The 72,089-nt window shown below is 38.4% G+C and overlaps 3 protein-coding genes across 5 annotated transcripts; 1 reads left to right on the top strand and 2 right to left on the bottom strand.

Moving 5' to 3' along the window:
• Positions 1–4,078: 4,078 nt before the first annotated feature.
• Positions 4,079–13,063, top strand: CLDND1 (claudin domain containing 1). Of its 3 annotated transcripts, none has more exons than XM_042955628.1 (5): positions 4,079–4,243; positions 8,057–8,366; positions 10,455–10,562; positions 12,493–12,630; positions 12,786–13,063. In XM_042955628.1, exons 2-5 carry the CDS (start codon positions 8,075–8,077, stop codon positions 13,004–13,006), a joined length of 759 nt encoding a protein of 252 aa, XP_042811562.1. In that variant the 5' UTR covers positions 4,079–4,243; positions 8,057–8,074; the 3' UTR covers positions 13,007–13,063. The 3 variants fall into 3 exon arrangements, with proteins under 3 accessions (XP_042811562.1, XP_042811560.1, XP_042811561.1); XM_042955626.1 differs by lacking the exon at positions 4,079–4,243 and adding an exon at positions 6,202–6,382 and having other exon boundaries at positions 8,062–8,366; XM_042955627.1 differs by lacking the exon at positions 4,079–4,243 and adding an exon at positions 6,301–6,382.
• Positions 13,064–33,494: 20,431 nt separating this feature from the next.
• Positions 33,495–34,463, bottom strand: LOC122198351 (olfactory receptor 5K1). The gene has a single exon (XM_042902966.1). It carries the CDS (start codon positions 34,461–34,463, stop codon positions 33,495–33,497), a length of 969 nt encoding a protein of 322 aa, XP_042758900.1.
• A 34,354-nt stretch (positions 34,464–68,817) lies between these two features.
• LOC122230396 (olfactory receptor 5K3-like) lies at positions 68,818–69,747 on the bottom strand. The gene has a single exon (XM_042956189.1). It carries the CDS (start codon positions 69,745–69,747, stop codon positions 68,818–68,820), a length of 930 nt encoding a protein of 309 aa, XP_042812123.1.
• Between the last annotated feature and the right edge of the window lie 2,342 nt (positions 69,748–72,089).

The raw sequence follows: 72,089 nt of genomic DNA, 5'->3' as shown, positions 1-72,089 counted from the left end.
CTGGAATAGAAATCTTTCCCACCGAGTAAGCCTTAAATACTTAATGTAATCGTTCATTTTGTCAAATAGTTTGAACTAGGGCAATATTTACTTGACAAGGATTGGTGGAGTAAACATAGAATATTTAAACACTATATCTGCACATATATCTATCCATAGATATATCTGTATTTTTCTTGTATCTCAAGAATTCCAATAAAAGTATCATAAAATGAAAAAAAAAGTTCATGCTCATATTCCAGAGAAAAATGTCTGGCCTGCATTTATTCTGCAGGTCTTAAATTTTCTTTCAGCATTCAAGTTGTTGGCTTGTTGATGTAAACTGTCTCAAATAAATCTGACTGCCTCACTGAACTTTGGAGCAGCTGTGGACCAAATATCTTGCTTTATCATATACAGTCACTTTGGAATATGGTAGTTCATGGTAGTATGTTGCAATGCGAGAATATCCACCATGGATCAAAACGATCCTGGGACCCAAGTCAGAAAACAGATTAAGTATTTTGAGGCAAAAAGGAAACAAACAGCATAGTCCTGGGCTTTTAACAACTCAAAGAGTACAAAGCTATTATAAGACAGAATCCACAATAAAAGCTGACTACATAAAGTAGGGGAAGTCATCGTTCCAAACAAACAGCACAACAGTTATGTTTAGAACTTTGAATGCTCTTTGAAATAAACATGAGGATACTAATAAATAACCAACTACACATAGACCAAAACTCAGAAACAACACTGGATACCATAAGCCTGTGGAAAGGCAGCAAGAACAAGGTGATGACAAAAAAAAAAAAAGAGTAAGATGTAAATATTAATAACTGAATGACAGCACACACACATGCCCCCTTTTAAGAACTATTTTCCCAGAAAAAAAAATGCTCAACTCTCCTTTATTTTATAAGTACATAAATACAGTTTATATTCAACTTTAGATATTATGCTTTCCATCCTTAGCAGGGATAATTACTTCCACCTTTGTGTTCTCTAAGATATTTTATAATACTGCTTATTAAATTCCCATTACTTCATTTCACATGATTAGTTGTTTTGGTGTCTGACTTCCTGAGCTGATCATGAGCAACTTGAAGGGAGAGGCCATCCATTACCTCTTCATCATCTCTAACATAAAGGAGTTACCTAGCTGAAGTCTTCTTTGGACTCTCAAAGTCATGTTTTGAACCTCTGGATGCCAGGCCAGATTACCCATTTAGAGTTACCTGGGTGCCTCCTAGACCATAGCTTTCTGAGCCCTGTCCCAGATCTACTGAATCAGAATCATCTGGAGACGACTCCAGGTGATTCCTAACAAGGTCGCTTATTATATTTAACAAGCCTCCAAGGTGATTCTCACACACCCTAAAGTTTAGAAGCACTGTTTTAATTTACATACCTTCACCAACTTTACATGTTATGCTTTGTTATGATTTTGGCTAAGTTTTTTTTTTTCAGCTTAAAAATCACCTCTAAACTCGAACTTCTTAGCAATCTTCTAGTCTGATATCACAAAATTTTTGGAATTAATTTAGACTTCTGGGCCCTCCCTATTCTGCACCTCAATTCCTGAGATATGTTCAGAATTGCATTAAATGTTGAAGATGGGGAGACAGTTGGGTGTTGTCCCCTGAGATGTCTGCTCAGGTGAATACAGTATTATCTATCATACAGCCCTAGCTGCGACTTGCAGACTTGCTTCACAGGTGGGCTGATGATTTTGTGAGTACAGCCACCCTAACTGGAATTTTGGCATATTCTGCTTCTGCTTTTTCCCTATCAATCACTCTGGCCCCCCTATTAGGTAGGGATTAATCAGATTATATAGCCAGTAGCACAGGAGAAAGAAATCTCTATTCATACACCCTACTGATTTGTTCCTGAATAAGTGGCAAAGATTATGAAGCAAAGTTTTTGTTTTTCATTAAACTTATTACAGTGATTGCATATTCATTTGTTAGAAACACTCTCTTGTTCATTTCTTACTTGAATATCATAAAGTGTATAGCCATTTAAACAGTCCAGTTTAAGAGATCAATTTATATTCTAAGTCTCAGTGGCTTTTTTATTTGGACCGTTACTTGGAGAGTTTAGTGTAATGTACTGTAATGTAATATATCATGCCAAATTAAATGGCATGTATTTGCTGTTATCAGGGCCCTCTTCCCCTTCACTTATTAGATTATTTCCCTTGGTACCCCATATTTACATAAACAAAAGTGATATTATTTTAGGCACATATACTTTAGGTTTCTTCATAACAGTTGGTTTAATCTGGATTTAGGTTGTGCGTAACAAAAATTGTGTTTACTTATATTAGTGTCCCTGGTACCCAGCACAGTGTCTGGCATACAATAGGTGGTCAATTAATGTTTGTAGATCCGGACTGAATTATGCTTGAATTTTGAATTATTTCCAATGAATACGGAGGTTTCACAAACTTCTTAGCTTCCGTTTTCCATGACTACTGTTTATTGTTGAAACAGCAATGGTCTGTGTTGCTGTATCTTTTCTAATCAGAATGCATACAGCCTTCCTCCTTTTCCTTTGTCCATCTGCATTTCCTGTATCTCTATCTTGTACATTGCCTAGCTTGGAGGTGTAGCACATGGGAATCTCCCAATGAAACTTGAACATTGTGGATCTACGACAACTATATTTTGGAGTTACATTATTCTTCTTCCAGCGGAATGGAATTTTATGAATCATAAAATTTTAGAGCTTCAAGTGATACTACTGATCATCCAGCATAACCATTTTGTGAATGAGGACACTGGGACTCAAAAAGGGTCATTTACTAAAGACTCACACTGATGATATTAAAATAGAGGACAATTTAATTTTCAACTTCTCACCTACATTTGGTCCATTCACTGTCCTTCAGAAGCATGGACATCTAAATAACTATAGTTTGCTACTCTGTGTAGCATTTTACAGGAATTGCTAGAAGGAAAGAACCATTTTAGATGCACTTTTCTATTTGCCTCATCCTTGATTAATTTTGCCGTTGTATAATGGATTGGTACAAGGAAATTCAAAGATTGATGCATTTTTTTCTGAGGAAGGTTATTGATTGGAAACCACAGCTTGTGTATATATCTATTTTCCTTCTTTTTGCCTTCCACAGTTCATAAGGAAAACAAGCAGGACAAAATTATATGAGAAAAACATAATGTAGATGTATCTTTCTTCAGGTAATTTTTAGTTGTTTTTTTTTTTTTAAATGTGATTAAATGGGGCGCCTGGGTGGCTCAGTCGGTTGGGCGGCCGACTTCGGCTCAGGTCATGATCTCGCGGTCCGTGAGTTCGAGCCCCGCGTTGGGCTCTGTGCTGACAGCTCAGAGCCTGGAGCCTGTTTTGGATTCTGTGTCTCCCTCTCTCTGACCCTCCCCCATTCATGCTCTGTCTCTCTCTATCTCAAAAATAAATAAACGTTAAAAAAAAATTTAAAAATGTGATTAAAAATGAAATTTAAGTATATTAGGAAATTTGGTATTGAAGGGAATTCTTGCACAAGGAGTTTTTACCTAAGCACATGATACAAACAAGTTATAATATTTGCATATCTAGATTTGCAGCTATTGGTTTGTTTAAAATATAGTGTAACCATAACACCTTTGTCCTGAAACTAGAATCATCATTAGCAAATCAAGCCAGAGTTCTAGTTCAACTTTAGTTTTAAATCTAAATTTCCTAATTGGTACTTGGTTTCACTAAATCATCCCTTATTTGTGAAAATATGTCAGGCTAGCTACTGTTTCCCAAAGAGCAGAGTAATGAATGGGAGTAGAAATTTAACTCCATTAATTTATTAAGGATTTGTTTTGCCTACCCACACCATAAGCAAGCACCCAAAACAGAAAATACCCAAGATGCGGAGATAAATGAGAAATATGGTTATGTGCTTGTTGGTACTGGTGTGGTCAGGCAGTTCGAGTCTCCTGTGCTGAGTGGGTAGGATGGTCACAACCTCAAACACGCAGACACATCCAGGTGCCCCCTAAATTGAGTGAAATGTAAATGTGTCTGATGTGTTTTCTAGGCATTCTACAGACCTGATGAATGAAAGCAGCCTTCTCCTTTGCAGGCTTCCCCAGAAACATCTACCTCCTGAATCATGAAGATTTATATATGCCATGAGCCCAGCCTGGGAATGCTCTGAGCCGAGCTCAGCAAAGATGCCTGAAATGTGGTCGTGGCAAGTCTCTCCTAGTCATCTGCAGTTAGCCCCGAGTTTCATAAACCTCCTGAAGTAAGCAGGACACCTACCTCTATAAATGGCTTAGTTCCAGCTTCTAGGGGAATTGGGAGCATTTGGTGTTTATATTGACCCTAACCATACATTATAGATATTCAACAAATATTTGCAAATACTAATAATTTAATGATTGTTTACTATGCCCAGACCCTGTGCTGGGCACTTTACATGCATTTCTTTTTTTCATTTAATCCTGCCAATGGTCACTCGGGATAGGGAGTTTATCAACATTCATATTTTGGAGAAAAGAAAACTGCGACTTAAGAGGTTAACTAACTTGTCCAATGTCACAAAACTAGTTAGTGCACCCTATTATCCAAGCTTGATTAGTCACTTATTCACCCTGGGATCAGCTTCCTTGACTATGAATTGAGGTAGTGTCTTCCTCTTTCAAACTTCCCTTCTACCTGGGTTTATTTACCATGTGACTTCACCAGAGAGGTAGTTCTGAAGATAGGGGACTTCTGATGAAGGCCAAAGGACAAGGATATTTTCTGGTACATGACTCCTCCTTTCTGGTAGGAGTCAAGTTGCATATTAACAATTTGCCTGTACATCTCCACCACTTTCCCTAGTTGGTGCCTCTGACAAAGTTCTCCTTTAGTCAGACATTCTACATGAAAATCCAGTCATATTTTAATATTATATTTGGCTATTACCTTATTTTATTTATGTGCTAGATATGAATATCAGTTTGCCAACTCCGGTGAAAGAAGTAGAACCACAGACAGAAAAACAGATACTGTGCCTTCAATCTATCAGGATGGTAGAAATTTAGTATCAACTTTGAGCTAAATTCCAAGGCATTTGGGAATGGGGTAGGGTTTGAGAGCTTTTCTGGTCCTTGAGTAAGCTGTCTCTGTCAGTATGTGTTGAGAAATCCATCATTTACTGGTCTTGGGCCATGTTCCTGGGTCCACATGCATTATTGCAAAGATTTCTCTGCTTTCTATCCATGAACTTCTGTGCAATACTTGAAGACTTAAGAGTCATTCTGTTACTGCTGTGACACATGGCCATCTGCACTCTCAGAGGCTGTCCATGACCTTATCTGCTTAAGACAATGTTCCCCCAAATCGAGTCTTTTTCACATTACATAACAATTTTTTAAATTCACGTTTTTGACATATCTGGTACCCTCAGTATTATCATAACTTAATATTTTTCTTTAACTGGAATTTATTTTAAAGTGAAACTGTACTGGGGCGTCTGGGTGGTTCATTCCGCTAGACATCTGTTGATTTCCGCCCAGGTCATGAGTTCACATTAGTGAGTTGGAGCCCCTGCATCCAGCTCCGTGCTGACAGCGCAGAGCCTGCTTGGGATTCTCTCTCTCTCTCCCTCTCTCTAGTCCTCCCCCACTTGTGCTCTCTCTCTCTCTCAAAATAAATAAAATAAACGTTAAAAAAGCATTAAAACGAAACTCTACTATAATAAATAGAAAATCTGTATCGCTTGCCATAAAGAGAAGTAGCCATTAACATAAATTATATGAAACCCAAACATTACATTCTAGATGGATACGGTCAAGTCACATCTTTCTTAGTCTAAACTTAATAAATCCAGAAGGACTATCTGCTTCAATGGGAGTGAGATTGTGGGAGAGGACATAAATGGGTTAATATCGCAGAAGTATCTTACTGCTATTGACATATTTAGAGGTAGGGCTATGTCACAGGGAGAGCACAGAACTGGAAAACCTGTTATATAAGTCACAATCAATAACTGTCGATGATCAGAGACAGGTCGCCTTTGCGGACCTTCCTCCCTTCCTTCATAAAATACAAGATTCCATCAGCCCAGACGCGCCGCCACCCCCCCGCCCCCCGCCCCGCCTTTTGCGCACCTACTGTCACCCCGGAGTTGAACTACATCCCCCACAATGCACCGCGCGCGGCGCCAGAAATGCGGACCGCCGCTACCTCCCGCCGCTTTCCTTCTGTCCCTCCTACAACTCCCACAAGCCCCCTCGGCCCCGGGCCTAAGCCCAGCCTCTGGTGGAGGCGGAGGCGGAGGCGCGGGAGTTATGGAGGGGGCGGGATCTGCAGGGAAGTGCGTCAGAGGAGGCGCGGGGAGAGTAGGGTGCTGTGGTCTGAGCTTGAGGGTGAAGCTGGCGGAGCAGGAGGATGGGCGGTGAGTGAGCGGGCTCGGCGTCTCCGGGCAGGGGTCGCGTAGCCGTTGGATGTTTTCAGCAGTTTGAAGAGGGGCCCCTCCCGGGGAGCGGCCCGGGCGGGTGGGTGCCCCGCCGCAGCGCTGCGGCGGGGGTTTTCCCTCGGCCGAGTGGTCTGGGGAGGGGCCTGGTCGCGTACCTGGGGCCCCTGGCCTGGGGTGGCCCTGGACTGCGGGGCCCCCGGCTCGGTAGTGCGCCCTGCGAGGTGATAGCGCCAGTTGTCCGGCCTGGGTAAACAGCCGCTCTCGGTGCCGGGACCTTTTAAGGTCATTTGAGAGCACCAGGATGAAAGAGAATTAGAAAGAACAAGAATACAAAACCAACTTCTGGAGTTATTGTTAATCAGTGTAATTGCCCCATCTCTCCTGTGTCACACTTGCTATCTTCCAAACTCGGCAATCCCAGTTTGCGAGCCTGTTTTCGTGCGCCTTTGTAAGGTGTTTGGTGCGGTCACGGTGTATACTTGGCAGGATTTGACTCAGCTTGATCCGCCTTGAGTCATTTTACTGCGGCCATTTACTACTACTGCCGTTGAGTCCTGTCCACACCTTGGTGTGGTAGAGCCCCTCCCTAAGGAATGTGGTGAAAACCTCCAGAGGAGGGAAGGCAACCTGGCTCTGTGCCGGTGCGTGACATTCCCCAGGACTCTGTAACGTAGCTTATTCAGACTGTATGTTACCATATATGGGAGACAAAAGAGCAAAAATTGTACAAAAGGCAACCCCCCCCCCCCCGCCCTGCGCTGGGGGCTCAGCCTTTTGGGTCTTAGCCCACCGAATAAAGCTGTTTCCTGGAAAGAAAAGCCTCAGTGTCCCAACTCTTTCTGTGTGAGAATCCTGCTACATTGGGAGTATTCGTATTCTGCCTAATTCAGTTTTCTTTCTAGCTGAGGGGGAATCATTTAGTTTGCAGATGAGGAGAGTCAAAAAGTGTGAGGAATGGGGAGAGTAGACAGGAGTGGAGAATTTGGCAGCGTAAGGGAGTTTTCCTTAGCTTTAATAGATTAAGAGCAGATTGCTATCTAGCATTATCATAGTTACTGTTCTCTTTGCTATTCTGTGTACCCAGAACTACCTTTTCTGTGTGGGTTAAGGAACATCTCAACTCTGTTTTCCAAATAGCTCCTGATTCTTAACCTTGGTTTAGAAGGTTTTCCTCTTCAGAGGAAACTGGGAGGAGCCAACTTCCTCTGCTTCCATTTCTAATGCTCTGTTCGCGCTCAACCCCAGAAAACTTAATGCTCTGCAGCTTGCATAAAAATTCAGCCTGTAATGAAGAGTTTATGTATGGTACACTGCTGACTCTGAGCATGTCTATTGTTTGTATCTGTAATGTGTATGTCCATTTCAGTGTTGTCTGTTTTAGTGTGCAGGTGATAGACTAGAGAACAAGACCTCTGTCTCCGTAGCATCCTGGGTATGTGAGCATTCAATAAGTACTTTTCATAATAATGAGTTTTATTTTGAACTTAATTGAGAACATGCTTGCCTTTATTTATTTTTTAATGATTATATATTACTTTAAGGGCCAAGGGATGGGGACTAGGATAAAGGGTGGTTTTTGAGATAATTCCTTTCAAAATAACCTCTATTTGTCCATGAAGTCTAACATTTCTTCTTTCTCCGACTTTTAAACAGAGCAGTCTGAATGCCAGAATGGATAACCGTTTTGCTACAGCATTTGTAATTGCTTGTGTGCTTAGCCTCATTTCCACCATCTACATGGCAGCCTCGATTGGCACAGACTTCTGGTATGAATATCGAAGTCCAATTCAAGAAAATTCCAGTGATTTGGCCAAAAGCATCTGGACCGACTTCGAGAGTGATGAGGCAGATGAAAAGACTTATAATGATGCGCTTTTCCGATTTAATGGCACAGTGGGATTGTGGAGACGGTGTATCACTATACCTCCAAACGCATATGGGTATAGCTCACCAGAAAGGACAGGTATTTCTCTTATTTTAACTTCTGTCTCCTTTATCTACTCAATAATAAAGTGATGGTGATGACCCAGTTATGTAAAAGGAGGTTTGTGGGTTCTTTCTCTCTCCAAAGAGATAAATCTATGTGTCTCTTCTCTCTCTATCACCTTCTCTGCCCATCTTCCATGAATTACCGTGATACTCGTTACAATTGGTTGGATAAGTAACTGTCCTTATCTTGGGAAAGCCAGTTTAAATCTCTGTACTTATCAGTAAAATTATTTTTATTAGTCTCACACATGTCATGAGGAAATAATTGGGAAAGTACATTGGAAGACTTTAAATATTTGGTAATTGGTGAAAGAATTAGTATCCAGAATCAAATCAACAAATATGAATTGATAGTCTTTTAAGTGTTAGCTGTGTTTTAGTAGTTATTATCATTTGCCCTGTGAATCTTAGAGAATATAATTTGATCCAACTCTACGTTTAAATCTGTGTATATTGAGTCTGTTTTACAACAACTTGATAGAGTTTGTAGGTTAAAAATATGCATTACGGAAATAAAAACCTAAGAAGTTGTTTCATTTATTTTGCAAGCATTCTTACCATTAAAAATGTTTAATTTCCAATTATTGAAATGGAAACTTTAGAACTGTTTCTAAGGAACAACTTTACAATTTGTTTCCGCTTATGACTACTTCTGTTGACCACTTTGTGGGAAGCACTGTATTTAAATCACAGCACAACAGGCTGGAGTTACCATATATCAGAAGGACAATAGTTGTGCTTATATAATGGGAAAAAGAAAGTAGTTGGAAAGGGGGGGTGGTGGTTAAAGTTAATTGTAAAGCGTTCAGTTCTACTTATGAGGGCATAGGAGCACTTGATGGTTGAATCTTACCAATCGTTTATCATTCATTCAGCAAATACTTATTACATGCCTCCATATTCCATGTAGAACATCAGAGAAAAAAAATACCTTTAGTCCGAGGGAGCTAACATTCTTGTAAGGGATGCATGCAGTAAACTGAATAAATAAGTGTAATAGCATGAACAGTAGTTATTTATATAGTATGTTAGGTGACACATGCTATGAAAAAATGCAGGAAAATACAGGGGATTTGGAATATGTAGGGAAGGGGATGTTGGTGTGCATAAGTTATAATCTTCAATAGCATAGGCAGGATAGGCTTCAACAAGAAGACATTACTTGAGTAAAGACTTGAGGTAGGTGAAGGAGTTGGCTTTATGGAAAATTGCAGAGGTAGGGGGAATCGTGGGTTGGAAGGAAAAGCTACTGCAAAGGCTTTATGGTGGGAGCATGTCTGAATTAGTCAAGGACCAGCAAGAAAGCCACTGGGCTGGAATGGAGGGTAAGGAGGGGAGAGTTGTCAGAAAGGTACTCTGGGGGTGAGAGTGGGGCAAACCTTGCAAGATTTTCTAGGCGTGATGAGGGCCTTGGTTTTTACTCCACATGTGAAGGAGCGTTGCGGAGCTTTGAGCAGAGGACAGATGATCTGGTCACCTAGACGCATGTTTTGAAAACAAGTAGTAGGCAAAGGTGGAAGCCAGGAGACTTTTGCACTGATTCAGGTGAGAGATGATTGTGGCTTAGACGACAGTAGTAGCACTGAGAAGTGTCTGGATTCTAGATATGTTTTGAAGGTGGACCCTCAAGGATTAACTGGTGGGATGCATGTGGGCAACAATGACTATAGTTTCTGGTCTGAGGAACTAGAAGAATGGAATTGTCATTACCTGAGATGGGGGAAGACAGCTGGGGGAGTAGGTTTCGGGGAGAAGATGAAAGTTCCTATTTATTTGTCTTCTCCTCCTTCCTAGTCTTCTTGCATATCTATTCGCATTCATTTTACTGCTCCTACTTTTTTTTCCCCTTTCTTGTACCAATGTCTTAAGCCCACTGCTGAGAACCACTGGCATCCATTGGGCATCAGTGAATCTTGTGTGTCATTCAAGGCCAAAGAGGTTGCTGTCCTCTGGGAACATCTTTCTATATCACTTTTTATTTTAGAGAATAATTACTGAAAGGGATTTTTGTTAAATGTTTATAATTAAAGCAACAAGCAATCATTGTTAATTCGTGTTCCAGAGTCATTTGATGCCACAAAATGCATGAGTTTCACGCTAAATGAGCAGTTCATGGAGAAATTTGTTGATCCTGGAAACCACAATAGTGGAATTGATCTGCTTCGGACCTGTGAGTACATTGATTTCAGCCGGACAGTTGGGAAAAAAAGAAATAATTTTGCCATTTGTTGATTTCTGTTTTGGGAACAAGATGAATCAGTATGTCATGTCAACTTGAAATAAGATCTCTAACGGTATCCCGATGAACTCTCTTCTGTTGAAAACATATTTTAAGATTAGGTACGTACCTAACCAATTGCAAATATAAAGTTCAGAGAAGCAGCTAATACATTAGGTGACAGAATCCAGACCTCCCCAAAAGATGTTATTAGTGGGCCCTTTTGAAGAGTAAATTTAATAGGAATAAAAAATAAATTTTTGATTTTGAGTTAAACGTTTCAGCTACCTGAGTTCAGATAGGGATATGTAAAAAAAAGTTGACTATAAGCTCTAAGAGTCAACTAAGGATTAGGGCTACCAAAAACGTTAATGTAGCCTTAGGTGGTAATAACAAAAGTATAGATATCAAAAACAAATGAAAGTATTTATTAGGAGCGTTCCATTCCTTGATGGTCAGACTGCATAAGAAATACTGTCTTCAGATTTGTACCTGGTTTTCCGGCTGTAGAGGCTTACTGGAGCTTGTCCCAAAGAATGACCATGTTATGAGAGACCATGAAATGGCAAGTACAGTTGACCCTCGAACAGCATAGGGGTTAAGAGCACGAACCCCTCCACGGGGTTGAAAATCCACATATAACTTTTGACTCCCCAATACATTACTAACAGTCTACTGTTGATCAGAAGCCTTACCAATAACATAAAACAGTCGACTGACACGTATTTTGTATGTTATATGTATTATATAGTGTATTCTTAACATAAATTAGAGGGAAAAAATGTTATTAAGAAAATGATAAGGAAGAGAAAATACATTTGCAGTATGTTCTGTTAAAAATCTGCATATAAGTCAACCTGCACATTGAAAAAAAATTTTTTTAATTTTAATTTCAAGAGCAAGAGAGACTGAGCACAAGCAGGGAAGGGCAGAGAGAGAGGGAGACACAGAATCCGAAGTAGGCTCTAGACTCTAAGCTTGTCCGCGCAGAGCCCCACACAGGGCTCGAACTCACGAACCGTGAGATCATGACCTAAGCTGAAGTCGGATGCTCAACCGACTGAGCCACCCAGGCGCTCCTCAGCCTGCACATTTAAACCTGCACATTTGTATTGCAAATATATAGGAAGAAGTATATTTCTAACAGTTTGAAGGGAAGTTGGAGAAAAGACTTTTATGTAGTTCCAGAAAGTAAAACTAGCATTGTAGGGTAGAATTTGGCTTAGAGTTGATATTAATACATTACTAATAATTAAAGTAATGTAAGAGTGGAAGGGGGTGCTTTGGAAGATCATCAGCTTTCTTCCCACAGCTGTTGAGGGAATTTATGATAATTAAAACTGCCATTTACTGAGTGCAGAGATCCTCTGCTTTGTGTTTCATGTATATTCTTTCAACAGGTCTTTTATAATCACCATTCATTTACTTGTTATTCCCACCTTGAGATCCTATAAGGACTTAGATTCATTTGTATGTAGAGCCAGAAGGTTTTGCTTCAAATGCTGGCTCTCCCGCTCACTGTTTTACCTTGTACAAGTTAGTTATACCTCTTGCCTTAGTTTCCTCATTCATAAAATGGAGATAATAATAGTACCTCTTCATAGGGATGTTGGGAGGATTAACATGCAACGCGTGTAAAGAAATTGCTGGATGCATAGTAAGCCCTCAGTGATTGTTAACTGTTAGTGTCCTTTCACTTTTATCAGGACAAAGGTAGCATCCTGTTGAACAAAGTGCTTTGGAAAAGAAACGTCCGGTATTAAAAGTACTCCTTTCTCACTTGTTGAGAAAAGATCTATTTAGTATATGACAGAAATTGACATTGTGAGAACACCGTCTGAAATCATGGTAACATTTCTTTTTTTCTCTTTTTCAAAATCAGATCTTTGGCGTTGCCAGTTCCTCTTACCTTTTGTCAGTCTGGGTTTGATGTGCTTTGGAGCCGTAATTGGACTTTGTGCTTGCATCTGCCGGAGTTTGTATCCCACCATTGCCACAGGCATTCTGCATCTCCTTGCAGGTGGGTCTTGTCAGGATACTTCGCTTTTCTCCTCTTCCTGTGTCCATAGAGACCAAAGAGTCGTAACTCTTAAACATTCACGCAGTACCGTCCTGTTGTGTTGCCCGCGAAGCTCTCACTGTGCTCTTACCAGTTATGTTTTGTTCTCCTCCAAGGGCTGTGCACACTGGGCTCAGTGAGTTGTTATGTTGCTGGGATTGAACTACTCCACCAGAAACTAGAACTACCTGAGAACGTGTCTGGTGAATTTGGATGGTCCTTCTGCCTGGCGTGTGTCTCAGCTCCCCTACAGTTCATGGCTTCTGCCCTCTTCATCTGGGCTGCTCACACCAATCGGAAAGAGTACACCTTAATGAAGGCCTATCGTGTGGCATGAGTGGGAAGTTGCCTGCTTTGCAATTGCCATTTTTATTATGTTTTTAATATTAATATTTTCTCTTGTCTCCCCTCCCGTTGTTTTTAATTTAATTTTTTTGAGTGGATCTACCATTTTATCCTGAAAATCTATTTTATTTATTCACACAGACAATTGTTTCTTAATACCACTAAAATGTATACGGATTATTCTGGATGATTCCATCTTTTAAACAAACCAATGTGGGTTCAGAGTCCAGAGAGCAAGAAGTGGGTAGACGGTTGGCACAAATTTCTGAAAGAAAATTGATAGTGGGAGATTGACCCAAAGCAAGTCCTACTGATGTCGGTTAGACTTTTCAGTAAATAGCTAGCTGTTCAACTAGAAACCCTTTAGTGTCTCTGGGAAACCTTTCATTGTCAAAACTTAATGGTCACTGTGCTGTTGTAGATAGCCAGTCAGCCAGAAGTATTAGTGCTATTTTCAGACGTAAGCTATATAAAATAAGGAGATTAGCTAAGAGCCTTTTCCCCAAATATTGGCATAAAGCTTTATTCAAGGTGAAGTATGGCAGCTGTTTATCTATACTGTGTTTGTCTGCAAGAAAGGAAGTGAAAAATACAGTGTTTACTTGAAACTTTAACTTCGTAACTGCAGGAATTCCAATTCAGCCAGACAAGAGGATTAACCTTATTTTACTTTACCTTTTTTTGTATTTTTTTTTTTTTTAACTCTCCTTAGTATGTCAATAGGATTTTCAGTACCACCAAACCATTTTGGATTTTTGCTCCTTGCCTCTTCACACATCAGGCTTAAGAGTGCTTTCTTTCTAACAGTACTTTGGGGTCATAGAGTAAAATTCTCCAACTGCTGTCTATGTATTCCAGCTCAGTACCATAAAGAAGGTTCCACCGTAATGACCCTCCGGAGCTAGGAAAACTACCACAAGACCTAAAGCTTTGGCTAGTCATTAACTTCCAACTATGGTCTTTATTTCTTGTGGTGAAATGATGTGCCTTTCCTTGCCTAAATCCCTTCTTGGTGTGTATCAACATTATTTAACATCTTCTAATTCAGTCATTTTTTTATAAATATGTCTATATATAAACATTGAACTTTAAAAAAAATCTTATTTACTTATTCCATTACTGTAGCACTTGACAGATTTTAAAAAATGTAACTTAGTAATTTCTTACAATATCCTAAATCTGTCTTTTTTAAAAAATAAAAAATGAGAAGAAACTCAATATTGTTTAGTGTCTGAGTTGATGTAAATCTCAATATTTTAGGATAAAGAAGTACAGGATTCTGAATGAGGATCTCTGTGTTTCTCTGGAAAATGCGTTGTTGCTAGGGTCTCTGTTTTATCTTCCAAAAAATATGGGAACCCCTTACGCCCATTAGAAAATAAGACACTCTTCAGAGTTTTAAAACATGTTTTCAAAGTAGTTTTGTGACCTCTATGTATCGTATTTAATGTGGCTAGGGTTTTCTTAAGTTATTTAATGGCTGTGGATGTTTGTGTTCTATTGTAAAATACTCCACTTTCTGACTTAAAGCCAATATTACTCTGCCACCAGTTATTACCTGTGCAATTACTGGCTATCAGTTTTCTACCTCTTCCTAACTCTTGAAGTTCACTGCCTTTCAGCACCTTCTGTAGAAGGCAGAAAAGCTAAGTAAATATACACAAAGCACTTAGGTATGGGATTTTAAAGTTATTGACCAACATGACATTTTTTATTGGGAAGTTACTTATTTTAGACAGTGTCCCTGCCACTTGTCCCTCCAAAGTTGTCTGTGATTGTCAGTCCACCACCAATCTTTCACATGCACTGTGAAAACTCTGTCAGAATCGGACTTGTGAGTTACAGGCTCACTGGTGGCCTCCTTGAGTATGGAAGCCAGCACCAGAAGCTCTGGGGTTGAATATGTGTTGTAGTTGATATTTTAAGCACATTTCAGAATATCTGAGGTCATCCTCTCTTGCAAAGACTTTTTTCTTTGGAACATAGAGGGCCGTGGTTGTATCATTTGAGGTGAAAATTAGTTTTTCACCCATCTCTTGCTCTAACCAGGTAGAGCCATATGAAATTGCTGATATTCGACCCATTTTTGATTAAAACTAATGACATAAAATCAGTGGCAAGTAAAGTTTTATTAATCTCTTTTCACCTAATCTTTGAAAGCAACCCCCAAAGTAAAAACTTAATTTTCAGGTTTTTCAGAACATGAGTTTCACGGTAATTTAAGAAACGCATTAAAAAATTTTTTTTAAATGTCTTTGTGAGAGACAAAATGTGAGCGGGGGAGGGGCAGAGAGAGAGGGAGACACAATCTGAAGCAGGCTCCAGGCTCTGAGCTGTCAGCGCAGAGCCCAACACAGGGCTCAAACCCACAAACGGTGAGATCATGACCTGTGCAGAAGTTGGTTGCTTGACCGGCTGAACCACTCAGGTGCCCCTAAGAAATGTGTTTTAAAATCTTAATTTTATAGTTCCTAACTAATCTCATTAAATGATGTGAATAAATATCTTTTATATCCTTTTTTAGCAAAAGATGCAGTTCAAAAAATTTTAAGGTATAGCCGTAAAAGTTGACACAATAAAAAGGGCAGAATAATCCTGGAAGAATTTATTTGTTCAGTTAACACTGTGCCTACTGTCTATGTCATTAATATAATAGTAATGTGTTACGGTTTACCTGCTCAAAGTGTTTGCGTGTGTGTGTGCGCGTTTTGGGGGGAGAGGACAGAGTTGAAAAGTCACTTAAAGGTGAACTGATTTAGTCACACCGGTGAGAAGAATGAGATGGCCATAGGATAGATCAATTTAGTTTTCCCATTCCAGAGACAAGCAAATTGCAGACTAGCACTATTAAAACTTATAATATAGATCCAGTTATCTTCATTTGACTGTAAGATAGTGTGAGGGCATTTTAAGAAGTAAGCCTCATGTAAACTTTCACCAGAAATGAAAACCATCTGTTGAATTAACCTGATTTCGCCAGTTACAACACTCCCCGAGATTTCCTGGCTACTGAATGGGTACAGCCCTGAAGATGCAAGTTGTAATTTCACAAGCTTGACGGAGCTCTGTGCTGGCAGAGCTGGGTGGGGTCCTGTCCTCCTTTCAGCCCTCTACTCATAAGGGAATCATGATTCATACTTTGAAAAGAGAGGAATAAAACAAGGAAACACATCTGTGTGTAATTATTTTTCTGTTGCTCATTAGGTGTTCCAACATACAATTGTAACAAGATACATTTTTCCTTGAATCAAATTATGATACATGCCAGTGTCCTGCAGATTCATCATAAGAGAATTTTAAATTGCAAAAAGAGTGGGTTATTTGCTCTATAGAGGAAATTGCCACACGACTCATTTAAATGATCTTCTGTGCTAAAAATTCTATGAGCAAAGTTAACACGCTATTTGACATATTAAGATTTACACACACTCAGCAAATTTACATAAAGTGAGATCTAATTCATATTACTTTATACCTTTGCAGAGTTTTAAAAATATGAAATATGGAGGGAAAGATAATTCTCTTTCTGTTTTGTCTTCACCTTTTAAAAATACTTGGCTTGTTGAGTAATGCATCACCTTTTATCTTCTGACTCAGTGTCTCAGGGTGTGAACTTGACCTCAGCTCTCCTGCAGCCTTTCCGGCCCTCCCTGTCTTCCAGCCTTCTGTTCTTGTTTCTCTCTATGCAGCTTGTGTTGTAGTTGGTATGTTCATGAGCAACCTAGACTCCCTTGTTCTCATAACCTCCCACGGCCGCTTCCTTCGCATTCCATACGCTGGCTTATCTTCATAGACTGTGCTATTCAGTTTTCTTGTCAGTCTCAAGATACCAAGAACGGCTGTTCAAAACCATTAAACTGACTCTGTGTAAAAAGTGATGCTCTTTGACTTTAGCTGCTCGACAATTTTAACCATCTCCAACTGTTGATTTATTACTACTCCCTACCACACAGTCTCAAAATCTCTATGAAAGTTAGTTGTGAGAAACACTCTTCATCCTCAACTTCCATGGAAGGAGTTTTATGTTGTTGTTTTTTCCATGAGGGAGTACTGGAATGAAGTCTTCCAGTTTCTCCAACTGTTTCTGCTCGCCCCTAAAAAAGAAGGAATGTGTTATGATTGGAGATATTGCTAGGATCATGGCATCCGCAAAAAAGCACAGCGTATGCTGGTGAAGGATCTAGTTCAGAAGACAGAATACTAAATTTGTAATTCCAGGTCTGTCACTTAGCCTTTCCAAGCTCCACTTTCCCCATCTGTGAAATGCTAGGATTTTTATACCTGCCTCATACACTTGCTGTGAGGATTATGTAAATTGCTGAACATAAAGTAGCCACTCAAAACCTGCTAGCTGTGACTGGCTGCATGAGGAGGGAATGAGGTTACCAAGCCTATAAAGCAGTGGTTCTCAGCCTAGCCTGCACATTGGACTTGCATGGAGAATTTAAAAACAATATTTGTGCCCCAGAGATTTTCTGATTTATTTGGCCTGGGGTGTGACCAGGTCACTATGGCTTTTTTGTGTGTGTGTTTTGTTTTTTTTAATCTTTCAAAGTGATTCCAGTGGGTAACTATGTTGAAAACTATATCTGAAACTACATTTAAAAGCAAGAAATAGGGGGCGCCTGGGTGAGTTAGTGGGTTAGTGAGCAACCCACTCTTGATTTCAGCAAAGGTCACCTTCTTACGGTTCATGAGTTGGGCTCCTTGCATTGGGCTCCGTGCTGGCAGTGTGGAGCTTGCTTGGGATTCTCTCTCCCTCTCTCTCTCTCTGCCCCTCCTCTGCTTGTGTGCACGTTCTCTCCTTCTCTCTCTTGTTCTCTCTCTCTCTCTCTCTCTCTCTCTCCCTCAAAATAAATAAACAGAAAATAAAAAAAAAAAACAAGAAATAGGATTCCCTCTCTCCTAGACAGATTGTTAGAAAGACAGTCTAAGGAAACAGTTAAGTAAACAGACCCGGTACAGTGCCTGCTTTCTACAGGCCATTTCTTTCCTGTGCTTTCTAGCACTCTCTTCTGCTGATCACTGGCTCTTTGAGACAGGCCCCACTCCATCACACCACTGCTGGTTGGAGATGTGTAGGGAGAGTGTGCCTGCACACCCAGTACACCCCCGTGGCTCTTCCTAAGGTTCAGATTTGGCAGGAGGTGTTAGGAAGCCTCATTTGTTTTGGCTTCACTACCAAATTACTTTCTTTAATCCAGTACTTTCCGGGACCCTGTACTGTGGCGTAATTAGGCCTCCATAAATAAAGTGAATACTTTGACCCCCAACTGCTTATCAATTCATTGCACTCCTACTCTTTTGGTTAGAATCACATAGGACAGGGCTGCCTGGGTGGCTCAGTTGGTTAAGCATCTGACTCTTGATTTCAGTTCAGGTCATGATCTCACAGGTTGTGAGATCAAGCCCCGCATCAGGCTCTGCACTGACAGCACAGAGCCTGCTTGGGATTCTGTCTCCCTCTCTCTCTCTGCCCCTACCCCACTTATGCTCTTTCTCTCAAAATAAGTAAATAAACCTTAAAAAAAAAAAACAAAAAAACAAAAGGATCACCCAGGACAGAGGCATGAGTGATTGACATTAACCTCTACAGTTGCCAGAAGCACTTGACAATGGACATATAAAATGAGTATAAAATAGTATGTTCCTTGATAGGTTACTGTGACAGTGAAATAGATCCTGAAACGTAAGAGCTGAATAAACGTTAGGTGTTAGTGTCTGGAGGCCGACATAGCACAGGGGGAGAAGGCAGCCTTTGCCTGGCATGTGTAGGAGTTGCAGCTGCTGTGGCTTGTCCTGTGACTGCAGTCTGGTGCGGAATAGGGCTGGGGCTGGTGCTACATTGACGGAGGCAGTCTAGTTTCCAGTTTCAGGTTCGTTTCAAAATGGCGCTTCATTCACTACATGGGCTTTTAAGCCATCCTTGCATCTCAAAGTGGAAGAATTTTTAAAGCTTCTGTTTTTATCCTTTGTCTCAAACAAGACGGCACTAATGTGGAATATTTGTTTCTTCAATGATTTTGAGAAGCATCGGTTGGTGTTTGAAGATCAGCCGCATCATTATCTTGCTTACATTGGATCCACATCCATTGACGGAATGGGAAGAACTTGGATTTCTGTGGCTTATTCTCAAGCTCCTAAAATCAACTACTGCCCCCTGATATGCAATTGGATTTGGATGGTTCATTTTAAGTGCTAAGCTTGTCAACAGATGTCAGGAACACACACCTTAACTTCAACCTCTGGGTATTATTCGTGAGCACTTATAATAAGTTGCAGAGCAGCACTTATTGCCCAGGACTTAAGGGAGCATTCAAGGACATGTAAGATAAGAAATTAACCAGAAAAATTCTAGAAAGACTTCAAACATTTGGGGTTATAACCCCCTTCCAGCAAACTAAAACTAAAACTAAAACCACAATGAAATATCCTCTCATACCCATCAGAATGGCTAAAATCAAAAACACAAGAAACAACAAGTGTTTGTGAGGATGTGGAGAAAAGGGAACCCTCATGCCCTATTGGTGGGAATGCAAATTGGTGTAGCCCCTATGGAAAACAGTATGGTTACTCAAAAAATTAAAAATAAAATACTATATGATCTATCAATTCCACTACCCCGTGGGGGTAAGTGATGCAGTCACATTTCCAAGCTAAGCTCTGAGCTGACAGTCAAGATCATCTTCTAGCCATGTGCTCAGCTGACTTGGATGTCTGTCTAGTCTTGCTGAACTCTCAGATGACTCTGGCCCTCCATTATCTTACAATAACCTTTGAGATTCTAGTCAAGAACCACTTAGCTAAGCCCAATCAACCTACAAAACTGTAAGAGATAATAATGATTTGTTGTTTTATGCTGCTACATTTTGGGGTCATTTGTTATGCAGTCATAGTATCTAGAACAATGCTCTTTCCCATCATAGGCTTTTAAAAGGTCTTTTCTCTTCCTGAATGACTTTTTCTGATACCCCTCCCCCTACCCCTTCCCACTTTTTTACCTGGCTAACTTCTATTCATTTTTCCAATCAAAGCTTAATATTTTCTTATTCAGCACAATTTCCCTGACCATCTACCTTGGGGCTCATTCTCCCTCTAACTATTTTACACTCTAAAGTTCTCAAATGTGGCAGGCAGTAAAATCCAAGTTGAGAAGTGATTCTACTTGTCATCATTTCTTTATTTTTTTATTTTTTGAAAATGTTTATTTATTTATTTATTTTTAGAGAGACAGAGAGCCAGTGGGGAAGGAGCAGAGAGAGAGGAGAGAGAGAATCCCAAGCAGGTTCCGAGCTATCAGTGTAGAGCCCAAGGTGGGGCATGATCTCCCTAACAGTGAGATCATGACCTGAGCCAAAATCAAGTCAGATGCTTAACAGACTGAGCCACCCAGGCACCCCTGTCATCATTCCTTTTAAACTCCTTGGATCCAATCTCCCCATACCTTAAAATAATCTGAGGGAAGTTCTAGGGTTGCTAAGTAATAATGAAATCCTTTTTAAGAGGGACGTGAAAAAAGTTCAGTCCAGTCTGATAATCACGTTTCAGGCCAGTTAGTGAAATATTAAAATTAAAACACCATTCAAAGTTGAAACTGCATCTTCTCTTAGCTTAGGCTTGTCTCTGTCTGGAAACCCTACAATAGGGGAGGGGACTTAGCTTCTGTCAGTTCTCAGTTACTTTCTCCTACATGGACAGAGACTTTCTGAACCTCCATGGTCAAACCATGGAAAGAGTAGATTAGGAAGAAGGACAGTTTAATATGGCTGGTACAGTTGTCATCTGGCCGTGGGGCATGTAGCCCATGCACAATTGCTGGCTCTTTCTCTTTTAAAGACTGCTTTTGGGAGTTTCTCAGAGACCCTCCCTCTGCAGACCTTCAGGCTATATTTCTTTTAACAAGTAAAATCAATGTCTTTCCTTTAGCTGTGTGCTTACCACTCTTCCCACAGTCCCTGGGATCCTGGCAGGCTGATTTCTCTCTGTTAGGGTCACACTGCCCCCAGGTTGCTCAGGAGTTCTCTCTCTCCTCTCTCTCTCTCTCTCTCTCCCTCTCTCTTAAACAGGACTCCAGGTCAGCTCCTGTTGTGAGAAAGACATTTAGCTCCCAAAAAACAAAAACAGCTAAGTCCCTCTCAACTCAACTTGGGATCTCGCTGCTTCAGAATTATCTGGTCAAGCCCTTTTATTGTCAGATTTTTCAAGAATGAGTCAAATCTTCTTCCACAGATTTCTCAAACGTCAGGGAGCACATGGCAAGCTCTCTGAGTGAATAAAGCCCCTCTCAACTGGCTTAGTAGGGTGAGGAGGGGGCCAGCTCCCTCCTCACCACAGTGGGTGGGACTTTGGGAAACCCTGTGAGATTGCAGTATCTCTCCCCAGAGATTCTCTCCCAGTTCTCCAAATTCTGCTTAACCTCCAAAGCACTTACAGATCCTTGTGGGGAGTGATTTGCTGAAAGCCCCAAGATGGGTTTTAAGACCACCTTCTGCAAATCCTGCACAGGGGTCTAACCTCTCATTTTAGCATGTGGAGCTTCTGATAAAACCAAACTGAAAAGAGAGGATAAGTTTTATTTAAATCCTGTTAAACATTATTGAATTGTAATCATTTTTAATGTCTCCTTCCTCCCCTGGGTTAGTTAAAGCCCACAAGAGCAGAAATCCTGTCTGACTTTGCTCACAGTAAGCAAGTGCTTAGCACAGTGCATAGTATATGGTAAAATGCTCAATGGGTACTTACTGAATAAATAAACATTATGCAGCTGACTTTCCACCTGCATGAACTAATCTTTTAAGTCTGGTTATCCACAATACTCACTTTCCTGATGCCATGACGTAGATAGACACATAATTTTTACGTTGTGTGCTTCACTATTTCCTCTTATCGGTTATTGGTGCATATTGCTTCAGGAGGAGACTAATATATCTTCTATCTCAAAAATTAGTATTTCCCTCTAAGTAGGGGCTAAATATTTAATTAAAAAGTTGGTTAAATAGAAGAAAAAAACTGAGAGAGTGGAAGCACTGTGGGGAATGAAGTTCTATGCTGGTCAATTACACTGAATATACTAGAAATATCCTATGCCATTTTCTTTCCTTCTTTTTTTTTTTTAAATTTTTTTAGTGTTTATTTTTGAGAGAAGAGAGAGAGAGAGCTAGCTTAAGTGGGGGAGAGGCAGAGAGGGGACAGAGGATCCAAGGTAGGCTCTGCGCTGACAGCAGAGAGCCCGATACGGGCTCAGACCCATGAACTGTGAGATCGTGACCTGAGTTGAAGTCAGACACTCAACGAGTTGAGCCACCGAGGTGCCCTTTCTTTCCTTCTTAAATACCCTGCATTGGATACATTTCTGAGGAACAGGGATTGTGCCCATGTAGTTCTTTTCACTGTGTGTGGCACTGTGTTATTTCCTATACTAACAGGAGCTCAGTACATGCTTCCCTGGGGATGGCAGGTAGAAAGAGGACACACTGTATAAGAGGGGTTGAGGAGGACACTGAAGATCAGTAAAAAGGAGGACAACCCTCAGGGGAATTTATGCCAGAGATTTCATCACTATGGTCGTTATACCTTGCTTCTGCAAGAATCCTTGACATAATAAATTTCAGTATTACATTGGTTTCCTGTGATAGTATAAGAATACAAGAGGGCTCAGGTGATGTGTTCTTTAAAGAGTCACACTTCCAGGGGCGCCTGGGTGGCTCAGTTTGTTAAGTGTCCGACTTCAGCTTGGGTCATGATCTCACGGTTCGGTTTGTGAATTCGAGCCCCACATCAGGCTCTGTGCGGACAGCTCAGAGCCTGGAGCCTGCTTCAGATTCTGTGTCTTTCTCTCTGCCCTTCCCCTGCTCACACTGTCTCTCTCTCTCTCTCTCTATCAAAAATAAACTTTAAAAAATAATAAACATTATTTTTAATGTTTTAATGTAAAACATTTAATAAACGTTAATAAAAAGAGCCTCACTTCTAGTGCAGCCAACATAAAACTGAGAAGATAATCTGTTTCAGGGCCCCTCCTATCCCTCCTACTTTTAGTTCTGTTTCTTTCTGTCCAGCCTGGTGTCCTCAGGCTGTCCCTGGCCTTCCAGGAATCACGTATTTGGGGTGTTATCTGGCTTTTGGTGTGTAAGAATAATGGCGCCTCATTCCCAGATTTGTTCCTCGTTCCTCTGGGCTGTTTCCCTCCGAATCGCCTGTCAAACCACCTATTGAATTGATCTCTACTATTAGGATAATGAGTCACACCTTCCAGGTAAGTGATTTCCATTTTAACCTCTGGACTTCCAAGACCTTATTCTTAATTTTTTGTTTCCTGTATTTCCCGCTTCCTGCTTGCCTTTCTTTCTTAATATACTTTTTGAGTGTCTCAGTCGGTGCCAGTAAGGTGAGATGCCCTGGGAATGCAGACTGCACGCTGCCCTTAGCATGGGCTGCCACTAAAAACACAACGCAAATCATTTCATTTCCTTTAATGTGGAAGCATAACATACTTCATTTTTGAGTCCGTGGACCATATCCTTCATTAATTAATCGTGCTATTGCTTGCTCATTTGGCAGGAAAGATATAATCTGTTCACCACGTTCGTCTCAATATTCTAATGGTGGGATATGTCACTGACCTAGAGATGGAGAGATATTTTTTTTTTTTTAATTTTTTTTTTTTCAACGTTTTTTATTTTTTTATTTTTGGGACAGAGAGAGACAGAGCATGAACGGGGGAGGGGCAGAGAGAGAGGGAGCCACAGAATCGGAAACAGGCTCCAGGCTCCGAGCCATCAGCCCAGAGCCTGACGCGGGGCTCGAACTCACAGACCGCGAGATCGTGACCTGGCTGAAGTCGGACGCTTAACCGACTGCGCCACCCAGGCGCCCCGAGATGGAGAGATATTTTGACTAGGAGAATAGCTTGGAGCTCCTGAAATTACCTCATTTTGATGCTCACAGAGCTAGTCTATATGTAGTTGTCTTCCCGGGGTGAATAAATCAATTTTCCCTGCCTTGTGGTCCCCAGTTGTGGTAACCTCAAGTAATTCTTTCAGTCTATGTTCACACTGAAGGCAAATGTGCTGAATGTATGTCCCACAACCTCCTTTGAGAGGACATACTAGTGAGCCTAGTACCTGCCTAACCTGCTCATCCGTGTCACAACCCAAAGGCGGTTCTTTTCTCATGTTCCCTCTTTGCTTTTATGAAGAATTAGTTCCACGCAGATGCATATTTCTGCATTTGAAAAAATTCCCAGCAGTTTTTTCTCTTAACAGAAAGTTTTGGATTTTCATCTCAGTCAGTTTTCCTTTATTTCATATGTGCTCTTTCATCCTTACCTTCTTATTAAATTATTATTAAATTAATTATTAAATTATTAAATTATTATTAAATTATTAATTATTAAAGAAAGTAGATCTGTAAGTAATATCAGTATATAATGATTCAGTTCCCCGAAATTAGCATACCAATTTGATAATGCACTCTTTCCCACATCAACGTTTGGCTTTCATTCCCTTATGAAAGAGAATTGCCTTGTGAACACATTAAACAGGACTAACTAGTTTTGTTGTGTCTGTCTTCTGGGATTGGTATTGATTCACCAACAAAACAAATATACAAGCATAAGGTGAAGAGTTGAAGATAATTTAAACCAAGTAAAATAATAAGTTCATAGTTAATAAAAAGAAAACGTGTATTTGCCTAAAATAAATTACATTGACTTTTGTTCTACCATATTTCTATCAAGTTCATACCTGTACCTCCTGCCCAATAAAACAAATATTTTTTTAAAAAGCAAATGTATAGCTCAACAGTCAACTGTTTACCGTATAAGATTTTCCTTTTAAAAAATAAACTTAGGGGCGCCTGGGTGGCGCAGTCGGTTAAGCGTCCGACTTCAGCCAGGTCACGATCTCGCGGTCCGTGAGTTCGAGCCCCGCGTCGGGCTCTGGGCTGATGGCTCGGAGCCTGGAGCCTGTTTCCGATTCTGTGTCTCCCTCTCCCTCTGCCCCTCCCCCGTTCATGCTCTGTCTCTGTCCCAAAAATAAATAAAAAACGTTGAAAAAAAAATTAAAAAAAAAAAATAAAAAATAAACTTAGGTGAGACTGGGTGGCTCAGTTGGTTGAATGTCCAACTTTGGCTCAGGTCATGATCTCACGGTTTGCAAGTTCGAGACCCGCATCAGGCTCAGAGCCTGGAGCCTGCTTCAGATTCTGTGTCTCCCTATCTCTGTCCCACTCTGCTCGTGCTCTGTCTCTGTCTCTCAAAAATAAACGTTACAAAAAAGCTTTTTTAATAAGTGTAAATAAACTTATTTAGCTTATTTATTTACCATTAGTTATTTATTTGCTTTTTAAATAGCCCACTGTATATCTGATTATATATTAATTAATTAGTGAATTAAAAGATTATCCCTTCTGAGCCTTTTTGGTTATTTCTCTTCTTTTTAGTGTTTTCACTATAAAAAGTGAGCTGAGACAGCGAGAAATTATTCAAACAGCATATTTTATAGTTTATAATAGCAAGTTAGCAAATGTTTTTACTGTAGTAAGTATTAGAATAATTAAGTGTGAGGAGAAGCAGTACTTTGTAATGCAAAATTACGCATTCGAATGTTCAAAGGGGCAGGTAGGTGGCATAAAAAGAACGAATTGTTGCCAGATCTCTCAACTTTTCAAGAAAAGTTAAAATTTGCTTTTATGAATGTTCTCCCAATTGTTAAATCTTGGAAATGAATTTTTAAAAAGTACTATACCGTTCTCTGTACCGCGTGGGCTAAACTAAACAAGCGTGTACCACCCCTGGATCTTCTGTGACTTGCTATGTGACAACAGAGGATTTGGTTTTGCAGTTAGCCTGGAGTTCAGATCACAAATATTACTGTGGGATATTGATCCAGTGACTAAACCATACTGGGCTTTATTTTCTTGACTGTCACATGGGGATAATAATCATACCTTCCGCATAGTGTTCTCGCTTATTGGGGAGATAGAAGTGAGGGAACATCTGAGGAGCCCAGAAACCAAGGCGACAACCTCAGAGTTCACCTCTTTTTGTTTCAAAACAGCCATCTTCCCTTCATTCAGGGGAAAACAAATTTTACAAAGAACGAGTGAGTCAAGTAGTCCTTAGCATTCTGTGTCTAAACTCAGCCCTTGATGTATCCACACCCCTGCCCAATTATCTTTCTCGACTCTTCCTAAACTCTTAAACTTTGCATAGGTTGTGATGGCCAACATACCTTATCTCATTCCTCATGCTCTTCTTACAGTGTGATGCTGATGCTTTTCCCATCAAGGGGTCTCTGGCCCCTCCCCCTGAATGTGAGTAAAACAGTGATGACTGTTGTGACTGTCTCAGTGATGAAGGATAGCAGAAGTGCTGTTATGGGATGTCCAAAACCAGGCCTTCAGAGTGCCATGCACTTCTGCCTGGTTCTCTTGGTCCACTCATTCTTGGAACCCGGTTCTGGCTGTAAGGAAACTCAGATGTATATGTTTCCTGGGACTACAGTATCACAAAGGGCTGGCTTAGAAACAACAACAATTTATCATCTCACACATCTGGAGGCTAGGAGTTTGAAATCAAGGTGTACGTGGGGCCATGCTCCCTGTGAAACCTGTACAGAAGAATCATTTCCTGCCTCTTCTTAGCTTTGGGTGGTTTGCTGGCATTTTTGGATATGTTTTGTCTCACATCTGTATCTCTCCAATCCTGTATCCTCACATGACATTCTCCCTGTGTCTCCCTACATCATCTTTCTTCTGCATATCTGTCTCTGTGTCCAAATTCCCCCTTTTATATAAGACACCAGTCATAGGGGATTAGGGCCCACCCAAGTGGCCTCATTTTAGCTTGATTACCTCTTTAAAGATCTCATTTCTCAATAAGGTCACATTCTGAGGTACTGGGAGTTAGGATATCAACACATGTTTTTAGGGAGCACGATTCAACCCATAACACCAGGTCCCAAAGAGGTATCACATGTTGACTGAGATCCCATGTAGCAGCTAACACCATGGCCAGTCATACAAGTGGAAAAGCCTTTAGGATTTTTTAGGAAAAGCCCCAGCCATCATCTGACTGTAACTGTGTGATAATATTGAGTGAGAACTTGCCTAGGTAAGCACAGTTGACCCCCCAACCATGAGAGATAAAAATATAGTGATTATTACTGTGTTAGGTCACTGAGTATTGGGGCTGTTTAGCAATAACTACCTGGAGCAGAAGTCACAGCAGGGTGGTAAAGTTTTCTTCCCACAGTGGCCCGATATATCTTACAGTTGCAACATTTTGTAGGACCTGGGGCTGGATCAGGCCCTGTCTGCGTTCTGCTTAGGACAGCTCTAGCATTTTTCAGGATGAACATAATAAAGTCCTGCCCTTTTCAGATATTGGAAGTCTCATCTCTCACCTTTTACCAAAAATTCTTTCATTCCCTATATGCACCTTTTCTTTAGGTCCTGCCTTGGCAAATATGATGCATATTTTCTTGCCTCGTCTTATAATAGAATACTTTTCTCAAGGAGTTTCTGTTATTTTTGATGGGCACAAAAGCCAAAAGTAGCTTGGAATGTCAAAGGTTTGAAACTAATGTATCCTTCCTCAAAAATGCTAACTGAGCTTTCTACCATAAACAGTGCAAGCGGAAAGGAGCAAAATGTTCAAGCTTAACTGTTACCCATGTTTTAAAATTTATCTTTTATTTTTATCAAAACAATTTATATGCAGATCTTGGAAATCATATCATTTTACATTACTTAAAATGAAAAATACCCTCACTGCAACTTCTGCTGTCCCCAACTCTTAACCACTTCAACTCTTTTTAACTTTTCTGAACTTACTTTATATTTCTAAACAAACATAGGAGAAAATGAATGCCATTGGGATTGGCAATGACTTTTTAGATATAACGCCAATGGCATGATCCATAAAAGAAAGAATTGATAAGCTGGACTTCGCGAAAAATAAAATTTCTGCTTGCAAGATACAGATTATTTTTGTGTGTGTGTGTGTGTGAGTTTTGGCAGACTGTGTATTTCATGGAATTGGTCCATTTCATGAAATTTGTGGGCATAGAGTTGTTCATAATATTTCTTTATTGTCCTTTTAATGTCCATGAGACATGTTTGATTTTTAAGAGTTTGAAATGTTAACCAGGAAGTATTTCCCTAAGAAATATTTTAAAAAATCTTGTCTTGGTCATTATAGAATCATAAAGAAAATTGTTACATATATTTTAAAAGTTATCTTTAAAATTAAGTTTTCTGAAGTTTTGAATGTTGTATATCCATTAACTACAAGATCCATAGAGTATTAGTAAATTTTTAATGATATCAGTACAATGTAAATGTTTGTAGTAAAACATAACCTCTTTTACTTATGACTTATGAGCTATGGACGATGGCACTAAGTTATGTCTATATCTATTAAGTGTATACATAAAATAGTTTTGAATAAACATAGTTACTGTGCTATATTGTATATTTGTATTGTTTTGCACCAAAGTATACTTCCTTTCCTACCTCATGTGCCCGGTGCTGGTGCCACAGACATCTTAATAAATATTTTTTCAAGGAATGAAAGAACACAATCCACTAGCAAGTTCACCTTTTTTGAAAACTAAATAGAAAAATCATGTCTTCATTTAGCTAAAATTCTGTTTTGATAAACAAATTAATGAAAACTTCAAATTAATATGAATAATACATTATATTAGCTTTACATTTCTAAAAGACATACAAGACACAGGCACATCCAAGTATGCAAGGAGGTATTTTATTTGCTCTGATGTAGGAAAAGTTATCTACTAAAACGTGGGTTTTTTTTTTCTCCCCTGTACACAGTCCAAATATAGTCCCATTTCGACAGATTATAAATATAACCTGAGAGTTATGGTATTAAACTGAACTAAAAACTTTTCTGGAGTTGAATGGGCTATAGATTTTACATTCTGCTTCTCTGTTACTTTATCAGCATCACTTATGAGCCAATATTTAAAATCATGTGGTGAGGGGCACCTGGGTGGTTCTGTCAGTTAAGCATCCAACCTCAGCTCAGGCCATGATCTCATCTCGCAGTTCGTAGGTTCGAGCCCGGCGCCGGGCTCTGTGCTGACAGCTCAGAGCCTGGACCCTGTTTCAGATTCTGTGTCTCCCCCTCTCTCAGCCCCTCCCCTGCTCATGCTCTCTCTCTCAAAAATAAATAAAAATTAAAAAAATTAAAAAAAAATCATGTGGTGAAATTGGCTCACTGATAAGGCAGACCTGCACCAAAGCAGCAAGCACTGTCAACTTCAGAGTAATTTTTCTGGGCTGGAAATGAGTAGAAAATGAGGACTAATCATCCGAAAAAAGGAATGGTCTATAAAGGGCAAGTAAATGACATGCCGACAAGTGTATGTATAGAATAAATATTCTTCATTTCACCAAACTCTGGATACTCGGATAGTTGGAGTCAGCTGGTAACAGAAAATGGCATATTAGGGGTAAAACCCCAATAATTAAAAGGTAAAAAAGAAAGTGTTGCAAGTGTTAAAGATGTCTACAAATCAGCTCAAATGTTAACCTCTGTATACATAATGAGGTCACACCTCAATATTAACTGATGAACCCACACAGAGGTTCTTGCTATCACAGTAACAGTTTGTAAGTCTCTGAGGTGACAATGCTTTCTCAGGGAAGGAAGAATTGTCATCACACACAATATCCCTGAATGAACTAATCACTCTTGGAGTTAATCTCCCTGTACATATTCGTCCCTGCTTAGCACCACTGTCTTTATCCATGGTGCCAATATATTACTTGCTGATATTCTGATATAGTAAACATTATTCGAATCCAATGTGAAATGACCTTGAGAAAGATGCAGTAGACTTCATGAAGTTGATGAGTATGTTCTTGGAGACCTGCATGAAGGAAACACAAAGTCCCATTGACAAATAGGGCCTGGTATGATCAGGACAATAAAAACAGATTGAATGGATAAGAGTTTGTGCAGTAAGAATTAGGAAAGATCCTTGGGAGACTTTTGGATATTTTACAAAATTGCTCCATTATTAGCATTTGTTACTATTAGCCCTTGAATTCAAAAGTGAAGTAAAGGTTGTATCTGGTTATCATACTTTATTCTTCTGGAAAATAATGCCAGGGAAAACAATGCTTGATTCATTCTTTGCAAAATTAGTATGCGTTTGTGATTATAACTGAAGTTTGGTTAAGTATAAGATAAAATATTTACTTCCATAAGCTTTAGTTTTATTTTTTAAAGTAAAGTCTTAACCAAATCTCTTTTCTTTGGTTACTATGGAATATTGGCCAAGATATTAAAAGGCCTAATTTTATGAGACTTTTCTCTCTATAACCAGTAGTACTTAGGTGAAAACAGTCTGTGATTCTGTTTTGCCCAGTGATCATTTCTGAAATTTTAGACAGTAGCTTTTGCAGTTCAGATTTATTACTTAAGGAAAGATTAGAGCACAACAATGTGAATCTCACATGCTTTTACCCTAAACATAACTTTGAAAATCCAGACAGGAAGAATAGACTGAGAAAGCCTTACTTTTAAGGACAGCTCCAAAGTCTAAATTTATTTAATAAAAGTACCGTTGGGAAGTATTTATAAGGTAAGTACAATGTATCACCCTAGAAATAAGGATGTAGTGAGTTGGGGGATAAAAAGAAAGTCAGAGAGAAATAATTAGTGTTTGATGAGATGGGATTCTGTGACTTATATTCCCGGCGGGTGTTCTAGGAATGAGATGGGGAGACAATCAAATGCCCATTGAAGTTTGGAGATATATGACAAAAGGAACCTTCCAGTGGGACCCATGAAAGCTTTCAAAATCCTGCACTGAGCCTATACCACGTGTCATCAGAAGTACAAAAATGGTGCCCTCCAGTCTTCCTGTGGGCCTTTCCTTCAGTTAGGTGCTAGGGTATATCAATAACCTCTAACCCAGTTTTTCCACCTTCTTAGATATCCTAGAAGGGTGGTCAAGAGAATTTACTCAGAAATTAGCAGAGTGAGAGAGCAAGACTGAGCTGACAGACATGACGGGAGCCTCGTGGAGTTAAAAAGTAGATGCTTTAGCTGAAATCACACTTCCATGTCTAGCCTGGGAACTAGATGTGAATGCAGAAATCAAAACTGATAGTGGCACCAGGAGATCACCAGAAAGTTAGAGGATCAAACATCTCAGAGGGATACAGATTGAGAGAGCTCAATCTGTAACATGACACCTGTCTTCAGTGCCATGATATCAAACAAGTACTTGTACATTTAGATGCAATCAAGGAAGGTTGGAGGTAGGGTTGGGAAAATCTTAAACTGATGGGATTTAAATTAGAAACAACCAGGAAAATCTTGAAATATCTCCATTTCAAATCTTGTAATGTCTAATTCTGTGGAATTGGCTCGATTAGATTTTTTGGAGGTTACAAATAGAAACAAAGAGGTTATAATTTTGTATGTGTGAATTAGAGGATTGGAAATACTATATCTATGTTCCCACAACTTTTTCTTTTTTTTTTTTTTTTTAAATTTTTTTTCAACGTTTTTTATTTATTTTTGGGACAGAGAGAGACAGAGCATGAACGGGGGAGGGGCAGAGAGAGAGGGAGACACAGAATCGGAAACAGGCTCCAGGCTCGGAGCCATCAGCCCAGAGCCTGACGCGGGGCTCGAACTCACAGACCGCGAGATCGTGACCTGGCTGAAGTCGGACGCTTAACCGACTGCGCCACCCAGGCGCCCCTCCCACAACTTTTTCTAAATAGACTCAACATGTTGATTTTCCATGCAAAGTTAGCTTTAGGGACTGGCTAGCCTGGACCATAACTGCAACCTGACAATTGCCTTTGGGAATTTATTTTTTCTAACGTTTATTTATTTTTGAGATAGAGACAGTGTGTGAGCAGAGGAGGGGCAGAGAGAGAGAGAGAGGGAGACAAAGGATCCAAAGCAGGCTCTGTGCTGACAGCGGGGCTCAAACCCATGAAGCAGTTTGAGACCACAACCTGACTCAAAGTCAATTGCTTAACTGACTGAGCCACCCAGGCACCCTGCCTTTTGGGAATTTAGATGGGACCTCAGAACATCAAGAGAAGAGGTAGAAGAGGGCTTTTTTCTTTTTGTTACGGGTCCTCCTTTATCCAGAAGTTAGTCATTAAAATCGTGGCAATGTTCTATTGTTTAAGAAGACGAAAAAACTGAAATTTTGGTAACAGGTATATCCCAGCACCTACAGCAGTGCTTCCACATAAGAAGCTGTCAATAAATCTATGTTGAATAAAAAAAAAAGTTAGTTATTCTTTCATTTTGTCACATCAAAATCCTTTAATTCTTAAAAAAATAAATGGGATCATTTAATTCTACTTACATTCCACAACTTCAGGTTTTGCAGTGGAGAAAAAAAAAAAAAAGGAATTATTATTGTAGGTAAGTCCTATCCATGGTTCAACAATTGTGCTTTTCTTCATGTCTATGTATAATGTAGTGGTGTCCTTGTTGTTGAACTCCTTCCTCACCTCTCAAGATAGAGGAGTTTAGTGTAGCTCCCTGACCATGGAGGTTCTTCAAATCTTAGATGAAGTGTGACTACTTGCCTGGAACTTTATGTTATGGGAATCTTTATGAGCATACATGGGAGTAAATAGCCCTCTCTCATAACTACTCTTTTTTTTTAAGTTTATTTATTTATTTTGAGAGAGAGAGTGCGTGGGAGAGGCAGAGAAAGAGAGAGAAAAAATCCCAAGCAGGCTCTTTACTGTCAGCACAAAGCCCAATGCGGGGCTCAAACCCACAAACCATGAGATCATGACCAGAGACGAAATCAAGAGTCAGAAGCTTAACCAACTGAGCCACCCAGGTGCCCCTGAAGATAACCACTCTTGAAATCGGCATTCTGTGTTTAACCATTTAACCCCAAGGGAACTTTAACTTGAAAATATAATAATCACTTTGACTTGACACCTTCATTTCCTCACACCTCTATCCGAACTATAGTGTTGCCCAAAATGCTATTAAAACTGCTTCCTCAAAATTTACTTGCTTCAACTTTGCCTCTCATGGTTTAGTGATTTCATTGGTCAAAGGTTCTCATGCCCTTAAAGTCTTTTAGCCTAACTGGAGTGCTCATGCTCCAGTTAAAGTGGACTGGCTGTAAATGTTTAATAGAATTTTCCTTTATATGTGTAACTGTCAGTTTTGTTGTTTTCTTTTTGGGCGCTGATAATCCCAATCCCTGATGCTGACATAGTCCATGAGCTTGTCAAAGTGCTAAATTGTTTCTTGAATAAATTCAAAATTTGGTTTTGATTTTTGTTATTTTGAATTAAGACTTAGCACAGTTTATTCTTTCCTGTATATTTTCTACCATATGTATTGCTTCCTAAATTGATTGTATTATGATATATTTTAGTATTTTACATATAATTTGTGCATTTTCTCTGTGTAATTTCACTTGGAAGGGTTTCTTACATCTAATTCACTAAGCTACAGTAGATGTCATTTGTTTCCAATTTTCATGAGATTTTTTTTTCTTCATAATTTTTCTCAGGACAGTTATTACTTCCTTATTCCTCAGGCTATAAATAAAAGGATTTAGTAAGGGAACTACAATTGTAAACAGAATAGCAGCTGGTATATCTTTATCCCCCTCTTCGAGCAAATTTGGTCTAATGTACATGAAAAAAAGAGATCCATAGAATAATGAAACAGACAAAAAGTGGGATGCACAAGTAGAAAAGGCTTTGGTCCTTCCTTCTTTGGAATTCATTTTGAAAATAGTAAAGAGAATGTACAGGTAAGATATTAAGACACTGCTTATGGTGAAGACTTGAATTGACCCTGAAAAGATAAATAGTACCAGTTCATTGACATAAGGGTCAACGCAGGAGAGTCTGTATAAAGGAAGAATATCACAGTAAAAGTGGTTGATGTGATTAGATCCACAGAAAGCTAACCTAAATAGAAGCCCTACATGAATCATGGAATGTAGGTTTCCAGCTATGAAGGCTCCTGTGGTCATCTGAATGCAGAGTTTCTTTGACATCATGGTGTGGTACTGTAGTGGGCTACATATGGCCACATAGCGGTCATAGGCCATTGCTGCCAGAAGAAAGCAGTCTGCAGTTTCAACAGTGCAAAGAAAATAAAATTGTGCCATGCATTCATAGAGAGAAATCATTCTGTTCTCAGAAAAGAAGTTCCCTAACATCTTAGGAGTAATGGCACAGGCACAGCAAGAATCCACAAGAGCGAGGTTGCCCAGAAAGATGTACATTGGCATGTGAAGATGAGGCTCTTTTGAAATCAATATCACCAGGCCAAGGTTCCCTACCATGGTGATCAGATAGATGACCAGGAACACCAAGAAAAGAAGCGTCTTCAATTCTGGGTGATCTGTAAATCCTGTCAGGATAAACTCACTTTTCATGGTATGATTTTCTTCAGCCATTCCTGAATTCTCTGTTGAGAAAAAAATTGTGGAGAAATTAGGTACTAATTTATAATATGTCCAACTTGCCTGCCAATCTAACTGGTTCATAAGGATGAGAAACATATTCTATAATGCTTTCGCATGTTATGTGGATTTGACACATGCCTAATTCTGAGTTAGTATCAATCTCTTGAAGCTATTACCTATGTAGCTACTCTTTAACATTTTTCCAGTGTATTTTCAGGAAATATATCAGATTATATGCACAGAAATGGCTTTTGAGGTCTTAAGAGAAATATTCAGTGCAAAAATCTTCTCTCTATGGATTAGGGAAAGCTGATTCATAATTTCAATGTCAGCAATTGGTATCAGTGTTCCCAAACAATTTCAGGGACTGTATATGTATTAACAGTGATGTTGAAAAGACGACTTTCATACACTTATGTTCACAGCAGCATTATTCACAATAGCCAAAGCTGGAAACACCCCAAATGTCCATCGATGAATGAACGGATGAACAAAATGTGGTATATACATACAATGAAATATCATTCAACCTTTAAAAGGAATGAAATTCTGACACATGTTAAAACATGGATGATCCTCAAAGATGTTAAGTGAAGTAAACTAGACACAAAAGGACAAATACTTTATGATTCCACTTACACGAACTAAAGTAGTCAAATTTATAGAGACAGAAAGTAGAATGATAGTTGTCAGGGAGAGGGAGGAAATGGATAGTTATTGTTTAATATGTATGGGGTTTAATTCTGGGAAGGTAAGAAAGTTCTGAAAATAGAGAGTGATGATGGTTGCATAATAATATAAATGTACTTAATGCCACTAAACCTTATACTTAAATATGGTTTAAATTTTGTTATGCATATTTTATCACCACAAAAAAAATTTTTAAGACGATTTTCATTTGCACATTCTTAGCAATTCACTATTGTCAATGCTAGTGGTATACAAGTTTATTTTTTTTATTTTTTATTTTATTTTACTTTTTCAATAGGCTTTACGGCCAGCACAGAACCCCATGTAGAACCCAGCTCTGAACCTGAGGCAGAGCCCAATGCAGAGCTTGACCTCACTACCCTGAGATCATGACCTGAGCTGAGATCAAGAGTCAGATACTTAAGCAACTGAGCCACCCAGGTGCTCCTATTTAAAAATAAAATGCTTTGGGGGGAAAAGTAGGGCTATTTGTGAAATATTTATACCCCTTTGGCTGGGAAGGGAAACTGATATGGATAGAAGCAGAAAAGAGAAAGAAGGAGGGAAAAGAAAAAAAAATGACTGTATTTAAAATGTTTCAGGTCAATGGGGTGCCTGGGTGGCTCAGTCAGTTAAGCGTCCAACTTTCGTTCAGGTCATGATCTCCCACCCAGTTCATGAGCTCCAGCCCCGCATCAGGCTCTGTGCTGACAGCTCAGAGCCTAGAGCCTGCTTCCGATTCTGTGTCTCCCTCTCTCTCTGCCCCTCCCCAACTTGTGCTCTGTCTGTCTCTCTCTCTCTCTCTCTCTCTCTCTCTCAAAAATAAATAAACATTAAAAAAAAAAGTTTCAGGTCATTTATAATACCATTCACACATGCAACGTAAAATTGTTCATATATGCATGTGCATGAATAAATTTAAATGCTATCAAAAGAAATTGGAGAAATCTTAAGGGCTAAGAATTGGTAAATTCATTTATATAATTATACATCGAAAACATCATGAGTAAAATCAAATGTTAAATGGAAACTGAGAAATTATTGCAATAAATATGATAATGCTTCTATAGCTTTATTCTAGAAGTAGCTTATAGAAATCAGTATAAATGATGGCTAGAAAACAGATAAAGGACAGGAACAGAAAAATCTCAAAAGAAATACAATTTTGAAAAAATAAAAATGTCTTATTTCATTACTAATCAGAAAGATATTTTAAATGAGAGGGCAAATTTGTTTTGCTTTTCAAAATAGTAAGAATTTTTTAAAAAACAAACGATCCTTTCTAGTTCTAAAATACACTGAGATGGGAACCCAACTGCATCCCTAGTGGAAGTATGAATTGGTGCCATCACTGGAAAATAATTCGATAATTAATTGCAGAAAGAAATATTTACAACCTCAGGAAAAGACTTACATATAATGTCCACTGTAAAAAATTCAAAACACCTGAAGGGTAAACATTTGCTCAGTACGATTAAGTAAATGTGAATCATCCATGTGATGGGATATTGTGCAGTCACTATTTAATGTTTATTATGATGATAAAATAAACATAACAAAATGTGTGAAAAATAACATATAATGTTCATATGCAGAATAATCCTAACTTTCCAAGTAAATACTTACATAAATATAAAGGAAAGGCATCTTGGAAACACATCAAAAATTAATACTGGTTTTCTCTGTGCAATGGGAATTATAGGTCACTTTCTTCTATGTATTTTACTCTATTTCAAATTCTCAACAATGAATATTGCTTTTATAATCAGAAAATACAATTTTTATTAAATAAATTCAATGACGTGGTCTTAGGTCTGCTGTGTTTTATAACTTATTACTCGACAACAATGATTATTGTTTTCTGCATGTTATAGTCCTATTGCAGATAACATCACAACAGATGCGTTGGGGAAGTATCTGCTCCATCTTCGTGATAATGACATTCAGTTATAAATGATAATAATTTGCCAGCACTCTTGGGTGTATCTCGAGTCATTCAGGAATACATTCACATCTTGTGATGCATTCTTTTTCTTTAAAAAATTTTTTTTTAATGTTTATTTATTTTTGAGAGGGAGAGAGAGGGACACGGGTGTGGGCAGGGGAGGGGCAGAGAAACAGGGAGACACAGAATCTGAAGCAGGCTCCATGCTCTGAGCTGTCAGCACAGAACCTCACGCAGGGCTTGAACCCACGAAACCATGAGATCAGGATCTGAGCCAAGACACTTAACCTACTGAGCGCCCAGGTGCCCCATGGTGATGCATTCGTAAGGACATTTTTCTCTATGTAAAGCAATGAATTTTTGGTATTAGGCTTTTCTCTTTGGAGTGTCAAATGTTAGCATGATATTTTAAGCTTCTATAATCTATTAAACTTTTAGTATATTTGTAAAACTTCAATTATCTATCCCTTACATTTTGCCTTATTGATAGAATTCTAATTTGTTGGAGAATGTTTTATTTCAATCTACCTTTGTTTATTTTAGTTAATTCAAGAATCATTTGTTCATTGGCCTGGTATTTACTAAATGCCTGCTCTGTGCTATGTACTTTCTTAGAAGATCAGTTGATCCTCTGGACATTTCCATGTTGATAGTTTTCTGGATATTCATTGACCAGAACCACACTTTGTATTCCAGGAACAGAGGAAAGGTGTTTTGGAGAGATGTAGGGAGATCTCTTTCTTTTTGCCTTCCTGAAAATATTATTAACTTTTAAATCTCAGACTATTTTGGATTAATTCCTTTAGGAGCAATATTTAAAAAATGAACATTTGAAGTCTCTATAATTTGAATTAGATTTTCATTAAATGACTTACTCTTGGCAACCTGAAGTCTAGAAATGAATATTTTAAATCTATATAAGTGTAATTTGAATAATTTTTTTCATTAAATGCCTTACACTTGCCAGCTTGAAGTTACATAAAATAGTAAGATTTTCTTCAGTTTGCTCAGTTGCTTATAATTAGTCTGACAAAAGTTAAGTTTTACACTGGTATTTTATTTCTCTAAGAATCAAAAGAGAAACTAGAAATTTCCCACACATTACAACAAGGTTTTAAAAGAATGGCTTAAAATTACACCTGACTCTTGAACAACACAGATTTCAACTGTGCAGGTCCACTTAAACATTGATTTTTTTTTTCCATACAGTACAGTACTGTAAATGTGTTTTCTCTTCCTTATGATTTTCCTAATAATATAGAGAAAACTTTCGCTGACTTTATAAGGCTTCTAGTGAACAGTTCAGGTGAACTACTACTATTTGGGGCTCAAAAGTTCTATGAGGATTTTCAGCTATACACAGGGTCAGCATCCCAGCATCCCTAGCATCCACTTTGTTCCAGGGTTAACTGTCTATTCATTTCTCATACAATTTGTTTAATATAGAGGGAATGTCCAACACAGGCATTTTAAATACCAGTTCACTATAGAAGCAAGCGAACAATCTATTTCATCTGTTAAGTTGTAAAAGTGGCAAACCGTATTATTCAAAGAAGTTTCAAAAATATTGTTAATGTTTCCTGTTGTTACTATGATAGTGCACCTTTACTTATTTATTTTTGGTAATTTAGGCTTCTCTTAAAATCAGAAGTGATACAAATGAACTATAGTCATTTGTTGAATCTTACACAACAGACTTTACATTTAAGGGAAGATTTAAAATAAAAGATTGAAAAGTAAGAATTGCAAAAAATCCCCACAAAACCTTAAAGAATTTAAAGAAATGTTTCTAGGGGCGCCTGGGTGGCTCACTTGGTTGGGCGTCCGACTTCGGCTCAGGTCATGGTGGCACGGTTCGTGGGTTCGAGCCCCACATCGGGGTCTGTGCTGACAGCTCGGAGCCTGGAGCCTGCTTCGGATTCTGTGTCTCCCTCTCTCTCTGCCCCTCCCCTGCTCATGCTCTGTCTCTCTCTGTCTCAAAAATAAATAAACGTTAAAAAAAAAAGAAATATTTCTAGAGGTTAATATTTCCATCAAAAAAAAAAAAAAAAAGAGAGAGAGAGAGAGCGAGAGAGAAAGAGAAAGTTTTAAATAATTTCTTACCTGGTTTTCTCTGATAAGAGTTTTATGGAAGCTAGTTGGTTGTCTGGCGCTGACTTCTAAAGTAGATGCAGAAATAAAACTCTATCCTTTTGATTGTTTAGGAAAATATTTCTACCAACAAGTCGGTGCTAATGTTTATGTCATTGATAGAGAATGGTTTAAATATTTTAAATAATTCTGAGGGGATTAACTTGGCATTGACATCAGAGCCTGGGAGACCTAATTTCCTACACATTACAGACATACTGAATAGAAATAATGTATCCCTTGAGACCTGGGTAGTAAAGCAAATGCCCATCTCCAAAAAAATTTTAAGGGCTATGTTTTGATTTTAATTTATGTCCATTTATACCATTTATCCTTATCATCAATCTGAATCTGAATATAGAATTCTAAGTGGGAGGAAAAAATTCCCACTGGATTGGTCATTAAAGGCTTATAAAAGAAGTGGAAACTAAGCTAAGATTTGTTGCCACAGAGAGAAGAAGGTGTAGAGTGAGCAGAAGTCATAAAGTGCACCTTTCCCACCTCATTTTAAAATCAGTTTACACTTTATTAAAAAAAAAATTTTTTTTAATCTTTATTTATTTTGGAGAGAGAGAGTGCGTGAGCGGGGGAGGAAGAGAGAGAGGGAGACACAGAATCCGAAGCAGGCTCCAGGCTCCCAGCTGTCAGCACAGAGTCCAACGTGGGGGTCAAGCTCACGAACTGTGAGATCATGACCTGAGCTGAAGTTGGACATTTATTTGACCAACTGAGCCACTCAGGTGCCCCTAGAATCTTCCTTTAGAAATATATTCATAATGTGTTTAATCTTACATCTTAGTTACTAGAATAAACTTTACTTTTTTTTCTTGCAAATCCAGAAGCAGCTTCTCAAAAAGTCTCCTTTCCTCAAACTAGTCCCTTATTTAGAACTCCCATCATTTATAGTGTAATGAATCCCCATTACACTATTGAGATTGCCCATCAATCTCAATTTCTGTTTGGTTAATTACTCATCCTGTTTGTCGTAACTCTTAACCATTTGAGCTTGTTTTCTCTCTTTATATTCTGCTCTCCTAACGTACCGTCTCTAAGCCAAGCCCTTCTCCCCATGGTTCTCTGAATATGTCACTTCCATTCCTCATTTTGTGACTTTTGTCTCATCTGTATTTACCTCTTCTGTATTACTGCCACCATTTTCTTCCATCTATGAAAATCCTATCCCCCCTTTAATATTTAGACCAGTGTCTATATAGCTTTCCTGGGATAAGCTCATCCATCTATCTTCTTCCCAACCTCCCAAGCTCTTGTTACCCATCTAATGGCTCCCAAGTCTCAGTATTTGCATCGTGTGGTCCCCTGGCATTTCATAGGTTAACTGTGGCTTTTCTTTCCTTGATTACAGACTCATTGACATCAGGGTCATGCATATTTCTGAAATGTACCCAAGGACATAACAAAGAACAAAGAAGAGAAAAAAAAATCCCTCCCATCAGAACTTAAATTCTAAAGTGGTGCCTAGGTGGCTCAGTTGGTTAAGCATCTGACTTCAGCCAGGTCATGATCTCATGATTTGTGGGTTCAAGCCCTGCACTGGGCTCTGTGCTGACAGCTCAGAGTCTGGAGCCTGCTTCAGATTCTGTGTCTCCCCCTCTCTCTCTGCTCCTCTCCCAACCATACTTTCTCTCTCTCTCTCTCTCTCTCTCTCTCTCAAAAATAAACATTAAAAAAAAAAGAACTTAAATTCTAGAGTAATGTGATTGTTTCAGGTGAGGACCACAGTTCTCTTTTGTGCTAGTATGGCACCAAGGGGAAACTTTCTCCTATAACGAGAGCTAGTTAAAAAATGATGGAGGAAGACACTACCAAAGGAACTGTAGAAGAATGAAGAATGTTGCTCCTAGCTTACTACTCCACTCAGCTCATGATATAACGTGGGGTCAGTGAAAGATTCATGGAATCAGTGAAAAGAATCATGTAGCTCATTCGTTAGTATTCTACTTTTCTTACAAATTTACGAAAAATTTTATGCTTAATTAAGAATTTTGGCAAGTCTTGAAGTTTAGTACCACAGAACGCCTGCCATTTATTGCTCTATTAGTTCATACATTCATGTGATGAGCACTTTACAGTGCCTACTATGAGCCATCACAATGATAGATTCTGTTCTCATGGAGCTTACATTCTAACAGAGTGGGAAAGCAGACATTAATATGTGTATATGTAAATAAGAACAATAGCAAAAATTAGGAAATGCTATGCTGAGGGTAAAATAGTGTAATGTGAAAAGGAATGGCTGGGAGTTACTTTAGATCAGATGGTTTGAAAAGCTTTATAGGAAAAGGTTAGCAGTCAAGCTGAGACGTAGGTAGTGAGAAGCCAGACCTAGCAGTTTGGGAAAGAGTATGATAGGTACAGAAGAAGTAGTAAAAATTCCTTAAGGCAGAAATAAAATTGGCATATTTGAAGAATCCACAAAAGCCAGGGGAAAGTGGTTGGTGATGGGATTGAAAAGTTGTTCTCATAGGGTTTATAACCCTGAGTATAGGGTTCTCAGTGCATTGAGAAGCCTTGGAGGGTGTATTAGTTTTCTATTGCACTGCAACAAGTTGCCACACACTCAGTAATTTAAAATAACACAAATTTATTCTTTTGTCATTCTGGAGATTAGAAGTCCTAAATGAGTTTCATTGGTTTAAAATTAGAGTATCGATATTTGCCTTTCCTAGTTTCTGGAGTCTGCCTGGATTTTTTGGCTCATGGCCCCCTTCCACCTCCAAAGCCTGAAACGGCCAAATGTTTCTCACATTGTTTCACTTGGATTCTGACTCTTCTGCTTTGTGTCAACATTAATAAAATTGCATTGGGCCCACCTGGATAATCCAGGAATATTTAATTCCCTCTTGCTTGTAATATAACATGTTCACAATTTCCTAAGATTAGGATGAAGACATCTTTGGTAGGCCATTATTCTGTCTACCAAACCAGGTATTTAAAGCAGAGAAATGGCATTACCTTATTTACATTTTAATAACAAACACTCTATCAGTCCTTCAGAAAATGGATCATGAAAGCTAAGGGTGGAGGTGGGGAGACCAGGTGGGAGGATCTGACAGTATCCTGTTCAGAATAAGGATGACAGTCATTGACATGAGAAATGTAGATGGATTTGAATTACGTTTTGAGGATGAATCAACAGGATTTGCTGACGATGTGGATTTAAGAGGCAGGTGTGAGGGGGTTAAAGAGCTAGTGAAGAAAATGCCTAGATTTTTTTGCCTTGAGCATCTGAGGGGAAGATAGTAGCATTTCTCGAATTGAAGGAGATGAGCAGAAATATTTTCTTGGCAGGGTTGGGGGAGCTAGAAACACGAGTTTTATTTGATCACTGTTATGTTTCAGATGCATAGCAGTTATCTAAGTGAAGATGTCAGAGGCAACTGAATGTGAAAGATAAGGCTAGAGATTAGGAGTCATGTGCATATGAATATGTAAAGCCTTGGAACTGAGTGACATTATCTACAGAAAGCTGGAAGGCAAAAGAAGGAAGGGTGATTGTGAAAGAGACCTCTGGGACTTTCTGTTTTGGATTAGACCAGATTATCTAGCATACAAAATGCCTGGTGGGAGTAAAATACAGTGATATCGAAACAGGAAGTATCCTAAAAAGGATAAGGTCAGAATGCCAAATCAAGGAGCTTGAATTTTATTTAGTAAGCCCTGAATAAATTTGCCAAGGGACTGACTCCATCAGATCTGAGTTTCAGTAAAACAATTCTGTGTGTGACTCATTGTTTTATTCTGTATGCGACATTTTGTATGTTGACATGACAAGGATGACAAATGAATCAACAAATGTTTGGATGCCCCTCATGTACCATGTAAGATGAAAGCTGTGGAATGAAGATGACGCTAAGATTTTTATATATAAAAAATCAAATATAACAAAAAAGACCCAATTTAATGTGGTGAATGTTGTTTTGCTTTTCTGGTCATGTTCGACTTATGATCAAAAATTAGTAGTGCTTGTAAGAATGCCAAGCATAGTGCTAACAAGCCATAGTAATTCATAGCAGTATAAGACCCCAGTTCCTGTTTGCTGTGACTTACAACTTACTCTACTGGGGAGGCAGTTATGTAAACAAATAATTATAATGCAAAGTGATAGAATCTATAGTACAATCATACATTCAGAACTCTGTGAGAACAGATGGGAGTGACTTAATTTGCCTGGGGGTGTTAAAAAGGCTTTCTGTAAGAAAACTGTCTCTTCCCAAATAAAATAATACTTTAGGTTGACAGTAGAGATCAAATTTCCATGTGGGAGAAGCAAATCTCCACACCCCCAAACCTTTTTCCAGATTCTCATTTTCCCCCCGGAGAAGTAGTCACCACTGCTATGAAACCCTTGGGAGCCACAAGAAGACATTGTTCTTCCATTCACTCCGGCCCAAACGAATCCCTGCAGCACAGAGATTAAGAGGGATCCATTGTATATATGTCTTGACTAGACTTGGAGATAACCGCTGGGAAATAAAATGTGTTAATATACCACTAGAAGAGCAGTTCTCAACACTCTCTCTCTACTGAGAAAGCAAGTCGGGAGATGATGTTGACACTCCTCTCAGCTTCCTCCAGTAATGAGCAATTGCCTGCTGGCTAGCTATGACTCTTCTTTATTTTCTCACATTCAAGATATATTTTGATGCCAAGGAGTGAGCAAAGTATTCCTGAGATAATCTGGAATTGACTCTAGTTATATTTTGAAAAGGTAAATCGTATTAAACTATTTATTATTAGAAATGCATCAATTGTGATGCATCTCATAACTGATTGTGACAGATCAGAGTGCTGAAATAGTCTGAAGCCTGCTGATCTTGATAATCTGGTTTACATGAGTGAGTCGCTCATCTTACACTTATGGTTCGCTATGGCAAGGCCTCCTTACCTATCTCCAAATCTACTTCTAAGAGGCAGATGTCTTTTCCCAGTTACCTGGAAGTTCAGACCTGGCTCAGCCCCAAGGTATCCATTTCTAAAAATGTGAAAGATGAAAGAGTGAGCAGGCATTCCACTCCTGGGTTCTGAATCTGAGGGCTTAACCCTTCCCCCTGTGACTGACACTGCATGCCCAGCTCTCCGGTGGACCTTCCAACCTTAACCACAAGGATACAGACATATCCTCAACTGAGCAATCATATTAAAATATCCTCCAGTTAGGTCTAGCATCTCTATAAGACACACACATACACAACAAAAAGTGTGTTTTATTATAGATTACCCAGGAGAGGACATTTGACCCTGGCCTTGAAAGATATATAGACATTTTCTTAGCAGAGAAAAGTTGGAAAGGGAATGCTAAGCAAAGTGTCAGAGGCATGAAAGCTCATGAAGTATTGGAGGACTAGAAAGTAGCCCCAAATCTGGCTGCAGTATGGGTGTAATTAGAGAACTTGGTTCTCATAATTATGTCATAGCAGATTACTTAATGGCTGATCCGATTTTGACATGCTCTGCCTAAAATAATATTGAATGAATCAGCTATCCATAATCAACTAATTGCTCAGAAATTCTTAAGTTAGTACATACTAGACAGGATCACTGAATTTGTTGTTGCCAGAGTCTGACTTCCTTAGACACATGTAGGAGTTGAGAAATAGAAAGTAGTAGATTAAGCTGTGCTCAGTAGAGAAATCCATAACTGGAGATATGGAGGAACTTGCCCTTCCATCCTTCTTTCCTTCCTTCCTTCCTTCCTTCCTTCCTTCCTTCCTTCCTTCCTTCTTTCATATATTGATACATTTATTTTGTATACTTGTATTCAACTATATTGTGTGTCTACTTTATGCCAGCTACAATGCTAAGCACTATGGTTAAACACGAAACAAAAGCAGATATGGTATCTGCCTCCCCTCTCCTTACATAATTGGAAAAAGTTATGGGAGAGAGATAATCACCTAAATTAATTATTAAGTAACTACAACTTCACTATTGCAAAGGTAAGATTATTGGAAACATAATAGAGAAGCTTAGCCTAGTCTGAAAAGGCAGTATAGTAGAGTAGTTAACCCCATGGGTTTTGGAACAAGAATGCCTAATTTTGAATCTTGGCTAAGCACTTTCTAACTGATCTCAGGAAAATTAGTTAATTTCTCTGTGAGTCAATTTGCACATCAAAAAAAATGAATTTTTATACTGGATTATAGTCTTAAAATGGGGAATAAGAAGGTAGTTTTGAAGATTTAATGAATTATGTTTAAAACAGTAGAAGAGATTCCAATATATAGTAAATCCTTACTAAATGCTAAATGTTGTCATTACTCACCACCACTATGGTCACCACTGTCATTCGTACTTGTGGAGGGTAAGGGTGTGGGGGAAGTGATAGAAAGATGTCCTTGAAGAAGTGATGACTAAACTCAAATCTGGAAGCTGAACAGATTTTACCAGGAAAAGGTAAAGTGGGTGAGTTGTGAGAAAAACATAAAAAGACCCGATTTCTGGAAGGAGAGTGACAATTTCCAGGTAGTGAAAGAGGGTCATGAGGCAGACAGTTGGGGTAAATGGTGCAAAAGAGGGTGGGGAGATGGGCAAGGGACCCACATAACAACACAGTAAAAAATATGAGATTAATTTTAATAATATATTTTATTTAACTCAATATATATAAAATATTATAACCTCAACAATCCATATGGAATTATTAATAAGGTATTGTAACTTATTTTCCTTCCAAGCCTTCAAAATCTGGTGTGATTTTTACATTTACAGCACATAATAATTCAGACTATATACATTTCAAGTACTTACTAGCTATGTGTTTACGAGCTACTATTGGAAAGCACAGCTCCAAGGTGGGGGAAGGGGAGAAAAAAAAGAGAGGAGAGAGAGCTAAATGAAGAGGAGGAGAGATAGTGTAGTGTAGTAAAAGCCAAGGAAATAGTATTTCTTAAAAAAAAAAAGTGGTCAAAAGATTCAACGGACTTCAGACTCCCACTGTGAAAGTGGCGTTTGTTTGTTGTTGTTTTTTTCCCTGTAGCTGCACAGTTCTGCCCTATTTTGGAAAACCTTAATTGACCTCACTATCACCTCTTTAGTTCTTGTCCCATTTCTCTCCATTTTTAGCACCACACTTTTCAAAAGAATTCTATACCTGCTGTTTTCATTAACTCTCTTAAATTACCTGCAACCCAGATTTCATTCCCATCATTTTGTAAAGACTGCACTCCCCAATGACCTGTCCATCAAGTCAAATTATCTTTTCAGAACCTTTGTTCTCTTTGACCTTTCTAAAATATTTGAAAATTCAACCATCCTGTCATTCTTAACATTGTTTCCATCTTAACATAGGCATTTTTGAAGTTCCATCTGACCCTTTCTTTTCTCTTAGAAATTAGTAACTCACAGCTGGATGCAGCTGACTTCCAGATCATCATCTACAGCCCTGATCACTCCACATAACTGATGTCTGTGGGATATTTCCATAATATCTAATCATGCCTCAAACTTACCACACTTGCAAGGGAAATTACCTGTACCAAGAAAGAGCTTTCCCTATTAACTTCCCCATGTTGTCACAGAATGTAGAAGATGGGAGAGGAAAAGTATCCCTGAGGAAATAACACATAAGGTGAGGGCAGTCTCCTGGGATGGGCAGTGAGCAAGTCTAACGTGGTCCCTGCCCTCATGGAACTTATCATCTTGTGGTGCAGAGAAACACACTAAACAAATCATTACAACTCTACTAAGAGCTATGATGAGAAGTATATATAATAGAGGTCTTACCCCCGTCTGGGGATAGAAGTTGGGAAATTTTCCCAGAGAAAACGGCACATAAGCTAAAGCCTTGACAATATGTGAATTAACCAGATATTGGGGAAGAAGTGAAACAAATGGCATTTATAACATAGATAGCATTTGTAGGCTCTGAGTTGGGAAGTAGCCTGGTGTATTCTGGGAACTAAGAAACCAGAGTGTCTACAGCACAGTAAATTAGTGGAGTAGCGGTGGCAAACGAGGTTAGAATGGGAGTCAGGGGGCAGATATCACAGGACCTCATAGTCCAGGGTCAAGATTCTCAAGCATATCCTAACAGCAACAGGGAGACATTCAACACCTTCAGGTTCAAACCTTCAGGACCATCTATGACATTGACATTATCCTCACCCCCCATATCCAACTTATCATCAAGTTGACATCAAGTTTCATGGATTCTTAAAACATTTCTCATGTCACTTAGGACTATGTCCCGTGATTCTCAGCTCATGTTTCAAATTCTGCACAAGAGGATCACAAACTGGAGATCAATAAGATTGATTTTAATCAAGTTATTTTTACATATTTTGGTTAATATTTAAACTTAACTTTTTGTACAACTCACCATACATTCTGAGATGGTACTATCCATTAACTGACTGGGTCCTGCGGCATAGTAAAGCAAGGTGTTGCCTACAGCAAATAGGTGGTCAGAAGTGAACCATAACACTGAAAAATGTTAACATTTTATCTCACAAATATGTAAGAGAGCTTGGTAACACCAGTGAACAGTTTTTTTTTTTTCAAGATAGAAACACTGTATGAAGGACCACCAGGGAAAGTTTTCATTAACAGTGGATGTTTTATCGATATTATGAAGCTTTGTTATACTAGTATAGTAATTTTGTTGTTATTATTGCTGTCTTGTTAACGCTTTTGTCTTTTCATTTTTTAGAACATGCTGCTAAAATCATTAATGTCTTTGTATGAATTGGTTCATTTTAACTGGTTAGCTGAAGAGATTTGCATGAATTAATAATACCTAGTGAAATTTTTAGTAAGCCTGAAGGTCCTCACTAGAGACTTTATTAAAAGTTTGACCCTCAGAGACTGGGAATTGGGTAAGTTCCATAACTGCAAATAGGTTTTGTTTTGTTTTCAAACAATGCACAATGGACATTATTAGGAAATAGATAGGGATTTCTAGTAAAGGAACATTAGTGTGAAAGAATGAGAAGGGAGTTTGTATTGAGGCAGCCCTTTGGGCCAGAGACATCATTAGCAAGACTTAGGGCTGAGTTTATTTTTCAAAGATCATACTTTGATTGTATGAAGCAAAGAACGCTAGAAAGTCTCTCCTGAAGGCTGATAACCAATCTTTTTATTAAAGAAAATGACAACAATCCAATGTCAGGGAAATCACATTAGTAGCCTAACCCCAGTCTATATCAAAGGTTTGTTTTATAAAGGACCTCTACACTCTTCAGCTTTAAACTGATAATGGTTTCTCTAATGAAGAACCCAGAAGTATTATTGGCCTGAATTTCTCCTAGTGCCATCAAACCACAATAATTTAGTCGACAAATATTCCTGCCCTCCTCCTGAAAATGTTGTGAGAGCTTCCAACTACAAAAGCACTCAGCAACAGCAATAACAGTTCAGCGGTGCCTAGCTGGTTCATTCGGGAGAGCATATGACTTTTGATCTCGGGGTTGTAAGTTCAAGCCCCACATTGGGTGTAGAGATTACTTATAAATAGAATCTTAAAAATAAGACCGGTTCTATTCTCTCCTTTGTTCTCCTACGTAGTCTCTCTTCTACTTATACAAGTATATGTGGATGTTCCTGGGCTCATTATAGCTGATCACTCAACCTTATCATTCACTACCTAGGTTCCTGCTAGAGCTCTGGATGGGCCTGAAATCAAAGCACTTTCAGAGAAAGTAAAGTGGGATGACTACGATTGGCCACTTCAAACCCTCAATGCTTGGGAGAAAGAGGCTGGCTCCTCTTTTAATGAATGAGCGACACACTCATTCCATCATATTGACTCAAGCTGGCTTTCAAACCTGAGGATCAGCTGCTAACTCAAGCCAGCCAGACTTCGCCAGATATGTCCATCTGACACTGCCTTAAAAACATTAAATGAAGGTAGCTTCATGGACAGCAGATAATGCCAATATTCTCCAGTTCTTTATGTTTACATTTATCAACATGAAACGTCAAATAAAAACCAGAAACTAATAAAAGGAAATTAAAATTAAAAACTATACACACACGGTGGCTACCTAAAACAACTACTAATATCACTTATGCATATCTTTTCAGAATTATTTCTCATATTCATTTAGGAAGGTGGAATCATATTGGAAAGAGTGTTTTAACTTAACAGTATTAAAAAGAACTCTGCTTCTAGCAACAAGCATAAATCTACATCACAATTAGCTTCTTGGGATGAGAAACACCTGGGTACCCAGGTGTCAGGAACCCTTTCTCTCCGAATGGAAGCAGTCTGGCTCACACCATCTATCAAGCAAACCTCAATCCATGCTGAAGGCTCCCCCTCGCCCCAGTCAGAGTCGCATTGCTGAAACTCCTCATCCCAGGGTGCCTGGCTGGTGTCTGGGACCGGGTCCCCAGCCGGCAGCCTGGGTAGGGGTGGGACTGCCAGAGACCAGAATGAGGGAGTGCACTACGCATGTGCGGTACAAGTCTATGCATTTCCTTCCAGGAGCCCGAAGGCCAGCGGTCAGCAACGTGGGCTTCTGGCCTGGCATGGAGGCCTCAGTCTGAGGTCTTCCAAGGTTTCGGGGTTATAGCATCCTCAGTGCTTCATTCCATGGCATATCCTTGGGGCCAGTGGTTGTTCCCTGTAGCAGCGAGCCAAGAACTCATGAACTCATCTCGGGAGACCATCGTGCCTGTTCCTTGAGGCTTTCCCCTGAAGAACAACAGCGCCAGGTACGTACATAATGGATTGGTTTCATTATTTGTTTCCAGTGTTATTGAAATATAATTGGCATATAACATTGTGTAAGTTTAAGCCGCACATGATTATTTGATACATGTATATATTTATGAAATGATGATGACAGTATGTTAGTTAACACCCCATCACCTTACCTAATTACCCTTTTTATGTGTGTGGTGAGAAATTTTAAAATTTACTCTCTGGGGAGCTTGGGTGGCTCAGTCCGTTCAGCATATTAGGACTCTTGATTTAGTCTCAGACCGTGATCTTACAGTTCGTGCTGAGAGCACGGAGCCTTCTTGAGATTTTCTTTCTCCTTTTCTCCCCTGCTCATACATGCTTTCTCTCAAAATAAACATTATAAAAAAATTTTTACCCTCTTAGCAGCTTTCAAGTATATTGTCAACTGAGCAAAGAAGCAGAGTTGAAATAAAAGCATTTATGTAAGATCTCAGAATTGCAGTTTGGGGAGCACAGATTCAGGTAGCAACCCAAACTGTGCCCCCCTAGGGAACAAAGTGAAAGGTTTTTAAAAACAAAAGGGGACGCTCCTGTGTATTGTTTACAAAGAATTTTGATTGCTGTTGGTGGCAGAAAACTAATCTTGGCTAAATTGGTTGCTAAGGTCAGCTCAGCACCTCTCACTGTAGCAAATTGCAGGCTGAGTTCTTTGAATATTTACAGTTTGATCCAGTTCATAATTCATGGTTCATACACCAAAGATGCGCACAAGGCCCAGTTCCTTACTGGCCTTCCCACTCCATTTTAAAACCCCTTGAGTTGAGTTACTCCAATTCATTTTGTAACCAAATCAGTTTACGTCTTGGTGAGTTACAGATAGAGACTACACCAGGTGTATGTTAATGAAGCTTGTGTTCCTCCTTGGATGGAGATTTTAACATTATAATGAGGTAGAGGTAGCTGTTGGACACTCCATGGCCTATCCATGCAGGTGTGATTCAGTGGTCAAGCTAAAACTGGCCTAGGCTGGCTGGAGCCTCTAAAACATAAGGTTAACATTCCAGTGAAGAAGAAGGGAGAGGGGGGTCAGTGAAGATCTTGCTTGTGACAATTTTAACCTCATTCACCCTATAGGACATGGTTTCAATTTCACTTTTTCCCCCTTCCCATCTAGATCTTTTTCTGAAAGCATTGGCAATCATCTATAGATTTACCCAGAAGGTAATGTCTCAAGTTAGGGTGGGGAGGGGAAGTTTTTAATCTTTGATTATTGTTTCAAGGAGTCACTGTCGTTTAGGGTCAGGCCATATTTGAGCAACAAGGAAGCAATCAGGAAATGGTTCTTAGACAGTTTCCTCTTCTGAGGACTTTATTATGCCATATGGAGGCTCAAATAAATCAGCCTGTGGGAGTAACCATAATCAGGCACTTGTAGAGGTTTTAGGTGGAACTTTCTTAGCAAGGTAGTGAGCATAAGAAGAGCAATTAGCAATAATATTTTAAAAGTCTTGTGGACATTACACATTAATCTAGGAAATTGTTAAGAATGTTGGATTATTAAGTATCTAAGGGCTCAGTAAGCTGTTAGTGTGATAGAGCAGATCTAAGGAAGTAAAAATCTTATACCAATTGTAGGCAAGTTAGCAAGGCCAGTACATATTTTAACAAGATTGAGTCGAAAGTACAAAAATGGAGTAATTGCTGACAACTCTTTTCACATTTCCCCTTTTGCTCATAATTCCCTAGAGAAAAAAAAAATCAATAGGGTAATATTAGTCCCTTGAGACCAGGGTGGATTAATTCCACTCTAGTTTTTCTGGTCCATAAAATTCATCCTGATGAAAAGCATCAACATGGTCATCAGTGCAAACATAAGCTGCATGGTTGGGTAAGTGACAGCAGAGGTTCCAATTTTTAGCAATCATTTGGTTCACATAACATGCATGTTATTAAGAAAAATAGTAATAAACCAGTTTGTGCTATTGTTATTAACCATGATCCTATTCCTGATGGATATTAAGGATACTAGGGATATTAAAATAATCTCCAAGTCCTGGCCTGTGTCCTGTCAGCTAACAGGTTGGTACTATCCTTTACAGATTTTAGTTCTTGTGTTATTCTGCCGAATCAATTAACATAAAAAAAAAATTCTTCTAATAGGGCATAAGTACCTCTCCATTGGGCCATTAAGATGTTAAGTGCCCTTCTGTTTTGTAGGATAATTTCTACCAGGCTACCAACTTGAGTTTGTTGATACCCAAATGCTTGAACAGAAGCATTGAAGGTGGTGGTCACTTAGACTATGGATAGGTTATGTATTGCCTTTTTCAAGTCTGTTATTCCAACCCAAGGAAAGAATGCTCATGCAAAGTCACCAAGGCCCTTTCTGTCTACAACTGCTTTGTATCAATGCAGAATTATAACTTTCCCAGCTTTGCCAAGTTCTTTTTAATTGATATGAGAAGGATCTCAGATTTGGTACATGAGCAGTGGAAGGAAGAGTTTTTCTAATGTTGGCATCAGTGGTAAGAGCAACAATCCCACAACACCCCTTCCATTTAATGGGAAGAGTAGAGTGAATATTGGCACCACATAAACAAACAAACAAATCCAGAACCTTCTAGGGGTGAGGCATAAGTGGGGTCCTTCTGCTCTTTTTTATCAGTTTCAAAGGAAGAAATCTCATGATCAAAATGTAATCATCTTCACAGAGTACATAATCATCTGATTTATGGAATTTTCTCAGTGATTTTAAGAGCATCTTATATTTCTATATACTTGAAGCAATAAATGAGTTTGATTATTGTGAGTCAGATTCATGTTAAGATATGGGAAGCTTCTGGGATGAAGACAGAAGGAATTAAGTTTTTACCATTCTCCAGATGTTTTTTTTATCAGTGTCCCACATTGTCCCAATAAAAGGGATATTGCTTCCCAATATCCAGTTCCATTATAGATCTCATTTCTCCACCACAAGAATACATTACAAAGAAGTGTTTTGTAGTTGTATAGACTCCAATGTGAAGTGAAATCATGGTCACCTGAATCATATAAGAGTGTATAGTTACAAATATTCAGTAAAAGATAATCTAATGTTTTACTTGTACCATTTATATTTTTCAAAACATAATGATTATTAGTCAAGGCCCATATCTGAGTTAAAGGTATTCCCTTATGAGTAGGGGAATCCAATAGAAGGTATTTGTATTTGGGGCATGTTTTCCAGATGGAAGTCGGTGAATATTTCCAAGACACAAAAAGAGAATCCTATGTTACCTGTTAAGTTTTTCTAACCCTTTAGGGATAAACGCCAAGCTATTAATTCAGGCACATCATAAGGATGGTTTGCTCTGGCACAAATCCAACAGTCAGAAAGACTGTTTGAATCAGAAAGTCAGAATCAGAAGATTTTTGCAGGGGAGCAAAAGGATGTGATAAGACTTGACCATCAGCAATGAGGGTAATAAGAAAAAGTAAAATGTTAACCCAGGGACTAGAATTATTCCTAGTAACAGAGGCCATTGTAAGAACTTAGAGAAAGTTGGTTTGATATGTTGATTACTGTATGAATTCCAAGCAGGCTAGAGCAATTAACAGGCAATAAATTCAGTCTCTAATGCAGTAACCAATATGAAAAATGGGTTTTTCCAATACTATAAGGTTTTACCATCCAAAAAGGAATCCTACTGTGTAATATAGCAAAAAGCATTAGGATGCTTATTAGGAAAAATACTCAATATTTTAATAGTCCTTCATAACTAATTTCCCCAAAAATCTGAGGGGTGCTCTTCAAGTTTAAATGCCAAGCATAAACCCATTCCTGGAATCTTCACTTTGTGCAAAGAGGTCCACAAGAAGGAGTACAGAATACATGTTATAAGTGGTGTTATATTCCTTCATAGAAAAGTAGATAAAGGAGCTTCCCCAATAAGATGATTATGAGAAGGATTATAGAGAAAATAACAAGTTATTGGGGAGCCTGGGTGGCTCAGTTGGTTAACTGTCCAACTCTTTATCTTGGCTCAGGTCATGATCTTGTGGTTCGTGGGGTCAAACCTCACATTGGGCTCTGCAGTAACAGTGTGGAGGTTGCTTGGATTCTCTCCCTCCTTCTCTCTCTGCCCCTTCCCTGCTCACGTGCCCCCCCCTTCTCTCTCTCTCTCTCTCAAAATAAATAAACTTAAAAAAGTTTAAAAAAAAATAAGTTATTGGTAAAAGGGGGAGAAAAAGACTTGAAGTAAACAGTATTTGTTGCAGCATCTTGGGGCAACTGTGTACTCAGAGGTACTCTGCTTCAACTCTGAGTCACTTCGAGTTTTAGGTCTGCAGTTGGTTCTGATGTTCACTGAGGGGCTGGGACTTTCTTTAAATGAGAAACATGAATCCAAAAGTCAATGTCTTTGAGTTTAGCTGTGCAAGGGTTGGTTAACAGTATTCAGTTGGGTCGTTTCCATCAGGGTTGTAGGGTGTCTTTGGGGAGATGTCTTTGTCAGTAGACAAAATCTCCAGACTGTAGATCATAGTAGAGGAGGTCTTCAGGAGAACATGCTGTAAAAAGGTTTTTCTACCAAGAATGAATTTTTCTTCAAGGCTTTTATCAGTTCTTTATAGTATTCAAGCATTTCTCCTTTGACTGGTATGGGCTTATAAGCCCCAGAGTCTAGGTCTTCCAGTTGTGACAAAGGAAGATTGTATATGTTTCCCAAAGGGTGTGGACCTTAGATTTTTATAACATAAGTGGCAGAGTCTTAGGTCAGGGTAAATTAAAAGCTTCTATAATTGTGGCTGTGTTTTAATTATGCCATTGATTCTTTCTGCTGGCCTTGATGATTGGGATGGTAGGTGCAGTGAAAATGCTGTAGAATAGATTAAATTTCACAAAGTGCCTTGCCTATTTGTCCTGTGAAATGAATTCCTCCATCACTATGTAATTCAGATGAAATTCCTAGTTAGGTATGATTTTCTGTAATAATATCTTGACTTCTGCTGATGCAGGGACAGGCTTACACCCAATGAGAGTGCATGCATACCATTACCAGTACATATTTGTATCCTTGTGAGGGGGACATATGGATAAAACCCACCAAACTTCAAAAGGTTCTAAAGGTAATGGGAAATGCGACATAGAAATATGAGTAGGCTTCCCAGGATTATGAGTGTGGCAAATTAAACAATGGTAAATTTCTGCTGCAGTTTTATGAGGTGGGTTCTGCAAAAACTGTTGTCCCCAGTCCATCATTTTATCCATGTTCCAGAGGGTCATTTTATGGTTAAATTTTAAAATCATTTTCTATAGGCAGTCATGGATAGGCTGCCTATTTGGGCTGGACCAAAGGTGGGTGTTGGGATCAAATTTACAATTTGATTCTATCTACTTCTTTATTTCATTAAGAGTGACATTATGTTGAATATCCTAAATTGTTTCAGGTCACTCAAAATGAGTTTGTTTAAGGTCTCTAAAGGAATTAAGGTTGACATTAATTTTAATGTGAAATGATTTTGTAAAGTTGCAATTTTTTGCTATGCTATCTGCCATTTAATTGCCTTTAATTTCCTCCACGTTTGCTGCATAATGAACAGGAATTTTAATTATAGATAGTTGTTTGGGTAACTGAGTTGATCGAGTAATTTCAGGGCATAAGAATTATTTTTAATTTGTTGCCCAGTAGAAGTTAGAAATCCTCTGTTTCCAGACCATTCTGAAATACTTTGTAGCTCCAAAAGCATATCACCCTTTCCTGTATGTGTTGGCTATTTTATCCTTTGCCCATGTTAAAGCAAAAAGTTCAGGGGCACCTGGGTGGGTCAGTAGGTTGGGCATCTGACTTCAGCTCAGGTCATGATCTTATGGCTTGTGAGTTCGAGCCCCTCATCAGGCTCTGTGCTGACAGTTTGGAGCCTGGAGCCTGCTTTGGATTCTGTGAGCATGAGGATTAGGCACAACTGGGTGACAAGGTATAACTATAATTTATTGCTCTTAGGTCCTGCACAAATCTCTGCCCTTTTCCGTGAGGTTTTTGTATAGGAAGAATTGGGATATTATAAGGGCTAGTGCATGGAATAATTAAACTCTTATTTAATATTCCTTGATTGTGGGTTTAATGTCTTTAATGTCTTCAGTATTCAATGGGTATTGCTTAATATTGGGAAGTGGCTTAGAAGAGTCCATCTGAATTGTTATAGAAGGAGCAGAGTGTATGTGTCCAATGTCAGCAGAACATTTAAACCAAAGGATGTCAGGGACAGTGTCAAGAAGTAGATGCTGTGTAATTTGAATTATGGGAAAGACAGGTATTGGTATTGACCCATTTATTGTAAATTCTTTTATGTTTTGTTGATCTGTTGTTTCTAGAGATATTTATCCCTTTTAAGAGAAAGAAATATGGTCCTGAAAGATCTTGAGAGAATCATGTCCTAGTGAATGAACAGGAATTGTGGGGATGAGTAGAAACTCGTGTGTGACCAGCAGTGGTCCCTGTTAAAAGGAGATAAACAAGGAGTTAAAAAGTCATAGGGTTATTGGAAACTCCCACCATTTGAAGTGTTTCTGTACTCTGAGGAAGGGGAAAAGAGAGGCTGGTGGGGTTAAGAACTGATACTGTTGCTCCTGTGTTTGTAAGAACTAATGGTACTTCATTCCCCCAAAATGGTAAGATCTGTTTCTCCTAAGGTGTTGATTAATAGTAGTTGGGAGATCCCTGTTATCTTTGAAGCCTCCCTATTCTGTCATGTGAGCAAAAGGTGGAATTTTTTCAAGTGGTTTGGTTTGTATATGTCTTTTGAGTTTTAGACAATCTTTTGTTCAATGCCTAGGCTTTTTCTGATAATGATATGATAAACTCCTTTAATAATGTTTGGACCTTGATTTTTTCGTTGCTTTCTAGGAGTGGTAGTTAATTGGTGTAATTGAAAATCCATGATCTGTACACCCTGGACCTATAAATCCATGGCTTCCAAGGTTTTCTTTTTTTTCCTGTCTGCTGTAGAATGTGGGATAACTGAATGCAGATAAGGAATTATTAATGCCATCTTACTGTTTTCTGGCTGTTTTATAGTCTTTTTGTTTCATTCTTTCTGTCACTGTGAGTTGATGATTTTTCTGTAGTGGTATGCTTTGATTCCTTTCTTTAGTATATCTATTGTAGTTTTTGGCTTTGTGGTTACCATGAGGCTTTATGTACCACTTTAAATTCATTCCATTTTGATGGGTATTTTGTTTAATTCTACTTCCATCTATCATAAATAGGCACTAAATAATATCTATTTAAATATACCCTTATTTTCTTATTCATCAAAAGTAAAATGTCTGGATCAAAGTGCATGAATATTTCAAAGGTTTTTAATCTTTTTCGCTAACTTGCCATCCAGAAAGATCGTATAAATCTGGGAGAAGTCCCTACTTCATGATACTCCCAACAGTTTGTCTATCATTATCCTTTTTAATTTTTGCCAAACTGATATCTCTTCTTTCTCCTCATCCCCAAAGATAAAATAAATAAAGCTTCAATGATGTTTTAATTTTCTTAATTTATTTTTTTAAAGGTTTTATTTGTAAGTAATCTCAACACCCAACCTGGAGCTCAAACTTACAACCCTGAGATCAAGAGTCACATGTTCAGGGGTGCCTGGGTGGCTCAGTCAGTTAAGTGTACAACTTTGGCTCAGGTCATGATGTCATGGCTTGTGAGTTTGAGCCCCAAATGAGGCTCTGTGCTGACAGCTCATGGCCTGGAGCCTGCTTAGAATTCTGTGTCTCCCTCTCTCTCTGCCCCTCCCCAGCTCACGCTTTGTCTCTCTCTCTCCTTCAAAAATAAATAAACATTAAAAAAGTTTTTTTTAAAAGTCTCATGTTCTACCAGCTGAGCCAGCCAGGGGCCCCTTAATTTAAATTTAAATAAACTAAACATAGTTTCTTAAATTTATTGGCTATTTGTATTTCTTCTCTTTTTTATGTCCATTAGTCCTTCTTTCTATTTAGATGTTCACCTTTTTCATAGCAATGTGAAAGCTCTTTATATGTTAAAGGTGTTAATCTTTAATCTCATAAATGTCTTAAATATTTTTCTTGTAATCTTATCTGGCTGTTAACTCTGTTTGTTTTTTTCTTAATTATATAGCAGTTTTAAAGTTTTACATGGTCATTGTAAGATGGTCTACCCAGGAGAACTGTGTTCTTGCCCACTAGTTAAAAGAAATAAAAAATTAATTCAGTAAACAGCTCCAAAGAGTTGCAAAAGCAAAAATGTCAAACATGGAATAGTAAGGCAACCCAGAGATTACTCATGGTGGAAGGTTCCAATAGGGAGGGAGGAGTGGTATTAACAGAATCCATGATTCTGGCCACATGCAGCGTTTTCCTTCAGGAGCTGGAATTAATGAGGAGGCTGGTTGTGCTGGAGACACTGCTTACAGCAGAGAAAGAGGGGAGAAATACTGTGATTTCTTTCCCCAGACTCTAATTTCTTATCAGTACCTCCCATTGTCCAAATCTAGCCAGAAGCTAGTTGAAAGGAGTCTGGGAAACAAGAGTTTAGAGAGGTCATTTGATTATGAAACAAAACACAGGAGAAGTTGGGAAATGGATTGAGGGCAAACATGCAAATGATCAGAAGAATCTCATACTTCAGTTATTCTGTTTATGATTTCTAGATTTGCTGTTTTGGTAGTAAAGTCCTTTCTCAAGATTACTTCCTCTACTATTTGTATTCAGTTTGGATTCTTACATATTTTGTTCATAGGAAATATAGTGTGATTTAAGATGTGAACAGAAATCCAACCTTATTTCTAAATGACAGGCTAGTTTTCCCAACACCATTATTTCTCCATTGATTTGAAATTACACCTTTAAGATATTTTGGAATCTTATTTTATTTTATTAAGTTTATTTGTTTATTTTAAGAAAGACAGAGAGCATGTGAACAGGAGAAGGACAGAGAGAAGGGGAGAATCCCAAGCAGGCTCCATCCTGTCAGCACAGAGCCTGATGCGGAGCTCGAACTCATGAACATGTAGGTCATGACCTGAGCCAAAATCAAGAGTCAGACACTCAACCAACTGAGCCATCCGGGAACCCCAACATACTTTGAGCTTTTAAAGTAATTTGGGTTTATTTCTGTACTTTTATCTAGTTCCACGTATATATATATACTTGTATATTTTGACAGCCTACCATATTGCCTTGTGTGCTAAATGTTTGTGACAAGCACTTATTCTTCCAGATGATTCTTAGTATAATTTTGTGTAATTAGGAAAAAAATATGAGAATTAGAAGAAGTGGAGATGTTTTAGGTGTGCATATTAAGTTAGTACCCACCTGAAACTGTACTTCTTACTTTTACTTTTTGAGTTCACCGCAGAAAACATATCAAAGTTTAAAGACCTATGTATCCCACCCACCATGCTCCCCTCCCTTAGGTTTCATGGTCACTAACCACAGTCCCAGAGAACAACCAGTACAGACTGGGGAAGAAGGGCAGGGGCCCTGGGTGAAACATGGGCAAGAATAACCTGGAATTGATAGGTTATTTGGCATCTAGAAAATCTTGCATCTGAATTAGTGATAAAAATATTAATCAAAGATAAAAACCAAAGTGATTATTAGGAAGGAAAATTTTGTGTAAGAAAGGAAACATCATCATAGTACCTTTATGTGTTTTTCCTATGAACAAAATTTATGCAGTCATACGAATATTGATAAAATAATAATTCTAATATAGCTGTATTGAAAGGGTTAGGGATGTGAAGAATTAAGTATGGAAATTCTCATATTTGAATGTATGAATTTAATAATTTTTAAAGCTGAAAAGTCAACAAATGGCAACATATACATATGATTTTAAAATATGGATATGTTTAACATAAGCATAGATAAAAGAGTTGAAAGTGGTTGTGGGGATTGATATTTATTCATTAAAAACTGAAGTTTTGGGGGGATAAAGTGATCTTGAATAAATATATGAAGTATTTAATGAATACACACTTAGAACTAAGAGCAAGGATTAGCTTGCTCAATATGCCACAGTTAATAAGTGACAGCCTGGATTTACATACAGGGAAGGCTTAGAGGAGAACTAGAATAGAGTTAAAAACTAGTCTGCAAACTAGGGCTAGAAGGGAAATTCTTGACTTGATGAAGAACATTTTTGAAAAAACTACAGCCAAGGTCCACTTCAGAATGGCAGCATAAGTTTCATGGCCCAGTTCCTCAAAAGAAGAATAAATGGTGAAAATTATATATTAAAAAACACGATTTAAAAATCTCTGGAGGGGAACCTGGGTGGCTCAGTTGGTTAAGCGTCTGACTTTGGCTCAGGTCATGATCTCACCAGCTTGTGAGTTCAAGCCCCACGTCAGGCTCTGTGCTGACAGCTCAGAGCCTGGAGCCCACTTTGGATTCTGTGTCTCCCCCTCTCTCTGCTCCTCCCCCATTCATGCTCTCTCTCTCTCTCTCTCTCTCTCACTCTCTCCTTCAAAAATAAACAAACATTTAAAAAAATCTCTGGAAAATGGGGTGACCACCCAAGTGCTCCAGTGGGGTTGGACCATAGAGGTGGTGCCACTGATATACCGGGTAGCGGTTTGCAGGGCTGCTGGGTGATGAGGACCAGCTGAGGGTCTATGACAGGCTTGGAGCTCTGGTGGACGAACTGGCAGATGTGTACCCCAAGTATAAACAGGAGGAGGAAGAGCGCCTCTACTACCGCCTGGACATGCTCAAGAACGTGCTGGCAGCCAGCTCAGGTGGCATGCTTGCTTCCATTCGGCATCTGCCTGGGCCTTCTGTAGATGCTGCTGATCCTGCACTATGATGAAACCAGCATGAGGTGAAGTATGGCAACATCAGGTTGCCTGACATGGACAATAAGATGCTGATGGACATCAACATGACGCCCATTGCTGCTTTGCTCTGTACACCTGTTCTCATCAGTGGCCATGAGAGGTTTGTGGTTTGGGCTCTGTGCCCACATTAACCTGTGAAAACTGAAATGTGTGGACCCAAGGCTCACCTGAGACAACCAGCAAGTCCATAGCTCTTCTACTCTGTCCTAGGGCCCCTGACTCCAAGGCCAGGGATTGCTCCCACCTCACATCACCTCATGAGCTTGAACCTGGAACTGTGGCCACTCTGATTTCAGGCAACAGCAGTCTGGGTAGGCTAATGGTGCCAGCATCCCTCCCACTGCCCACTGGTTTTTTGGCACCAAGTGGATGATATTCCTGGCTGTGGGCATGTATGCCCTCTGAAAGAGAAAGAAAAAGAGATCTGTGGAAATTGTGCTAAGAGCATGCAGCAAGTGAAAAAAACATTCATTCAAGAAAATATATTAAAACTTGGTAAGAACAGTGAGAATCTACAGCCTTTGAATCATAACCTGCTCTCTGCCTGTGCCTTCCCAGCTCGGTCTGACAAAAGGTCCAATTCACTCAGGTGCAGCCAAGGACACAGAACTCCCTCCTTATATCTCTCCCACCCACCGGTAGTAGACTATATTACCTCCCACAAGGGCCAGGCCTACAGCCTTTCTCACCTCCTTCCAGCTATGTGTTGTGGAGATTAAATTCTAGGTGAGTGTGATCGAGTTTGTGGATCCCTTCTTCCACCCAGTCCACACTCGTAAGGTAGAGACTCTACCCTAGGTGTGGCATAACAAAAATACCAGGCCCTGATCACCTTGGGACCAAGCTCAGTTGTAAGGCAGTTGTTCCAGACTGGAAGGAGCAAGCTGAGATCAGAGGCTGCTTGCTGTGCCTACCTGGTGACCCATGCTTTTTTCTTTTTTTTTTTTTAATGTTTATTTTTAAGAGAGAGAGAGACAGAGTGCAAGTGGAGAAGGGGCAGAGAGAGGGAGAGAGAGACACAGAACCCGAAGAAGGCTCCAGGCTCTGAACTGTCAGCACAGAGCCTGACATGGGGCTCAAACTCAATAGCCATGAGATTATGACCTGAGCCAAGTCAGACACTTAACTGACTTAGCCACCTGGGTGCCCTCCCCACCCCCCACACTGCCAGTGACCCACTCTTAAAGCTGGGGTATCACATGGAGAGAAGTGGGTCACTATCACTACTCCCATGTCTAGGAGTTGAGTCTTAGAGATTTTACCCAAAAGGGAAGAAAGGCCTTAGGAACAGAGACGTCAAAAGTGTCCCCAACAAAAGTGACTTTATGGCAAAAGGAGATTAATAGATTGGTGGAATCATTGGTGAAACTTCAGGCCAGCTGGTTTGCCTGGAAAGATGCAGGGTGGGAGAAAGTGGGGAGGAGCCTGCCTCAAGTTAGAACAAGCCTCAAATGTTATCCTCAAAAACCATGCTTCAAAGGGACCCAAATTTAATCGCTTATGAATGCGGAACAACTTATTCCCCATAGCATTAAAAAAAAAGAGAGTTCATGCTATTGCTGGGAGTTAGTGGGGCCTAACAGTGGGATATGATCAAAGAAAGAGATGAAAAGAGATGAAAAGACCTCTGCTAAAATCATGGTCATCCCAAGTGACTGTGAGCATGTTGCATCCTCTGGAGAGCAACAACAAAGGCTTTACACTGCAGAGGAAATGGACTTCGTATGCATGCACGCGCGCACACACACACACACACACACATCGACCAAGTCACTAAACAAATAAACAAGGATATAACAAAACCTAAGGATGAATGAACATCCAGAGTTCTAAACTATATTATCTTAAATGCCCAGTTCCCAACCAAAAAAGTCATGAGACAGGCAAAATATGTGACCCATACACCAGAAATTAGCAGGCAACACAAACTGCCCATGAGAGCAATCATATATTGGATTTTTTTTAATGTTTATTTATTTTTGACAGAGAGAGAGAGAGAGAGAGAGAGAGAGAGAGCATGAGCGGGGGAGGGGCAGAGAGAGAGGGAGACACAGAATCTGAAGCAGGCTCCAGGCCCTGAGCTGTTAGCACAGAGCCCGACGCGGGTCTCGAACTCATGGACCATGAGATCATGACCTAAGCCAAAGTTGGACGCTTAACCGACAGAGCCACCGAGGCGCCCCCATATATTGGATTTAATAGAAAAAAAACCCTTAAAAATAATCATGATAAATATTTTCACAGAACTAAAGGAAGTAAATATTTACTTTAAGTAAAGGAAAGCATGAATGCCATGTTATGTGAAATAGAGACTGTCAATAAAGAGACACAAAGTGTAAAAAACAATTAAATGGAAATTCTGTAATTGAAAAGTACAACTGAAATAAAAAATTCACTTTGGAAGCTCAACTGTAGATTTAAACTGATGGAAGAATCAGTAGTTTTGAAGTTATATCAACAGAGAGTATGCAATCCAAAGGATGCAGAAAAAAAAGAATGAGGAGATATGCAGAGCCTGAGAGAAATAAAGACAACACTAAATGTCAGCATATGCATGCGGGAGTACCAGGAAAACACATTTCTGATGAAAGACTTGTATAAAGAGCTCCAATTTGTTGATAAAAAATCAAATAGCAAACAAGCAATCCAATAAAAATTGGGCAAAAGGTCTGCACAAGCACTTTACCAGAGAAGAAATACAGATGGCAAATAAACATATGAAAAGCTGCTCCAAATTATTTGTCATTAGGGAACTACAAATTAAAACAATAATGCCATACCTAAAAGAATGGATAAAATTAAAAAAAATAAATAAACCCAACCAATTGCTGGCAAGAATATGGAATGAGAGGAACACACACACACACATCCTCTCTCTGCTAGCTATCAGGGCCTAGGAGCAATGACATTGCAGAAACAATTAGCATACCTACGGCCCAGATCTTGGTTTCAAATACCATTATTCAGTCAAAGGAACTATAGCTCCTTGGAGATATAGCAGATTCAGTGACGAGGGCAGGAAATAAGTCTACAGGATGAACTTGGAGCATCCTGTAATGCCAGAAAGTTAAAAAAAAGAAAAAGAAAAGAAAAGAAAAAAGAAAAAGGCTAAACAACAAACAAAAAAAAACCCCACCCTGCATACGCGGTCATGGTGCATGTCAAAGGGACACAGGAGCCACCAGAAACATCTCCTAATGGCCAAAGCTAGAATGATTTGAGCAGTAAAGTAGTACTTAATTAATAAAGTAGTACTTATTTATATCAAAGTAGTACTTAATTATATCAAAGTATAAAATAAATATCCATTAATCCATTAATTACATACTGATGTAAATAGATGATTGAACAAATAAATAAATAAACAAATAAATAAATAAAGTGAATAGACAAATCTGTGCAGAAGAATTCCAGTTTATATAGATACTTTGCCCCAGGGAGCTGGACCATTTCTTTTCTCTCTTTAGTTGTGGGCTGGGGATAGTGACTTGCTGACAAAGAACACAGTAAGAGAAGGTGGAGAAAGAGCGACTTTACCAGGAAGAAACCTGGCAAACACTACTTTAGCCAGATGGTCAAGGTCAACATCAAAAGTTATATAAGTTATGAGGATAGTATTTGCCACTGATAGGATATGATTAAAATGACAATTTTTCTCTGTGGTCTTTCTCCTAAAAAGCTATCACCGCAGTTTAGTCATGAGAAAAACATCAGAAGAATCCCAATTGAGGGACATTCTACAGAATGCCTGATTAGTACTCCTCAAAACTTACAAAGGACATCAAAAGCAAGGAATGTCTAAGAAACTGTCGCAGATAACATATCCTAAGAGAGACCTAAAGAGACATAATGACCAAATATAAAGTGATATGCTGAATGGGATTCTGGAGCAGAAAAACACAGGATTAAACTATGGAAATCTGAATAAAATATGAATTTCACTTCCTCATAATGTATCAATATTGGCTCGTTAATAATAACAAAGGTACCATACTAATGTAGGATATTAATGATGTGGGAAAATGGGTGTGTGATATATGGAATTCTCTATACTGTCTTTATTATTTTCTATAAATCCAAAACTGTTCAAAAACTTTTTAAAAACTTATTAAAAAGTCTTTGAGGTAGGTGCGCCTGGGTGGCTCAGTCAGTTAAGTGTCTGACTCTTGATCTTGGCTCATGTTGTGATTTTGCAGTAATGAGATTGAGCCTGCATTGGGCTCCAGGCTGACAGTACGGAGACTGCTTGGGATTCTCTTTGCCCTTCCTGCTCTTTCTCTCTCTCAAAATAATAAATAAACAAAAATAAATAAATAAAAAAAAAAAAGACTTTGAGGTAAAGTTTTTGTTTCTCAGAATGAAGCCAGATAACACTTGAAGGAAAAACAATCACCATTTTTCTGTCTCCAGTTATAATAATTGATTCAAATAATTATTGTCATTGGATGCTAAAACCATTGATGAAAAATTATTAGGGAACAAGAAATGCACATGGTATCAATATATCACCCTACAGATTAGATTTTAAAAGCAAGGAAATCAGTTATCTTTATCCTAGAAAGAGCTGATGAATACTGCCTTGAATGAAGTAATCAGTTAACAAGACAAACTGATGTTATAGGTCTCGTGATGCGAGAAGGAAAAAAAACCAGCACATCTGGTGTTGCTGAACTATTTAATTTAAATTAGTCATGAGGAAATGTCACAAAAATAGAGATTGTGGGATATTTTACATGATGTCTGATGCAAATATTTTAAAAAATCTTAAATGTCATGAAAGGAAAAAACCCAGAAGTTTCTTCTAGATTACAAGAAGCTATAGAATAATAACCAAAGTAAATAGTGACATTTAATTGAATTCCTGATGAAAAAATAAATTGCTATCAAGGACAATTTGGGAAAAATGGGAAAAATTTTAATGTGAACATTGTATTAGGTGATGTTAAATTTCTTGAGGATAGTAATGATATGACAATGTAGGAAATGTCTTTGTTCTTTTGAGATATATGTTGAAGGATATGTGGGTAAACTGTCATAGTGTCATCATATATATGTATATATACATATGTGAATTAAATATATATATGTACACATTTATAGATGGATTACCAGGCAATATGGTAAAATGTTAATTAATAATCTTGGTTTAAAAAAATTCATGAGCATTCTCTCAACTTTTCTGTAGGTTTGAAATATTTCAAAATAAATTTAAAGGAAAATGTCACTGATTCACATTTTCTTGAATCTCTGCCCACTTTACAGCTTAGTTTCTTGAATGTTTTCCTCTCTTGCTACTTTTACTTCTCTGAGCTGTGTACAATGTGACTTAGTGGTTAGGAACATGGATTCTGGAGCTAGATAGCCTGTATTTGATCCCTGAACTCCAAATTAATATTTCTGTGGACAAATTGTGCAGTTTCTGTGTCCCCCATTTTTTCAGTGGGGTTATAGGAAATTAAAATATAGAAATAAAAGTAAAATATGTAACAAAACACCAAATAGTTAAACGGATACTGGTGAAAAGTTATTTATAAGCTAAAAGAATGTCTGAGAATTAATTTAAAATCAAGTATAAAATGAAAGATGAGGCAAGAGACATGAATGTATTAGTTAATATTTATTCAGCTGCAATAAAAGCATTTTTCCCAAACAAGTTTAACAGTTAGAAGGTCTATTAAATTTTGAAACCAGAAGGGATGGTTAATTCCAGTGACTCTGGGTTTGTTTCTATGTGATTCCCTCAGCTATGTGCTCTTGTGTGTGTTGACTTCATCTCTAGGCTGGTTTCTCCCTTGATGGCAAAATGGATGTAGACTGTGCCAGATTTCATATCCACACAGCATGACATTCAGAGGAAGGAAGACTACCTTTTTTGTGGATCTGTTTTAAAATAAAGGAACCACGTATTCCAGAAACTTCTACAAAATTACCTCTTTTGTTTCATTGGCCCCCAAATACGTCATGTACTCTTCCCTTAACAGACCTCTAGGATTCAGTGTTACTAAGAGTTGGGGGTGGATGGTACAGAAATACATAACAAAACTTGTGGTACCCCTAGGAAAGGGAGAGGGAATCAATGTATGTGAGTCTGACAATTAAAAATATCCTCTAAAGTAGGGAGTGGATAAAAGGAGCAATATTCATCTAACTCAGGTATCTGGATTTCCTTTATACTCTTAAAAAGAGTTTAGGACCCTATAGAGCTTTGTTTATGTGTTTATTATTATTGATTGATTAATTCAAAAATAAAAATAACAAACCTATTACATATTAACTTAATTATATTAAAATATATTAAAGGAAATGGTTAGTGAATGGCCAAATGTGTCAGGCACCTTACTAAGTATTAGTGAAAGGAAATCAGTTATGACTAGGTTGATATTCACAGGAAGAATATAGGCTTTTATTTTATTACCCAGTAGTAGTTACAATTGCCTATTTTTTCTTTAAAATGTTGCTAATATCTGTACACTCCTCTACTTTTATTCAGTTTCAGCTCTCATTGTCTAATATATGAATCATTACAGTGAGTCTTATTGTGTCCAGCTTCATTCCATTCAATTGCCAAATTAGTTTTCTGAAAGATACAATCATATTACCCTGTTCTAGGAAAAATTTGCTGTCTGATGCCTCTGAGATAAATTCAGATTCCTTTGGGTGGCATATAAGATTCTCAATAACCTGATACACTTCCACCTTTATTTCCCATATTCAGGAACAGCTCTGAACAACAACTTTCTTACTCTCTCCATGGTTCACCTCCTTTATCCTCTATTCCCAAGGCCACACTTATTTCTATAAACATCGGCTGTGGTCATACTTATTCCTTTTTTCCTCCAAATATCATTTTTAAAATCATTTTTAGGGCACATTTTACTTTTGATACTACATAAGAACTCAGTACACAAAGCTACAGGGATCTCCATTTTCTGAACTCCCAAGCAGCATTGATACAAATTCTAGCTTGATCTGAATGACTTGGATGAACTTGAGCAAGCTACTCAGTTTCAAAGTATGAGATTTTTACTGAGCAAAAAAACATGAAAAATCATGTCTAACCAATATATATGAAAGGTCTAGCTTTGTGCCTAGCAGATAGTAGGTTCTCAGTAAATTATTTTTTCTTTCATATTTGCATATATAAGTGATCAGTAAATCTTTTTTGTTCAGGTATTTAGGTATTTAGAATTTTCACTATTTTCTGCCTAATTTATGCTTTACAGCATCTCCAAATTTTTGTTAATGCCGTGAATATGTCAGTAATTTACATTGGAATCAGTACAGGTTGGTGTAATTGCTAATAACAAGACAAGTAATAATATCAGAGAGAAAAAAAATCATTTAGTTTCATGTATTCAGAATTTCACTTTACTTTTGATGCATGCCTAATCAAACGGCATGAAAATATCCAAATCCATAGGGATTTCAGAATAAATAGCATCTATTTCAACTATAGATTGATAAATAATCAGTAAACAGATACTTTATTTCAGAGAACTTGAGAGTAAAATTGACAAACACTAAAGATGAAAATATTCTTGATTTGAAAATAGGTATTCCGTGTGAATTAATATTCAAACATAATCTCTTGAATAAACTCAAAATTGAGAATCAAGTATATCCAGTTTACTTCTGACAGGTGGTGTTAAGAAGGGATTAATTCTTGAGAACTTGGAATGTGCCAGAGTTTGTAAGATTATGCTTTGAGGTTCCAAAAATTTGTCAATTCCAAATGGAGGCAATCTTTATATATACTGACTTCTATTCCTAGTATTTGTAGAAAATTGTAACTCATTACACTTTGAAACAATTAGTTAATAGTTTAAATAATTTCATTGTGACACAGTTTATGACCTCAAGAATAATTATTTAGTTCATTCCTGCTGGGAGCTAGTCGCTTAGATTTCAAAATACATTGTAGCAGAAATTCTCCTTACTGAACTTATTTATTTGACTTATACACTATCATGTTTTAGTAATTTAATATTTTATATACAAAGTGATCATTTTCTACTTTCTCAATATTCCATATTTTGGAAAACATTTTATCAAATTTAAGTTAATTTTCCACAGGGGATGAAATTTTTTTCAGAATGTTATAAAACTTTCTTCATAATTTTTTTCATAACATTTAATACTTCCTTATTTCTTAGACTATAGATAAAGGGGTTTAATAAAGGAATTACTAGAGTATAAAAAATAGCAACAGGTATATCTTTATCCTCTTCTTTAACTGAATTTGGTCGAATGTACACAAAAAGAAGAGAACCATAGAATATTGAGACAGAGAGAAAGTGGGATGCACAAGTAGATAAAGCTTTGCCTCTTCCTTCTTTGGACTTCATTTTGAAAATCGTGAAGAGGATGCAGAGATAAGAGATTATAACTATGATAATAGAGAAGACTTGAATTGACCCTGAAAAGATAAATATCATCAATTCATTGATAGAAGGGTCAACACAAGACAGTCTGTATAATGGAAGAACATCACAAAAAAAGTGATTAATTTGATGAGACCCACAGAAAGTTAACCTAAAGAGAAACCCTATATGAATCAAAGAATGCAAGTTTCCAGCTATGTAGGCCCCTGTGGTCATCTGAATGCAGAGTTTCTTTGACATCATGGTGTGATACTGTAGTGGGCTGTAAATGGCCACATAGCGGTCGTAGGCCATTGCTGCCAAAAGAAAGCAGTCTGTAGTTTCAGCAAGGCAGAGAAAATAAAATTGTGCCATGCATTCATAAAGGGAAATCATTCTGTCCTTAGAAAAGAAGTTCTCTAACATCTTTGGGGTAATGGCACAAGAACAACAGGAATCCATTAGAGCTAGGTTGCCCAGAAAGATGTACATTGGTGTGTGAAGACGACACTCTGTAAAAATCAATGCCACCAGGCCAAGATTCCCCACCATAGTGATCAGATAGATAGTAAGAAACACCACAAAGAGTAGGCTCTTCAATTCTGGGTGATCTGTAAATCCTATGAGGATAAACTCAGTTGTCAAGGAGTGGTTATCCTCAATCATATCCACCTTCTCTGTTGAGATAGGAATTCTGGAAACATAAAATTCTAATTAGAGTGTGTCTAATTTTCCTTTCACATTTTAATTTTTACAACAAAGAGAGGAGCTTCTGCAAACTTCTGTTACTATCTCTGGACACAGGCACACAAATCTCTAGGGGATATTCCTTCCTCTAAAATGTCAGCTTTATAACCTCAACTCTGAAACTCTGGATTCCCAAGAATATTTTTATAATTCCAAGGAGAATTCTTACAGTGGAAAAGGTTTGTCTTTATGGATTCATGCATGAATAGTGTACAAATATAATGTACCCATATTTGGTACATTGATGTCAATTTTTGTATGAAAGATCCTTAAAATTTTAAATCAATTTTCATATATACACATTTTTTTAACTGAGCAAGAAGTTTTCATATATTCTTCCAGTTGAGTAAATATTTGAAAATAGCATACAAAAGATATGTTAAATTTATATATTAGGAATAGTATGAAGATTACTAAGAATTAAGAAGACTATCATCTTTAAGGAAAATTACTTTGGATATCTAAAGAAATAAATATCCATGTATTGTCACCTCTCTCATCCCTGTTCCCCGTATTACACTCATTTCCATAAAAACTGACTCTGTCCATGCCCTCATTCCTGTTGATTTTTGCCCAGATATCTAAATCCTTTCCTTCTTTATGTACAGTTTACATATAATGCTGCTTAATGTTAAGTTTTAACTAAATGCCCTAGACCACACTGATTTTCACTTTCTGAATCCTCAAGCATTTCTTATATACATAACACAATCTAGAGTTGCTTGTCTACATGGCTTTTTTTCTCTTTTTTAAAATTTATTTTAAAAATTTTAACCTTCATTCATTTTAGAGAGACGGAGCGTGAGTAGGAGAGGAGCAGAGAGAGAGAGGGAGACAGACTCTAAAGCAGGCTCCAGGCTCTGAGCTGTCAGCACAGAGCCCGACATGGGGCTTGAACTCATGAACCACAAGATCATGACCTGAGCCGAAGTTGGACCCTTAACCGACTGAGCCACTCAGGCACCCCCCCTTTTTTTATTAAAAAATTTTTTTCATGTTTATTTTTGAGAGTGGGGAGGGGCAGAGAGAGAAGGAGACACAGAATTTGAAGCAGGCTCTAAGCTGTTAGCACAGAGCCCGACGTGGGGCTCAAACTCACAATCTGTGAGATCATGACCTGAACCAAAGTCGAACACAACTAACTGAGCCACTCAGGCACCCCTACATAGCTTTTTTTTTCATTTATCTATACAAAGTTTTCTTATTAGAATTGAGACATTTGAGTTAAGCTATGACTTATACTTCTTGTAAGAGTTGTTTAATGCTGTAGAGAAAAAACAGTATTGGTTCCCGTCCAAGCTTCATTCTAAAGACCTGACTTATAAACTTGTCAGCATACTACTGTTGATCCTTAGTGACTTTCTTTGGTTTCTGCAAGTTGAGACTGTTAATTTTGAAGAATAGTCTACAAAGGACATTATTCAAAAGTCATCTTTTAAAAAAGTTTAGGTGTCATTCTTTTATCTGAATGGACCCATCTACTATTTTTCTGTTTTCTGAGAAACTTATATAAGGTTTTCTAAAGTATATCACAGTAGTTTAAAAGCTAATAAAAATAAATCGGCCTGTATAGTTTAATTTCATAACACTTAGAAAAATTGAAAAATCTTGATATGACTTTTGAGAACAAATTTTGTTTTCCCTAAAAGGCTGTCTTCTAGGAGCACCTGGGTGGCTCAGTGGGTTGAGCGTCCAACTTTTGCTCAGGTCATGATCCATGAGTTTGAGCCCCATATTGGGCTCTGTGCTGACAGCTCAGAGCCTGGAGCCTGCTTCAGATTCTGTGTCTCCCTCTCTCTCTGCCCCTCCCCCGCTCATGCTTTTTCTCTCTCTCTCTCTCTCTCTCTCTCTCTCAAAAAATGAATAAATGTTAAAAAATTTTTTTTAAAAAAGGCTATCTTCTATCATTACTTAGTGATCCATTAGGATATATTGACCATTGTGTCAAATCATATAAATTTTATGGTCAGAATGGATGTATTTTTCCATAATCAAAACATCAAAATAGAGGCACAGGCTGGGGCACCTGGGTGGCTTAGTCGGTTAAGCGTCAGCTTGCACTCTGTCTCTCTCAAAAATAAATAAACATTAAAAAAATTTTTAAAAAAAGGCACAGGGTGAACATTTTATTTTCTTGTTTTAAAATATTAAATATAAGCCATTTAATTATTCAGCTGTGTTAGAAATAACTTTCAATGTACCTGCCTGAATTATTTAACAGAATTAAGCTATGCTGTTACCTGTGTATTTTGAAAACTTAC

This window comes from Panthera leo, chromosome C2, assembly GCF_018350215.1.
Source record: "Panthera leo isolate Ple1 chromosome C2, P.leo_Ple1_pat1.1, whole genome shotgun sequence".
In the NCBI taxonomy this organism is placed as follows: domain Eukaryota; kingdom Metazoa; phylum Chordata; class Mammalia; order Carnivora; family Felidae; genus Panthera; species Panthera leo.
The sequence above is the reverse complement of the archived record's forward strand: the minus strand, read 5'-3'. Positions and strand labels throughout refer to the sequence as shown.

Coding starts and splice junctions, on each gene's coding strand:
- LOC122198351 (XM_042902966.1), bottom strand. CDS start 34,463: ATGGCTGAAGAAAATCATACCATGAAAAGTGAGTTTATCCTGACAGGA.
- LOC122230396 (XM_042956189.1), bottom strand. CDS start 69,747: ATGATTGAGGATAACCACTCCTTGACAACTGAGTTTATCCTCATAGGA.
- CLDND1 (XM_042955626.1), top strand. CDS start 6,276: ATGGAGGGGGCGGGATCTGCAGGGAAGTGCGTCAGAGGAGGCGCGGGG. Junction 8,367..10,454: donor TAGCTCACCAGAAAGGACAG/GTATTTCTCTTA, acceptor TTCGTGTTCCAG/AGTCATTTGATGCCACAAAA. Junction 10,563..12,492: donor AATTGATCTGCTTCGGACCT/GTGAGTACATTG, acceptor TTTCAAAATCAG/ATCTTTGGCGTTGCCAGTTC.